This window comes from Spea bombifrons, chromosome 3 (assembly GCF_027358695.1).
Source record: "Spea bombifrons isolate aSpeBom1 chromosome 3, aSpeBom1.2.pri, whole genome shotgun sequence".
In the NCBI taxonomy this organism is placed as follows: Eukaryota; Metazoa; Chordata; class Amphibia; order Anura; family Pelobatidae; genus Spea; species Spea bombifrons.
Window position 1 is genome coordinate 37,164,993 of NC_071089.1, and position 72,089 is coordinate 37,237,081.

The 72,089-nt window shown below is 39.8% G+C and overlaps 2 protein-coding genes across 2 annotated transcripts; one reads left to right on the forward strand and one right to left on the reverse strand.

Moving 5' to 3' along the window:
• The first annotated feature begins 631 nt into the window (after nt 1-631).
• TPD52L1 (TPD52 like 1) lies at nt 632-41,042 on the forward strand. The gene is made up of 8 exons (XM_053461080.1): nt 632-773; nt 16,773-16,888; nt 19,766-19,914; nt 31,157-31,258; nt 33,688-33,702; nt 34,658-34,696; nt 39,383-39,443; nt 40,813-41,042. The coding sequence occupies exons 1-8, from the start codon at nt 752-754 to the stop codon at nt 40,942-40,944; spliced, it is 636 nt and encodes a 211-aa protein (XP_053317055.1). The 5' UTR covers nt 632-751; the 3' UTR covers nt 40,945-41,042.
• Nucleotides 41,043-50,213: 9,171 nt separating this feature from the next.
• On the reverse strand, nt 50,214-62,406 carry HDDC2 (HD domain containing 2). Its single transcript, XM_053461079.1, has 6 exons — nt 62,297-62,406; nt 61,046-61,167; nt 59,998-60,100; nt 59,135-59,203; nt 53,125-53,263; nt 50,214-50,349 (listed from the first exon to the last, which is right to left on the reverse strand). Exons 1-6 carry the CDS (start codon nt 62,369-62,371, stop codon nt 50,231-50,233), a joined length of 627 nt encoding a protein of 208 aa, XP_053317054.1. The 5' UTR covers nt 62,372-62,406; the 3' UTR covers nt 50,214-50,230.
• Nucleotides 62,407-72,089: the final 9,683 nt, after the last annotated feature.

Genomic DNA, 72,089 nt, shown 5'->3' on the forward strand with positions numbered 1-72,089 from the left:
CATACATTCAAAGGGTATGACGAAACAAGAATTAACAGTCCAAGACCAAGTCATGAGGGTCCTGCTCGCAAACTTGCAATATGGAGGAGATGTAGCATCAGGGTGGCCCCATTGGACAAGTTTTCCAGGACATGCAGAATTTTCACATATTGCTTACCAGCACAGGTAAAGTAGTACCCTGTAGTGGCTCGTCTCACACAGTTACACACTGGAGTGCTTCACTTTACCTGTGTTGGTCGTCAATGTGTAAACATTATATGTGAGATCAGGCCACCGCAATGATTATGCCAAACACCATGTGGCATGTGACATGATCACGTAAATATGGATGCTGCAAATGGAATCCAACGCACCATACGCAACCTATATATTGTTGAAAAAGCAGTGAAATGCAAAAAAAGTATTGGAGTCTTATTTTTCTTTTGTGACTTATCAGTAAATCACTACAATTTTTCCAAAGCACATCATGGTAGACGTTATTTTCTTTCAAATCATTTACGCAATCCATCTAGCAATCTGTGTCTATAAGCACTGTATATTACGATGGGGTGAAAACACAGTTAACTCTATCATTCTGGAGGTGTGTGTATGTGATGTCAAGGGAGAGAGGTGGAGCTGACACAGATAGGGGTGGGAGGGAGACAGCTTAGTGCCCAGATTCACAGATCACAGATACTGTAACAAGTGAGCAAGCCTGGGCTTTATGCTCTGACATCTCCTACTTGCTGAGACGTACATATACACATACAGAATGGAAAACAAGGGACAGCCAGGTCAGTCTAATTGTGCCTTTATCTGTATCCCATCATCACCGATTGTGTGACGCTTATAATGCCACATAGAGCATGTGAGACATCCACAATATACATTCATTATTGGTGGATCTCACAGATTGCAGTACTTGTAAAATAACTATTTTGCCCAGCATTTAATATGATTTGTTCTGTTAATATATGCTGTCAGTTTACAGTTCTAAATGGAACATTTACAGTTTATTATCACCTTAAGCTGGAAAAGAACTTATTTGATCACTTCACACTCTCTCTTGACATCCACCCTTTAATAAACTGCTATATCAATTAGAAAGTGAGTGGTGCCCAAAGGACACATTTAGCATATATTAACACAATAATGTGCTGCACTGGGATTCTTCCCCATTTAGCTTTAATATTAAGAGCTTGCATAGCCACCTACGTGTTTAATACCCACATGAATATTATTCGAGCGCTGCTTATTAATATTTATGATTAATCATGAAATTGAACTATATTGCTTACTGGGTGGTCTTGTTGCAGTAATTTTGAGTGTTTATTAGTTTGTAATTCATCTCACATTGTAACAAAGCTTATTGCATTTAATCATACATAGAAATGCCGGTGTGTTTGGAAATCACAAACTGAAAATCACATTTTGCATGATTGAACGAGTTTTGCAGATTTTGATTTTGTTTTAAAAATTCGGTATACAAATTTTTTTAGGTCAGTTTGCTGCTACTGCATGAATATGTATGTCGAAATACACTTGTGATAATCTGAGAATGCTGTTGATTGCCAGTAGTCAGATATATATATTTAGGCAATATTTATGTTATCTGCTGATCCGGGATAGTCGATAGTTGGAATCAGGTATTATCTGTTAACTGTTAAACTCCTGCATCGGGTAAAGGAAAAGATAGCGTTGCTTTCTACCATTACTTCCCATTGCAAAGTCAAGTGCAGTTTTTAATATTTTGTGTTTTTTTTTCTATTAAATGCATTCATTTTTATGAAAGAATATTTAACTAATTTCTATGGACTATGATGTATGACTATGATGTATCTTAAGGAGACTAGATTGAAAATTTGATTCCACTTTCTGTTGAAGTGGAAGCATCATTGAGAGATGCATTGCAGAACAGTGTTGGGGTTTGTCAAACGAAGTGCTGTCCTGAAATATCCTTTCTTGTTCGAAATATAAAAAATCCAATAAAATCAGGTTTTAACAGGCTTGCAAGCTGTTATATGTATATGAGACTAACAAACAGACGTTTATCCAAAGGCCCATTAGAATTTGCATAAAAGGGATGGTTGGCAGATTTCAGTCTGGGTACCAACCACACCATGTCGTCCAGTGATGAAGCAGCTAAATGGTTTTGTTAGACATAACACATTATTAAATGTTACTTAGCTCAAAAATGTATACATTCATCTTAGAAACTGCACAAGAGACCCATTAAGACATCACAGAAACAATCTGGCCATTGTCTAAGTGCTTCTTTTAATGCTAGACACCCTAGTGGCTTTACATGGTATTGCTGGGGTAATATGCAAAAAGGCATCAGATAGTTTCCCCAAATCAGGTTTCATATGTACTTTTATGTGTTCATTATTATTATTAAGTACTTGTTATATTTCTATTAGCAGTCTCAGATTTGTTTAAAAAAAAAAGTTTTAACCACCATGTGAAGTAATTCCAAATGTCTGTCCATTAACCAGTCTAATTTTATCCTAGCAAACCTTTTGACCAATATTCTCTAACACCTTGGATAACACCAAGTTATGCCGTAGTAAAACATCTGCCATTTCTCCCCTTTAGTAACTTTTTATCTGCTGCCGCTGCCCTATGGCAATAAGAAGGAGGAATTTTGATGTCTTTGCAGCCCTTTCTTTTATAAATCATCACAGTCACAAATTAAATCCTACAGATTGTATAATTATGTTGCAAGTTTGGCATTATAATGCTGTTGAAAATGTAAACTGGGTTGAATTTGGTTGAAATCCCCTTACCACAATGTATAGCCATTTTTCAATGCTTACCAAATGGGAAGTACTTTCATATGCATTGTTTGTTTAGGGGGCTTCTTGAGAGACTGAATTGTCCCTTTAATGAATCTTTAATTTAGAGGCCTGTTCTTAAACTGAAGTATCTAAAAAGTGTGGATTTGTGCACCTCAGCTTTATAACAGTGATGATCATACCTGGAAACTTTTTAACCCTGGCTACTCTGAGCCTTCCCTTGTGAGAAGCGGCCAGGACTGCCAACTGACATCAGCGGGCGGCCTCATTGATGTTGGTGGATGGTCCCGCTGACATCGGTGGGCAGTCCCGCTAATGAATGTGGGAAACACCTGTTAAGGACAAATGGGCAGGAAGTGTCAAGTGTTGACCTGGAGAACCGGAGAAGCGGTTCTTCACCCGGAGAGTTCCCAGGTATGGTGATAAATCATACCTGAGAACGCTCCAGGTTTGACTTGGAGCCTCTGGATTAAGCCTTTCTTTCCCTGGTCTCAATGTCAGTTTCTACTTTTTCCACGCAGGGAAGAGGCATGTGACCACTCACACTATCCACCCATATCATGCACACATTTCCTTTTACTCCCTGTCTACAGAGCAACAGTGCCAAGATTGCACCACAGACTCTGAGGTCCGCTCTCTGCAATTGTGTTTCTGTGGGGTAGTGAGGACTCATAATAGGCTCCTTAAACCAACCGGCAGCCAACTTACTTGCTCCAGATCAGTCTTGTGTGTGTAATAGTATGCACAAGACTTCTGTTAATAATGAAAGCTTCGTGTTTACTGCTAAACACACTGGCATATTCTGAACTGAAGGGAGTGCTTCACATCAATCATAGATTGATAAGCAGCTTTTCTGACAATAAAAATGAACATTTAATAAAGCAGCCTAATATGGCTGCTGGCTACCATAGCAACAAGTGCTGATCTAGTTGGCTGGCATGCTGGTCAACACCCCCCCCCCCAATAAACAAAGCAAGAATTCAGCACATAGCCACCAAATACCATTCGAAACATCTGTCTAATGCATAAATATTGGGGATTCTGTCATACTATATGGCCAGATTTTGCTTAGCCTGCAACTACGTCAAAGTACCCCAAGCGTGTCCTACGGAATTTTCCATGGCTGTATAGCTTACCAAGGAGCTGAATCAGTGGGACTGATGAGACACTTGTATGGCCAGTGGGGTGCTCAACCCTATGGTTTGGTCAGAACCTGCAAATATGCTGGTAAAAAAGCCTTATCCTTATATGCCCCCTCCAAACATGGAAATACATACACAAAACAGGTTTATTTATTCAAATATGTGCAGTTTTTGACCAAAAAGATTGACCAGTTTGTGTATTACTTCTGTATTACTTCTGTAAACATCAGCAAGAATACCAATGAGAGTGATGAGGTTGACCTCAGTACTATTGCGGAACAAAGCCTCTTTCTGAACGCGCCTACCCTGCGCTATATCATGTACTGAGACCTTAATGGTCTGTGTATTTAATCTGCATGGATGTACAACTACATTTACAGAATACATTTACTAAGGAGTTGAGTTTTTTTAATATTCAGGTTGTTACTTTTCCTATTTTCCTATGGGGAAGTAATGGGGCAAGCTTTTTCCATAGTTTTTTACTCCAAAATTGTTCAGGCCCTTGAGGGGGACAATGTGCCCTTATTCCCAGCACTAATAATTGATGCTATTTAGATGCAACTTCAATTTAGAAATAAGATTCAGTCATGTACTCTATAATCAAGATGTAAAATACTATGGTCAATATAGAAGCTGGCCACCTCATAACATAACTTCATAGTTTATTTAAAACACAACAGACCTTATATCAATAAACTACCCAAATGTTCTGGTGTTGCATTGCCTGAGGTCCAATAATCTATTGCTGCAAATGGCTGAGCCTTGTTAAGTTTTGTTTTGGGTAACTCAAATAAAATTACCCAGCAATACTTATCACTAATAGCAACCAAAATCTCCACCGGCATTTCACAGGCTAATTGTCTGCTGTCAATTCCCAAGTCCTGTGATTCAGGTTTAGAGTGGCTCTAATGCGGAGGACATGAGAAGTCAGCTGACGTCATGTGAGTACTGCTGAAGGTAGTGCATTTGTGGGGTACAACAGTGCAAGCCACCTTCAACAAGTGGATATAAATGCAGATCATGTTTTAGAGGTCATTTTTGGGTGACCCAGCCTTTTGGGTGGTGGCAAGAATATTTACAATGGATCCTGGATGGATCTTCCCTTGCACAGCTCTCTTGCGCACCCTCTCGCGGGTGATGATGTCACTCTGGCCCCGGCATCAGCACAAAAAGTAAAACGCTGGAAGATAAAAGGTAGGGAGTCTGGATGGGCCTCTCAAATACTGGCAATTTTGGCAATATATACAATTAATGTGTGTGTGTGTGTCTCTGAGTGCGTTTGTGTGTGTTTGTCAGTATTTGTGTGTCACTGAGTGTGTGTCTGTCAGCTTTGCTGGCTCACTGAGCTCCTTCTTTTTGCATCACTGAGAACCCCCTCCACCTGCCACCTCACATTCTGGCATTGAGGGGCTTGTGCATGGAAGCAATTGAGTTTGAAACTCAAATAAATTCCACTTGGACCACCAGGGATTTTTAACCCCCTACTGGTTCACCAGGGGTTTTACCTAAAATGAGGGTGGAAAATGGATAGGATTTTTGTAAGGGCTGCTTCAACCATAACTACATAGGTGCCAATCTCTTTCTTTCCTTCTCAAAGTGGCACATAAGCCAAGCTTCCTGTGACCGTTGATCATTAGTCAACACTAGGTTAAGACTGTGAGTGAAAGAAAGGTATTAGGCTAGGTTTCCACTTGGGTTTTTTTAGCTAAAAACGCCTATAAAAACGCCAATAGCGCCACCTGGCGTTTTTTTGTGAAAAACGCATGCAGCCAGATGTTAGCTGTAATTCAATAGGAAATCGCAAAATGCCATTTCCACCTGGCGTTTTTCTGTTTGGCGTTTTTTTAGTCCTCTTTGGCGTTTTTCTGCTTTTTTGGGCTCTGTGGCAGTTTTTCAAAACTGCAGCATGTTGACACTCTGGCGTTTTTTGCAAGAAATCTTGGCTTTTTTTCTCCAATAGAAGTCTATGGGAGAGAAAAAACGCCATGAAAAAGCCATGTGGGTTTATTGCCTTGGCGTTTTTTATGGCGTTTTTTCCACAGTTACAATGCAGAGGATGGACCCAGTATCTGTGTGTCCTACGAGAAATAGGCTGAAAACAAACAGTTTCACACAAAACAAAGTCCTGGACTGGTTCATATTGAATTTTACACCATTTGGAACAAACATGCCATTACAAACAAACATACGCGACCGGATCCTGCGTGCCAAAAGCAACAGCAAACAATTTGCACCATCATTTGGGGCCAATCTTCCCAGAGGAGCAGACATTCGAAATAAAGCATGCCTTACAAACCACAGAAAAGAGACAAAAGGGTCTACCAAGTAAATGACATCAGGAGAGGGCAGATACTTGCCATTTATCCTAATCCCTTTTAGCTGGGTGAAACTTCTAACTTGTAAAGGCTGGAAAAACTGCCTAAGGTCAAAAAAAGCAATTTCCACAGAAAGGCTAAAACGCCAGAAAAAACTGCAGAAAAAACGCCAAAACGCAGGTAAATGCAGTGGCAGTTTTCTTGGCAGTTTTCCTGGCGTTTTTCATCAAGAAAAAAACGCCGGACAAAAACCCAAGTGGAAACCTAGCCTAAAGGTTAAGTAAGAAGTCGTAGAGTGGGAGAAGACAGATTGAGAGAGAGAGAGACAGCTAGATAGACAGACAGATGGAGAGATGATAATGCAATGCAGACAGAAAGATCCCATGCTGCCAAATGCATGGAAGATTGTTATTCTGATGGTCTGAACATTATACTGTAGGTCTGAAGCTAAGCTGTTACGGTTTATTTGTACCACCCACCTATTTTATCTGAGTAGGAAGAAATGCTGCAGTCAGACAATTCTGATATTAGGTATGTTTAATCCAATGCCTTCCATTAGAAAAAACAACATAGCATGTTGTATTTATATGACAATTTAGTGACTATTTTAATTTACACTTAGTAGCAACGAAGCACAGTAATTGGTATTTTAGAATGGTCTGCAATTACGATTAATTAATATGTCTGGTTTCATACCGCCTAAGAAACCCAGATCCATCTGTCCCCATATCCTCCTTTTTATTATGTTTGCTTGATATCAGGGTAATACAATGTTATACTTCCCTTAAAACTTGCAACTTGTATAAAAACAGCAAGAAATGTTTTGTAAATTAAGTAGTGCAATAAAAGGCATTCTTCTTCTTCTACTGAATGTCTTGTTTAATAAGTTTGAAAAAGATCCTGTAGTTGGATTGAAGCATTGCCATGTGGTGGAATAAACACACCAACTCAAACTGAGTTATAGCGTTTTATTTTAATTATTTATATTTATGATATAAAAGAAATAAAAATAATAGTAAAATAAATTTCCCCAAACTTTTGTGCTGGCCAGGGCTGAGCAGAGAGGGGCTATAGGGGGTGGGTCAGAGTAGAGGGGTAAGGCCAGAGCAGGGGGGTGCTGGAGAAATTGGGTCAGTGCAGTGGGGGGCAGGGGGGAGCTGGGAAGAAAAGGCAGCGGGTGGAGGGCATGGGGACCAAACAGATTGCAGCATAAGCGTTCTGATTGGTCCTTGCTTTAAGCCACGTCCAACATGACAGATAATTCTCACGGTGACAAAGCTATAATATATTAAAGGTTATATATTAAAGATTGTGTTTCAGTTTGTACCAAGGTGAGTTGGACACATTACAGCTATTTTAGCACAATTGTTCAGTTACTTTGATCTTGGCTGCCAAGATGGTGTGAGGAACCAAGATACTACAATATTTTGGAACAAATCAGCAATAGGGTTAGTCTTTTATGAAAAATGAGGTTCTATGGTTATAAGATGGGCACAGCTATTACTTCTCCTAAATATAGTAGCATTCACCTACCGAGCTTCCAGATGCCATTATACTTAATCTATTGTTCATAAGGAAAATCTCATAAGGAAAATCTCATATTTACACAGAGGACTGTACCTTCTGAGCAGTGAAGGGATATGATGTCATAAACCGATGCTCAGTAGAAAGGATGACGACTATAGAGGAAAATGCTGAGGCTGCCAACATACATTCATGGGTATAGGTTACATATTTTTATCAGGCGAGACAGAGAAATTTCTTGTTTACTATATGGGCTCTAATACCTATGAACAGCCCGGATGTACACCATTTGTTGTTCATTACATTTGAAAATTCGTATTCCCTTATGACTCATCCATGTGTATTATTTGTTATTCAACTGGACTGTGAAATTGAACAGAAAATAAATAGACTTTATGGACAAAATTATTGGGGCACACCTATTCATTATTTAATACAGGTGTTTCGATCAGACCCATTGCCTCAAGTGTATAAAATCAGGCACCTAGCAATGCAGTTTGCATTTACAATGATTAACAATCGTCTCCTTAGTGTAAAAGGTGTTGCTGAAATGCCTCAATAGTGAGGCATTCAGTGACACCGAAAACCCAGCCCAGGACGCCCTGTTACTGCTCTGGAATGCGGTCACAAGAGCCATAGCCAGATATTTTGCAGAGTTCCCGAGAGAGTCTCTCCAGACCCTCATGAGAGATCCCCCTACAGGTTGCAAGCAAGTCAATGGAGCCAAGCCTACTAATTGCAATGTAATTAGTCAAATAAATATAAAATAAAAAAAAAATGAAAACGTTTTTAAAAAAAATATGTGGTAACTTGTAAAAATGATTATCCAGTAATCCTACAATCAGGGGAACTATTCAGTTCCAACAAAATGTAAAAAAAAATAATGTAAAAAGTCTATTTGTATAAGCGTGTCCTAAAATTAGCATCTTCCATATAATACTGGCATTTGAAATACCCATTGGTTGCCTATTTTTCAAAACTGTATAATTTGGGTAAATTGAATTGGCTGGGTGCAAAGATGTCCCAAATAGGACATGGGTGCAGACTGACCAGATGTCAAAAGTAAAAAAAATCTGCACCTCCAAAATGTGGCCTTTTAGCCCCGAAACAACCCGACAAACTTATGCACAGGTGATATCACAGTAGCTAGTAGATGTTGCTGAACACATATTGGGGTGTTGTTCGGCAGTGACACATACCAGAAGCTTTAAATTCATAACTAAATTACAATGTGTGTGTGAAAAAAAGCACGCAAAAAAAACCTACCACAAACTTTGACCAAGGCTGGTGGTAAAACTAGTGCATGGAAAGGGTTAAAATACAGGCATTAGAAATACGCTGGGGTGTCTGGTTTATATGGTTTGATGGGGGGTAAGCAGAATTGGGCTTAATTGAACTTCAAAGATGAGGAAGGATGACCTGGGGCAGGATTACAAGGTTCGAAAAAATGGTTTTGAATTAGCAATACTCTACTTGTACTTATTGCACTGTAACTTGCAAAACACACATAAAAATGGGTATTTGTAAACTCAGGACAAATCTAAAGAAACTTTATGTGGGTACATTAAAGAACAGAGAGAAGAAAATTACAACTAAACACCAGAGCCGCAAACATATTAAAACAGCTTAGTCCTTAACGGGTTAATCTGGCCTTCAAAAACCAGAGGTTATCAGTTTAAAAGATAATAATAATAACTTTAGCCATACTTATTGCTAGGAGAAAATAATACTTTGCTCACACGATCCTATAATCACACTTTTATGCTGCTTCTGTGTTTATAGTCATTGATACACTTAGCATAATCATAATTATCATCCCTGTGACATAGATGTTTTGCAGCCTGACTTGTTTGTAAACAAAGCCTTCTAATTACTTTCTGTGATGGCAGGAAAAGGTCACCGTATCCTTTGGATATTTTGTCTGGGATTTAATAGCAGATGGGAAAATGGGCAATTAAAGATACAGTATCTTATGTTTTGGAATGTATGTTTACTTAAAGATAATCTATCATCTGCACAACATTTTGTATAATTAATAGCAAAATTGTATAGTTCAATATAACTGGCCAGGGAGCAGTTATCATTACCTAGACCCCAGTGTTAGCATGCTGAGCCACATATGAGCATACCTGGGAACTTCTCGGTTCCGGCTACCCGGAGCCTTCCTTTGCGTGACGTGGCCAGGACTGCACACTGACGTCAGCGGGTGATCCCATTGACGTTGGGGGAGTTCCCTCTGACGTCGGTGGCGTTCCCACTGATGGCTGCGGGAAACACCCCCATTTAATGGGAAAAATGGGCGAGGCGGGACGTGTCAAGACCCTGCGCCCGCGACCCGGAGGATTCGGGTCTTGACCCAGAGAACCATCGCTCACCCGTCAATCTCCAGCTCAACATAACCTGTAGCTTAACTATAGACTATGTTTTGTTTTTGTTTTTAAATGACCCCTGACTTTAAAATTGAAATGCAATGGGATTCCTTGCTGAATGCACTTTTAAGGCATGCATTTTTATAATAGTCTTCTACAATTAGATTTTAAAGAGGTAAATTATATACGCACTACACCCCTTTCAATAGAGATTAGTAAAAATTATTCACATTGACGTGCGATGAGTCATAACTATTACGTTCTGTGCTGGGTCTACAACAATTTTTACATTAATGTACTTTTATGGTTTTGCATATCCACTTTGCACTAGTATTTATGGATAACTCATTTATAACTATAATGAATGCATTTGAAAGAATGCACCTGTTAATTTGCACTTATCATGGAAATTCAACTTTCGTTTATTTGGTAGGGCATTGAATTTTATCTTATTCTTCCAGAATTCCCCAAAATACTCCACCCTAGACATTTCTGTGCTTCTTTCACTTGCATTTCTTCCTAACATGAAGTTCTCTGCACACCTCTCAACATTTGAGTTATCACCATACCTGGGAACTTCTGGGCTCCGGCTACCCGGAGCCTTCCCTTGCGGGACGCAGCCAGGACTGCCCACTGACGTCGGTGGGCGGTTCCACTGACATTAATAGGAGTTCACGCTGACGTCCTGATTTTCGACATTGTCCCGCTGTCCCATGTAGCTGGCCCACTGCCCCACTAGCAGTGAAAGTGGCTGTGGAGGGTAGGCATGCTTCCGGCCCCGCATCTTGTGCCAGCCCTGGGCCTTGCCACACATACTCTGAAATGTTGGGGGTATGTTTATTCTGCACAACATGTATACAGGGTAAAGATGATGGAGCTGCCACTCTTTGGTTGTGTTATTTAAACTGATTGTGAGGAGGGATAGATGCCAGAGATATAATTTCCTACTTGTAGGGTGAGATTGTATTGTAAGAGTTATACCATTACCTCATAACTCTCACACAGATATACACTATGTAGACACATACAGAATGCACACATTGTTCTCCAGTTGCATACAATTTTGAGCTTACAATACAGGGCTGTAGAAATTCAACATGGCTGCCCTCATCAGCCAAACAGTGCAAAGTAAGTTAAATGTTAGTTCTTAGATTAGGCTGCTATTAACCAAAATATGGACATTTTAAAAGTTGATATTTGGTATGATGGGCCTGCTTTAAAACGGGGCAGTGACTTCTCAATGTCAGAAAATAATCCTTGATGGGTAACACATTTTTAGGGATACTGATAACTTAATAAAATGTTAAAATTAGAGGTACTTGATCCTTGTATTACTTGAACAACAAAAAAAGGTTGAAAAACAAATTATTTAATGACTTGCATATATTATACATAGAAATTAAAATAAGGCTATTGATCTTGTGAGCCTTTTCAGCAGGTGAGTTTTATTCTCTGCTTCCTGCTGGTATCTATTCATTGGGATTCATGTAATATGAAGTAGTGAAGCAGTTGGAGTTTATGTGTAGGAGGGAGCACTTTACAATTTGAGGATTTGTTGCAGGGCACTAAGAAAATTGACTATTTTAAGCATCTATAGAGCAAAAGATTTCTATTCTTTCATTTATGTAGAAACACCGGGATTACAGAAGATGTGCTGGCAGGAATAGCTTTCAGCCAAAGAAAGGAAAAAAAAGCATAACATGTAAAGGCTACATAAATGCTTTCAATCAAACCCTAGCGTTGGGAGAATATTTACAATTAAATTAAAAGCTGTACAGTTAATTACTATATAATTCCTTTTTTTGCTATTCAATGGTGTTTGTAATGTCAGTGGCCTTCAAACAATTTACTTACAGAAAGTTACAGCATGAAATAAACAGCCAAAGTCACTTTACTAGGGGCAAGCATCTCTTAAATCCCTTTTTAATGGTAGAGTTGGCTGTAACTGCAAGCATAACAACCTGCTTTATAAGGTTAATCGTTGCTCAGTTCAATTGAAGTGTATACATAATGGAAGTCCACAGGCACTTTTTCCAATGGAATTTTACCTACCGAACGTACAACACAGTTGGAAGCCATCAATTATACAATTGTACAAAATCGACATTTATGAAACTGGCTAGTGTGACATAATGGCTGATTAAGCTAGTATTCATACTGGTAAAAAGTGGATTGGGTCCTCCACCTTCAATATAATAATTGATTGAACATGGGACGCAAGGCTTCATCTCTCTTTAGCTAATGAGGGGGTGGTCTGTTTGCTCCTTACATTTTCTAGGCAAAGTTGCCTCACTAGTTGAGTTACACTAGTTTTACACCAGTGATTAGACCAATTTCATTGCAAATAACCTTGATATACATTTTATCTGATGATGCCCCAATGCTTACCTATCCCAGATTTCCAGACCTGGCCCAGATTTTTAGAGATTAAGTACCCTACATTCAGCTTGAAGTTTACAATTATACAGTATCTCACAAAAGTGAGTACACCCCTCACATTTTTGTAAATATTTTATTATATCTTTTCATGTGATAACACTGAAGAAATGACACTCTGATATAATGTAAAGTAGTTAGTGTACAGCCTGTATAACAGTGTAAATTTTCTGCCCCCTCAAAATAACTCAACAAACATCCATTAATGTCTAAACCTTGGCAACAAAAGTTGAGTACACCCCTAAGTGGAAATTGGGCCCACAGTGTCAATATTTTGTGTGGCCACCATCATTTTCCAGCACTGCCTTAACCCTCTTGGGCATGGAGTTCACCAGAGCTTCACAGGTTGCCACTGGAGTCCTCTTCCACTCCTCCATGACGACATCACAGAGCTGGTGGATGTTAGAGACCTTGCACTCCCTCACCTTCCGTTTGAGGATGCCCCACAGATGCTCAATAGGGTTAAAGTCTGGAGACATGCTTGGCCAGTCCATCACCTTTACCCTCAGCTTCTTTAGCTAGGCAGTGGTCGTCTTGGAGGTGTGGTTGGGGTTGCTATCATGTTGGAAAACTGCCCTGCGGCACAGTTTCCAATGGTAAGGGATCATGCTCTGCTTCAGTATGTCACAGTATATAGCTCCCCAGTGCCGGCAGCACTCATGCAGGCACAGACCATGACACTCCCACCACAATGCTTGACTGTAGGCAAGATACACTTGTCTTTGTACTCCTCACCTGGTTGCCGCCACACACGCTTGACACCATCTGAACCAAATAAGTTTATCTTGGTCTCATCGGATCACGGGACATGGTTCCAGTAATCCATGTCCTTAGTCTGCTTGTCTTCAGCAACCTGTTTGTGGGCTTTCTTGTGCATCATCTTTAGAAGAGGTCTTCTTTTTGGGAAGACAGTCATGCAGACCAATTTGATGCGGTGTGCGGCATGTGGTCTGAGCACTGACAGGCTGACCCCCCACAGCTTCAACCTCTGCAGCAATGCTGACAGCACTCATACGTCTATTTCCCAAAGACAACCTCTGGATATGACGCTGAGGACGTGCACTCAACTTCTTTGGTCAAATATGGCGAGGCCTGTTCAGAGTGGAACCTGTCCAGTGAAACAGCTGTATGGTCTTGCTCACCGTGCTGCAGCTCAGTTCCAGGGTCTTGGCAATCTTGTTATAGCCTATGCCATCTTTATGTAGAGCAACTATTTTTTTCCAGACCCTCAGAGAGTTCTTTGCCATGAGGTGCCATGTTGAACTTCCAGTTACCAGTACGAGAGAGTGTGAGACTGATAACACCAAATTTAACACACCTGCTCACCATTCACACCTGAGACCTTGTAACACTAACAAGTCACGTGACACCGGGGAAGGGAAATGGCTAATTGGGTACATCACTTTTATTGCCAAGGTTTAGACATTAATGGCTGTGTGTTGAGTTATTTTGAGGGGACAGCTAATTTACACTGTTATACAGGCTGGTACACTCACTATTTTACATTGTAGCAGAGTGTCATTTCTTCAGTGTTGTCACATGAAAAGAGATAATACATATTTTGTGAGATACTGTATGAAAACAGAAATATATACATGTATTGGACAAGAAAAATAGTAAGTGTAGAGAAGTGGTTTACTTATAGAAGGCGATTTGTGGGTGAATAATACTTGCTGATATTATCTGGCAATGGTTATATTTTTTTATGAAAAGATAAGAGAAAAACAGCTAACAATTATGCAATTACTTATTAAGCTGAAATGACCATATTTATTTTAAAATGGACCATCACCAAAAAACACTTTAACCAACATAGCAGAAACAAGTCAATATGTAGTGTTAAAGGGACTGACTAATCAAGGTTCTTCAAAGTTTTTTTTCCCTTGACATACACCACTGACACTATGTTTGTGCTTACATGGGAGGGACGTAGGGCAAAAGTAGCCAAGTACCCCAGTAATATAGTGGCATCTAAAACACATTTAGAAAACAGATCCTACTTTGTATTTGTATTTTACAAAGAAAAGGAGAGACAGAAGATCACTTAAATAGCACACCTATAAATAATCAAAAAAAGGTTTTATTACTATATGACATATTATGCATCCTGTTTATATAAACATAGAACTCGGGACTCTTGGCCTCACCAGGAGGTGACATGTACTTTGGTCCGTTCTACCACACTACTATGGTCTGTCTGAAATGCCGAGTTTGGCTTTTCCAGAAATCGAATTGTCGAATCGAGTGTCGCATTGCTGAAAAGAAGCATAGTGTACAGTGCGATCAACCTAGCCGAACACGTATCCTGACTACAGAGCCAAGTTTTCAAGTTTCATGGCCCCACTCAATTTGGATCACTCCCACCCCAGTTGCATTGTATAGGAGTAAGATTTCAATTATATTAAGCCATTTTGAGTTGCCATTAAAGATTCTTTTTTTGTGTTTTACTTTTATTACCTTGAAAATTAATTGTAACAGCAGTTACAGTGTTAAATCAGGTCTGGAACCTTCTGGCCCAAAGGGCAGGTGTAGGCCAGTGACCCTATGAACCCCTTGTGCACCCCCAGTAACTCACATACGCACTGGCACACACTTACACTAAAACACACACTCCCTCGCACATACATACACACTCATGCTCACACATACGCATTGATGCTCACATTTACTCATACACATTTATGCTCACACTCAATTACACATTCATGCTAACGCACACTCCATCTCACACCTACACACACTAACACATACACATTCATTGTTGTAAACACACGCACACATACACATTCTTACTTGCACAGAGTCACTAATACATACACATGCAAGCTCACACACACATACACATTCATGCTCACTGTCACTTTAATATACATATTCATTCCCCCCTTACCCTCACTCATTACATCACCCTGCTACATTACTGCCTCTCCAGGAAGGTACAAAAATTATTCACAAAGGGTCTCTGTGAAAATGTTTGAACTGGCCCGTGGGGCAATTGCCTTCAGGCTAGCTTGCTGTCAGGACATGCCTAAGATCCACAAACCCTGTGGCTGCATCCTCTGCCCCCCCCAGGCTGCTAAGGAGACTGCACCTGGGGCTTCCTCCTCTATCATCAGTCTGCACCCAGCAGCCTATATTAACTATGCAGACTAGATAACAGCCAAGGATCAACCTACTGGCTTAGAGTCTTTAATTGTATTTGTGGTTCAGATAGCTCTCTGCATCCGTGAATGACAAATACAAAAGGACTGTTCTAGATGGCCTGCTATATGCCTAGCTTCCAAATTCCTTCACCCTAATCCCTTCTCAGCTCTACAGGAGAAACCTATGCAGCTGGGCTCCACTCATCTCTCTGAAGATGAGACAATACACAGGAGAGATTAGGGATTGTGGCTCTATTGTGGGGCCAAAGGATGCTTTACATCATCTCTACTTTCCCTAGGCAAATAGATATTCATATGACCATTCCAGTCTGCCTGTCCTTGTCTGGTAAATCTGTTCACACATCAGTGCTAATTGATTCAGGTGTTGCTGGTGATTTTATCAACAGCTCATGTTACATGGAGTCTCCTTCGGATTAAGCCCTGGGGGGGGCAGAATGGCAAATCTATAAGTAAGGTGGATTATGAATTAAGAGGGGGGATCTTAAAATGGCTATTGGTTTTACAAATTTCTGTTTGTATATATAACATATGATAACTGTAATATATACCAAAAATTTTAAAATACATGTATTCCTGTTCATTAGATAAAATACTGTTTTACTATTCCACTAATGTGTATTTTTTCTTTAAAATTAAATTTTTCTTTAAAATAGCACCAAACTTTAAGGGTACAGCCTATAATCGAGCCAATACAGTATTTAATGGTAAGGTATGTCTTTTTTGCAGATCATACAAAATGTTTTATAGTTATTTGTATGGTAAATAGTGTGACTCGGGTATGTATAAGGGGTGCGTGTGGGTATAAGAGCTCGACCGTGAAATAAACTATATGGGGCTGGTCTCCAAATGTTTCCAGGGCTGCTTTTCATTTCCAATCCGGCCCTGTGGTTCTACCTATCTTCTACTATGCATGTACACATCCAGAAGCATTCTCCTCAGCAGCATGGTTCAGGATCAAACTTTATAACTTTGTAAGTTAACACATGTCTTTTAGTTCAGGTCTGTGGAGTTTAAACATTATCACTTTGTCTTGTTACTTGTATTTAAGATCTTCTGGAGACTCAGCCACTTCAGGAAACTGATGAAGAATTGGCAGCCGATGTTGATTATACTGAAATAATAAGTGAAGAAGAGAAAGAGGAGCTGAACAATGAGTTGGCCAAGGTAACGTCTGGATTACCTTGTATTTATTACTATCGTTCCTGTGTTTGACCTGCTTGACCTCGACTATTCTGTTTTGTGGCTTTCTGACCTCTGCTCTGATATATCGATTACCCTAAACCCGGCTCCCAGACTATGGCTCCTGCGGAGTAGAAGGGCAGAGTAGAAGCTTTTTCTGATGAAGTGCAAAGAAAGTTAATAGTTGCTCTGTTGACCATAACCTGCAATAAAAAAATCACTTAGATATATGCAGCTTTTTCATGGCTAGATGTTGCTGTAACTTCTTCTTCTAAAATCTTTCTCATTCATATATCCTCCAATAAACATATTTGTTCTTTTTTATTCACATAAAACAAAATGATTCATGATTACCAAAGAGATTATCCTTTGAAATAAAATAGTTATATATAACAGTGCAATGGCTGTATAAAATATTCAAAGTCAATAACAATGGTCATTCATACAAAAAAATAAACATTTCTAATGTTTCTAATTTCTAATAGCCCTGTTCCTAAAAGGGAAAACATTTCAGGCAGCATTTACAGTTATAACCCAATGGAAGCATACCTATTGGTGTATGAGCTGTTCATTACCACTTAGGCTCGGAGCCTGGAACCCTCCAATCCCTTAATCTATCCCCTTTAAATTTAGACAAGACACTATGATGTGTTTTAGGGGCGTTGGCCAAAGGTATATTATATCCCCATACAAGTATAAAATACCATATTACCATATCAGCTGCTGAGCCTTTCCCATGAACTCGTTTCTCACCGCGGGACGCAACGAGTGTCATGAGCCCCCCCGTTGGACCTACCTCCTCAAGCCTGTTTGGGCAGCGCTGTCAGGTATCATCCCTTAAATTCTGGCCAAAGGGGGGACTTCTTCAGAGCTGTGACTACAAAACAAGTAACAACAGCAGCAACAGTCATCCTTAATAATCAAAAATTACTAACAGGTTGGATCCAGGTGGCAAAGAGGTAGGACTCATCTTCCTCCTTAAAAACCCTTCACCTGCAACAATGTTGCAGGCACCAATAGCCTAACTAGTAGCATGCTTATACTTCTGGCCTAAACTAGCAGTCATTCTTCCCCTTGCTTTATGGTTCAGGGGGGCCTTGACTAGGTTTGCCACCCAGACAGTATTTTACTGGCATAGCTGGTAATCAGCCTTGAAAAGCCAGTGCTGGCATAAGTAAGATAGAGGGAATGCAAAGCAGGTATTTTGGGACCCTCTGAGGAAGTGTGACGATTAAACGTGTCAGGGCTCCTGTGCTGCACTAGGGCTCCACCCATTTGGTGTATTTGTTTTCATACATTATATTTTAACACTGTCTTGTATATTTATTATTGTATTAAATCACCCTTTTATTGCATCTACCTGCCTCTTTTGTATTATATTGTACTATAACAGTATTACCTTCTTTTCCTTTTAAGCACTTTCACCAATAGTACTCCATTTCTCCTGAGAGTAGTGGGAACATCTCTCTCTGGTGATCATATTCTGTCTTTCTCGATCTCTTTTTTCATATTGGCTTGATTTTTGGAAGCACCGTTCTTCAAATGGTTTCAGATTGTGTTTTGCAGAGGGCTTGGGATGTTTCAGGAAAGCTTTTTTATTCTTGCAAGGGCTTCTCTTCAGATGGTTTCAGATGGCTTGGGATGTTTGAGGAAAGCTACAGGAAGGGAAAGAGTTTCGCAATCTACCCAACAAACAAAGTTTACTGCATTAGCATTTCATTCACCTACTCTTTCTACCTCACTACTTATATCTAGTTGCTTACCAGCTCCTGCCGCCTTCACCGGCAAAATATCTTTTATATTAACCCTTTTCTCACATAAGTCACTACTAAAATACTAATTCGTTCCCATATCATGCAGGATTGGATGCTTACACATCAAATAACGAACTGTCCAATTTTTATTTTTAAAAGTGTTTCTTAAGTCTCCCCCTTTTTTGTGCTCCAGTCCATTCTAAGCACATCTGCCACCTTAATCTCATGACTGCCCCACTGTGTCCCTCTACTGGCTCCCATAATCTCTTGACCCTTAATTGCAATCTCTTGAGCCTTTAACAATCTTCAAATGCTCTCAAAACCATCAGATTTACATTGCACATTCTGTTAGATTCGCTCCTATGTATTGCAACTTTAAATTCTCACTAAAAAAACATATATGTTCAGAGAAACATACGATCTGCCCTTCTAATACCAACTACCTGAATTGTGAACCATCCATCCTTTCCACCTTTTGGGGTCTCCACAACACTGCCTTTTCAATATGACTCACTACAATCAAAGTCTCCTCTCCTTCAATCTCATTCCCCTTAAATCTCCCTAATGTTTGTGTACCAGTATATCTTAATGTATATTAATGTCATTGAATACTGTGAATTTTAAGGTTAATATTAATTTTCACTCTACTTTGTAATACCGCTATGGAATAGGTTAGTGCTCTGTTCATGAAATGTATTGCAATGCAGGTAAAACACATAACACATCATAAAAAAAACATCTAGCGTGATTGTAGGGAGCAAGAAACTGTTGACCGTCCTGTCTCATTCTAGGCTATTGATTTATATTAAGAATCAGAGTGATTAGCTATCTTGTCTCCAGTGATTAATTTATCATTTATTTACGATAAAAATAAAAACTTAGACATTACATTGTCAGTCGTAGGTACAGTTTTACAGATCATAGGTAACCAATCAGCAATAATGTGAAGGATCATGGGAACTATAGGTGAAAAACGCTGAATTACTACTTACAGTAGTACTGCTGTGCTACACTATTATACTGAATAGTATATAGAGCAAAAAACTTTGGAACTTTACAATTAAGGTTTTTCTCCTACTATACAAGCTTTACCTTTTTTCCCCCATAGCTGGAAGATGAGATTGTAACCCTACGGCAAGTATTAGCAGCCAAAGAGAAACACTTGGCAGAGATCAAACATAAGCTTGGAGTCAGCATGATGAATGAGTTGAAGCAGAACTTCAGTCGCAGCTGGCATGATGTGCAAACCCACTCTGCGTAAGTACATTCTGCAATTCATCCACCATTTAGACAAAATTAACACAGTAAAAACTCACATTGTGACCTAATGGCTAGGTACAGGTATCCTTCTGCACTCCAGCTGTGGACTAAGGGCTATATGATAAAAAAACAAATTCGGGGGAGAACTGAGTTCTCATGGAAACCAATAGAATGTTCCTGATTGCTCTGCTTTCAACACTTTGCACTAGAAGTTCAACATTCTATTTGTTGCCATAGCGATTAATCCAGCCTAAGAGAATATATATTTATATATTAGTATGTGCGGGTGTGCCCATCCATTTGAAATATGCAGTTTTTATAAGATTAGAATGTTGCAAAATTGGGGTATTAAGCCGTAACGCCATTGACCTGAAAGGCACCTTTTGAAACTGTTCAGGCTTATAATGCACTAATAAGCAGAGAAAGTGAATGTATGGCACAGCTGCTGTTTGCTGAACAAGCCCAGGTCTCTGCTGAAGATCAGCATTTTTGTGTGTTTTACAACTTATTGTGATTGACTGAATCACATGTTCTTAATTAAGTCAATGCATGGATCACTGCTCTTCCGGTTATCAAATTATTATGATATTTGTGCAGATAATCCCTTAGATATGGGACTTTGCAGAATTAACCAACTGCACATTGAGGATATTTATTAAAAAGTGCCAGTCACAAATACAGGAAAAAACAGACTAATACTTTTGAGACAAATGTGAACAACTGTTTCCATACTCTTTCTTTCGGAGAAAGAAAGGCCTTTTTTTGATTCAGAAATTAAATTTCGGGCATTACCAAAGGGGGAGGTCCCTGAAACTTTCTGGACTCACCTTTCAAATACAGCAGCAACATTTCAAGGTTTAGGAATAGATCCAGACTCAATTTTGTACTTCAGGACCACCAGCAACAGTAGCACTGCACCAATGGATACAAACATCCAGCAGCACGCTATGAAAGGGAATTTCTTAAAAAACAGGACCATTTTGATTAATTGTGCCTTAAAAATAAGAAAGATTTTTAAGGCAGCAGCAGCAGAAGGGCACTGAGTAGACACTGGTAGATACTCACATCTAGCCCCATAGTAGAGCCCTGTGGAGCAAGAGAGGAGACACTGTAAGGGAGCAGCGAGAAGGCAGCCTTGCAGGACTGCGCAGGATTACCGGGACCCGCAGGTACAGTGACTGACCGCCCGCTCCCGCCCGCAACCCCAGCAAGATCGCCCGCGTCCGCAAGTTTTTTGGCGCCCTAGGCGGGCACCTACTTTGCCTATAGGTGGGGCCGGCCCTGGTTCTGGTCATCCATAACCTCAGCATTGAGTAGAAAAGATCTAGAAACTTGCTGCCCTGCTGTCCTTCTTCCCCTAGTTCCACCTGTCCTATCACCCCGTGTGACTACACCAGCTACAGTGGTAGTTTATGGTGCTCCATATGTTGGAGGTGAAGTGAATGGTTTGTCCAGCTGCCTTGGACAGCTCGTCCTTCGACAGGTGAGGCAGTAGTGGGGAGGGAGGTCCTCTAGCAGGTGCCTAAAGGGCTCCCTCTTAATCTGACCAAACAGTCGTGTCACTTTATTTGATGGTTGCTTTGACATGCCCCTTGAATGGAAAGCCCCAAATTCTAGAGTAGGCTGGTGCAGTGGATATCCCTGCCTCACATGTCTCTGGGAACCAGTCACACCCTTAGAAAAGGCTGAGGCCTCACCACGCCCTTTCCTCTGGCTGCTGCTGTTGGGGCCAATGCTGCCAGTTCTTGCCTAAAGCAATGCAACACTATGGTGTCTATGTAGGTGTTGGTTAATACCAGAATTGGTGAGATGTACTAACATCTTACCCTGGCTCAGTACCTTACAACACACCTTTCACCTTGGAGTGCACCCATCTCCCACACTCTCAGAACAACCGTCACTTTGCTACAGTGCTGCCCACCAGATGAGGTAGTAGTTGTACTAGTGACTTTGGATTTCTTTCCCTTATAGTATTAGTGACGGTTGTGATAGTGGTGGTGCTAGTGGTACCAGTGCAGATAAATTACTGGTAATGTGTTGCTTGACTCCTCCAAGTCTGGCTTAAAATCTAAATCCTTGTCATCGTCATTATCAAAAACATTGTTAATGATCAAATCCTTTGCAAGCTGGGCACAAGGCAGAATAAGGCACACTCCTGCTGCAAGAGTAGATCTTATATCATATAACCCCCAACCAGGAATTTTACATGGTCCAATGCCTAAATTTGTCACCAATATTTATCAATGAATATAATAGTATTGTGTTGTGTTGTCCACAAACTAGAGTTATTGCTGGTATGTATATGTCTTTATACATCTACTCAGGAACACTATTTGAACAACTAAAACACAGCCACACAGTGCAAAAGCAGAGTGAACTGCCTAATTTTGTCAAGAAAATTTATCAATGAATTTATTGTTTTGTGTTGTCCACAAACTAAACGTTAAATGAGCAACTCTACTCAAGAGCAGTAGTTCAACAACTAAAACACACTGCAGATAAGCACAGTTAAATGCCTAATTTTGTCACCAATATTTTTTATGATTTATTGTTTTGTGTTGTCCATAAACTAGAGGCTTGCCTATGTTGATTTTTAAATAAAAAAAAAAAACATCCCTAAACTAAATGAAAACAAATATCTGGTGCATTCCATGTATATCAATAATGAACTAATATACACTAACCAATTTACCCAACCCTAGTAAATTGTCTACCCTACACTATTGAATTGACACTTGCTGTAGATGAGCAATGAGCATCAATCTCTGTCTCTCAACACTGTAAATAACCGTCACTGGTTCACATGCTTATCAGTCTTTAACTGCTACCGACAAGTAAATATGGCGTCAGCACACATATCTAATGCTTGGCCTTTCCCCTTGTAAATCCTGATTGGCCAGGGTGGAAAAAAATAAGGATAAAAGCATGCAGGTTTTTGGACCCATCAATCACAATCATAACCATCAATGAGATCCTCTCCACCCTGATTTTGGTACCTCTACCTATCAGTCATTCATATGTACACACAGTCCCTTCCCAGGTTACCTTATCAAAGATCACCCAATTGAGTTGTAATTGCAGCAAAATCTTAATGAAATTTATGTGGTTTTGCCATTCCTTCTCATTTGTTTTGTTAGTGACCATCTTCGTTATTGGAGATTTGTACATGCAAACGAAATTTCATTCAAAATAAAGTTTGTATGATTCTGAATGCACAAGTCTAATATATATATTGCTTATGCTATTTATTGGACCTGAATAATGATTATCTTTTCTCAGACGTACGGTAGATATCCAGGGTCAGCTCAGCCATTTTGCACACGAAACAATCATCAAGGTTTTCATTTTATAATACATAATGAAGTCAGTGATGTAATATGATTCAACTTGTAAACAAAGGCACTGTAAAGAGTTAAGCAAAAAAAAAAAAAAAAAAAAAAAACATTCCGGGCCTTTACTGGTCATTTCATATGATACTAGATTATGTTCTAACATTTTCCCCTGGAGCTCAGATAAATAGAATTTAAAAAAATCTAATTATAGGTTATGCCAGTAATCTTGATAGAATGATTAACATATAGAATGCATTAACAGCCTCATTCTTTTTACATAAAGAATAAAAAAGCAAATTACATGCTTCGTAGGTCATACCCTAAAATGCTATGCATTCATTGATTTGAAAATCATGCTCTAAGAGGAATACATTGTCTGCAGTTTAACAGGGTAGAAAGCAATAAGAAAAAGTATTGTAGGAGAAAAGTTAGGGTTGAATTTACATAAGATTTAATTACACAGGACTCCTCATTATTATTATTATTATTATTATTATCTTTTATTTATATAGCACCAACAATTTACGTAGCGCTTAATACAATACAGACTGGCCATCTGGCAAATGCCATTGGTCTGTTGGCCATCGAGCCCCATACTCACTCGAGGTGCTGCCCCATGTGGCTGGATCTGCCCTACAACATCAAAAAGGTTGAGTGTGGCTGTTCATATCCAGCTTTTAGCCACACTTACTAGCCTTAAAATGCCAGGACCGCCTGGGGATCGCAAGTCTGGCCCTGAATTCAGTTTGAAAAATGGTGTTATATCCCATAGTAACAAATGGAATGGTCCGATTAGCTGAAACATTTATCTTTTTTGCAGGGCCGGCCGAAGACTTAACGCCGCCTGGGGCGAAGTTTAAAATGCCGCCCCCCCCGCCGACGCCGGGGGGGGGGCGCCATTTTAAACTTCGCCGACGCCATAACCGGTACTTACCTTTAAACAGTCCTGCGGCGAGTCTCCCTGCTCTGCCACGGTGCCGGCTTGTAATGCTGAGCGCCGGAAATTGACGTCACTTCCGGCGCTCTGCATTACAAGCCGGCACCGAGACCGAACAGGGAGACTCGCCGCAGAGGAGAGAGAGAGAGGGGCGCCGAGCGGGTAAGCGAAAACCACTCGGTGCCCCTCTCTCTCCTCTGCTTCAAAAAAAAAAAAAAAAACGCGCTTGGGGCAGCAAAGTGCCGCCCCTTCTAAAGTGCCGCCTGGGGCAATTATTGACAGCCAGGGATGCTTAAACTATTAGGCCCAATATAAACTTAGGTCCCCAGGTTCCCATCTCATTAAAGCCCACTACGTTAATCTCCCAAGACGCTCTCCATGTTAGGAGCCAGCTTTTTTTCTTCCTCAATCATATTTTTATTTTCTTGGTACCTGTGGTTTGTCAAGCCTTGCCATACACTAACATACATCATACAGTAACACCATACAGTAACAGACACGCTAACATCTTACGCTCACAAACATTAACACCTTACAGTAACACACACGCACTAACATTCTACACTCATGAACACAAATGCTACACCATACACTAATACACATATTATAACACTATCTGCTGGCACACACACACTCATGCTAATACCATACTGTAACATAAACAACACCATACACGCTAGCACCACTCTTTTATACACATGCACACAAACACTGGCTAACACTATATATCTATACAGGGCCGGCCCTGGGGGCGAAGTTTAAAATGCCGCCCCCCCATTATCTACCCTTCCTCTCCCTGCCGCCCCCCCATTATCTACCCTTCCTCTCCCTCCCCCGTACTTACCTTTCAGCAGTCCTGCGGTGTCTCCCTGCTCGGTCTCGGTGCCGGCTTGTAATGCTGAGCGCCGAGCGGGTACTAATAACTTGGTCAGATAAAACCACTCTGCGCCCTCTCTCTCTTCTCGGCTTTAAAAAAAAAAAAAGGGGGGGGGCTTGGGGCGGCAAAGTGCCGCCCCTTCAAAAGTGCCGCCTGGAGTGGTTGCCCCACTCGGCTCCATTGTCGGGCCGACCCTGTATCTATATTAAAATACACACCGTATCACCATGGACACACACACTGACTCTGGCACTACAATACAGTAAACATACTGACTCAAGCACTATACATATAATAACTGATACTACTCCATACACACACTCACAGACTGACTCCAGCCCTATACATATACACACTGATTCTGACACTAGAATATACACATAAACACACTATACATACTATACATATTCACAGTGACTCTGACACTTCAGTAGACACACACTGACTCCATCACTATACATATACACATAAAAACACTAACTCTAGCACTATACATATACACACATACACACTGACTGACTATATTATACACACGCTGCCTATCTTCTGCCATTGTGAATCTCTCTATGCTTTCCTGAGGGGGTGCAATGAGGTGAGTGCCATGGCAACCTGGTGCCCTGGGTTTGTTGAGCCCTGCTTTAGCGATACATTTGTTTATGCCTATTTACTGCCTACTTGCAACTAGCACCTTCATTTGTTTAGGAAATCTCCAGAGGCAGTCTAGTTCCCTAGATTAACTATTTCTGTAGTTCAGCACACTAGGTAGCCAATTAGGCTGTTTATATGTTGGGACTAGCTCTGGAGCTTAAGTCACATTAATTTGGTTTGACCCAACCTCCAAGACAGACCATATCCCTACATCACAAACTTTTCTTTGTTGTTCGAAATGAATCTTTTGCGTTTGGCTTAAAAAGATGTTCTCTCTGGCTGCTATATTATTTGATTAAAATAGGTGTGGCTCCTTATACAAAAGCTAATTTTAATAGAAAAACGCATGAGGTAAATTTTGAAAATATCACAAAATAAAGAGAAACCCAACAGAAGTCATATAGCAAACACTACACAAGTTAGGCAGTGATTTTCTAGGTGCCAGGCAAAAATTATATTTACTATATCGTAAATTGGAATTTGTGCCTGAAGCTGTCAGATTGACTGCTTTGGAACATATATAAAGTGTCACTTAGAGAGATGTAGCTCTTCATACTGACAAAAGATGAAAATGTCTTTGTGTCATTTTTTTCCCAACGCTGTCATGGTTAATCAGCATTAGATTTTACATTACAGTTCTCATGGGCTTAGTCTGTAAAAGGTTTAATTCCCACATCAAAGAAAACTAATGTTTCTAGTTTCCAAGGTTTCAGTTTGTATTGGCTTTACTTTTCAACTATTGGCTTTTTGATAAGAAAAAAATACTTCTCTATTCTTTAACAGCTTCTGAATATATTTTCAGTGATGATATCAGTTATCTAGCCTGTATTCTACTGTGGTGTGAAAACATCTCAAGTGAGTGCCACGTTTACACCCAAACAGCTTATCATTGCCATATTTGCCCCCAAACAGCAGATCTTGTAAAATTAATTAAATCTGTAAAATCTAAACTTTTCTTGGGAGCCCAATATGTATAACATTAAGAGAGAGGAGATATGATGGAAATATTTAAATATTTAAGGGGATTTAACAACAGGAGAAGTACAGGAGGGAAGTTTATTTTAAAGGAGGAGAAATGTTAGAATAACTGAAAAACTAAGGGAGTCAGAGATATAGATGTAATGTAAGGAGGCTAGTGGATAAATGGAACAGCCTTTCATCAGAAGTTAAAGCAGTGAGGGAATTTAAATATGCATTGTATAGACACAAAGCTATCCTGAATCTTATACCAAGCCAAGGACAGATTAAGGTCTTCGCCTTAGTAAAAATGGGCAGACTAGACCTAATGGGACCATGACAACAGGAGCATGACAATCATACTTGCCAGGGGACCGGGGAACTCATGTGACCTCTTGTCACACTTGTCCGATTAGAAGGTCTCTCACCTTGCACGCTGTGTCTAACGCATCCAGCATGCAGTAAGTAACATCACATCCGCTTCCTGCATGCCGGATCAGTCTGCACAAAGTCCAAATAAAAGCCTGGCGTCTTAGCACTGGACCAATTTATCACTCCACTGTGGCACAGCCTGTGTCAGGATTCCACCCTGTTAGCCCGGACTCTGTATTTGTGTATACATGTCATATCTGTGGCAGCCTCTAAAGGCCGCCTGTCTGATCACAGCACTGTGTGGACTAACGACCTGACCAGCTGTATCTCCTTACCTGGGTGCAGCCCTCCCCCTTAAATACCTGCTTACATCTCCATTCAGGACCTTTGCATTGCAGTTTATCTGGCCCTGTTCTCCTGCTATCAGCATTCTGTTTTGAATTAACCCGTTAGTCCCTTGGCTCCTGATTTGGCTCTTCCACTGCCCGTGTTAACCCGGCTTGTTCTGACTCTCCTCCTGGATTCCGATTTGGCTTTGAAACTGTCCTTCTGGGTCTGACCCAGCCCGCCTGACTAAGTCTGCCCTACTTGAGGGCTCCCTGCCGTATGCCCTGCTTGAGGGCTCCCTGCCATGTGCCCTGCCTGAGGGCTCCCTGCCATGTGCCCTGCCTGAGGGCTCCCTGCCGTGTGTCCGGTTCACACCAGTCTGAGGACCTTCCAGCCATGTGTCCGAGGCACCTGTCCCCTATCCGTGTTCCTGCTACGTTACCATTCCAGCCACAGCACCCTGTCAAGAGACTTACAGCCTGTACTTGCCTGTCTTCCCAGCTTCTCCAATACAGATCCTATCGTATTACTATTCAGCCTGTTTTGTGTTTCATTTTGCCTGTCTGTACCTTCCTTCTGGTAATAATGCATGGTGGGGTACAAACCGAGCCTCTGGTATCCCCCGCAACTGGGCTTCCACCCGACCTGCTTACCCGAACCCTAATACCCTGGTGCTTTATGGACTTGTTGTTGTTAAACAGTACACAACAACATGCAAGTAGGACTGGTCAGTTGCCCTCAACAATCACTCCATTACATAAAATCCACAGACACTGCTGAAGTAATGCTAGTGTCTTGCTTATTCTTTGTGCATGGTAAAACAGGTCACAGAGCCGGACATGCTTAATGTGGTTCACACAAAGAGCTTACTTACAAGTTTTCAAGTAAGCACTTTGTGCAAAAAATGTTAATCGTGTCTAGCTTTGTGTCTTGTTTTACAATGCATGAAGAATAAATAGGACACAAAAATTACTTTAGCCTTGTCTGTGGATTTCAGTTAGCAAAGAGCTTGCAGGAAGAGATACACACCACTCCTGCAGGTGATTGGTGTGCCTGTAGATGTTCAGTGGCAAGGATGGCAAAGGCAGTTTTTTGGACAAATATGGCACAGACAGGCTAGTGGGCAAATGTGACACCTGCAGGGTGTTTTGGTGCACTAATAAGCTATTTGGAGGCAAATATAGCAGAGACAAGCTGTTTGGGGACAACAATGGCACAAATAAGCTGTTTAAGGGCACTAAAAATGTTTGGGAACAAGAATGGCACAGCCAAGCTGTTTGGGGACACTGACCAGTTGTTTGAGACAAATATGACACAGACAAGCTGTTCGGGGGCACTGGCAAGCTATTTGGGGGACAAATATGGCAATGATAAGCTGTTTGGGTGTAAAGGTGGCACTCACAAAATGTTTGGGGGGCAAACCTGGCGCTATTGGATATGTTTCTTACTGAAGTGCCCTGTGGTTTCTAGTTAATCCTTGTAGTAATCCTGATGGCAAATGGTATGTTTCTAACGTGTTTTCACTTGTTTTTTTTATCACTCTAAATTGAATAAACATTGTTTGGGTTATTTACGTTTTCTGATAATGACACCCTGGCACACATTCATTGGTCTATGCTCGAGGAGACAAGCAAGGGTTATATTTTAATTTAAGGCAGCTTCTATTGCAGGCACTGAGTACACTACACCTCTTCTCCTTTCGCCTGTCATTTTGTTTTCTCTGCAGCAAGACACTGTCTCACAAACTGCCCTCCCTCCCGCCTCTCCTTACTGCCTTCTCCCAGTGAAGTGAGCAGGTAAAAGGAAACCAGATACAAGGCAGGGGAAGAGTTCACAGACAGGACTGAGTGACAGAGGGGCATTTTTTTGGCAACAGATTTTAAAAAAATAATAATAATTCTGAAACAGAAACTAACAAGCCACAAACAAAATGAAAAATTATTCAGAAATGATTTTGAGCCTTGTGCACTAGTCTAATATATACCGTATTTGCTCGATTATAAGACGAGGTTTTTTCCAGAGCAAATGCTCTGAAAAATACCCCTCGTCTTATAATCGGGGTCGTCTTCTAATCAGACCCCAAAAAAATGGCTGGGGCCATGCTGCTTACCGGTCGCGAGCAGCGTCTCTTCCGTTAGAAGCAGGAGGACAGGAAGCTTGTAGCTTCCTCACAGAACTCTATCTCCCCCTCCCTCCTCTGGGGGCGGGGCCAGAGAAGTTGCTGGTACAGCCGGTCCCCTGCAGAAGTCTTCGAGTGAGAGATCTGCAGTTCAGGTAAGGGGGTGGGGGAGGGTTTTTGGGTAAGTATGTGTGATTAATGTGTGAAGTATGTGTGATTAATGGAATGAATGAGTATTTAAATGTTTGTGAATGTGTGTTTGTGTGTGATAGCATGGATGTGTAAGGGGGGTGGGGGTTGTAGCATGGCATAGGGAGGCTGTAATCCCACTACTATCATCCCCAGGTTCCAGCATGTACTGGCTGCCTTGGCTTGATAGGAGTGTGATTGCTGTTAGCAGCAATCACACTCCTATCAAGCCAAGGCAGCCAGTACATGCTGGGTTAAAAGGCATATCATGGGGCTGAGTGGCATATAGGGGGTTAAAATGCATTTCTGGACCTCCAGAAATGCATTTTAACCCCCTATATGCCACTCAGCCCCATGATATGCATATATACCTCCAGAAATGCATTTTAACCCCCTATATGCCACTCAGCCCCATGATATGCCTTTTAACCCCCTATATGCCAGAGTGGCATATAGGGGTATAAGGCATATCATGGGGCAGAGTGGCAAATAGGGGGGGTATAAAGCATTTCTGGGGGCAGAGTGGCATAACTGGGGGGGGCAGGTTGGCAAATAAAAGGAAATTTAAAAAATATATTTACATGAATTAATATTTACTGGTAAAACTTTTTTTCCTATAGGGTCGTCTTATATTCAGGCTTTTTGTTTTTTTCCTAAATTAATATTTTGATTTTGGGGGGGTTGTCTTATAATCGGGGTCGTCTTATAATCGAGCAAATACGGTAATTGATGCCTGGCTGTTTAATCTCTGTGTTTAATTACTATGTCCCCGTGTGGCAGAAATAAAATGTGCTCACCCTAACCCTCATGATCTCTCCATGACGTCTTTGCCCCCAAACGGCTTGTCTGTGCTATATGTGCACCCAAACAGTTTGTCTGAGCCATCTTTGCCAGTACAAAAGATGAGTAGAAGAGAAAACACTGTTGGTGCGGAGAAGGGTCATCTTGGTATGGAGGCCCCAGATCATTTGTTTTATAAGTAGTCCCAAAACTACTGATGGCAGCACTGGGGAGCAGCAAGCTGGCGGAGCATACTAATGTAATATAGGTAAACCTTCACTACTTCTAATGTATTTCTTTGTGGCTCCACCCTCACCCACCCACAACTATGGCCTATATTCTTTTTGATAAAAAAAAGTGGCAACCTTAGGAAGGTGAAATATGAAAGATACAACCCAAATTCAGTGAAATGCTCTTTTGGTGCTCTGATTTTAAGCGGTATCAGGTTTTCTTTAAGGATGTTGAATAGGACTATTTGTAAGGCTAGTGGTTTAATTTCTGGGTTTGAGCTTTTGTGGTGGAAGACTGAGCAGCCAGAATCTGACTGTGTGTATGTCATGCAAGTAAATTATAAAATAATTTAAACAGATTTATGTTCATGTTTGCTTTCATATTGCTATGTAGCATTATGAACACATGGGTTTTTAATATGTTAACCAATAAATAACATTTTGGTTGTTTCTACTTTTTTCCAATTGCAGGTATAAGAAAACACAAGAAACTCTCAGCCAAGCAGGCATGAAGGCTACTGCTGCCATATCTAATGTGGGAAGTGCCATAGGGAAAAAATTGGGTGATATGAGGTATGATAGCTTAATATTCTTTTTGAAACATAGGGCATATGAGCCATTCTTTTCTCAAAATAGCAGCCTAAAATTAACTACATTTAGAAGAGGTCAGTTTAAAATCTGTGCAAAACATTTTTTACTTTTGTAGTGAAAAGTATAGATACTTATATGGTATGGAGGACAGCTTTCCTTTCAGTGACATGAACATCTCCATTCATTGATTCATTCCATCTGGCCTTATGTGCATGCACACCATTAGGGACACCTGTGGTGGGCATAATGCAAGGAGCAGGGAGCATAGGGAGCAGGGAGCATAGAGAGCAGAACCAAAAGTGGGTTCGGTTGGCACCAGAAGTAGGCTTAGTTGGAGGCATAGCCACAGACCCCCTTTCCCCGAAGAGCCACATTGTGGCACTCAGCTTCAGAGTGTGGGAGAGGAAGCCATGTGGAACTTCAATGGATGTCTGTGCTTCAACAGCACGTACCTCATTTAGTCTTACAGCTTCCTGGGCCAGCCAGGAAAGACCACTGGATTTCCCCAACCAGCCCATGTTCTCTGCTGCCCACAAAATCTAGTGAATACCAGGACCGTTGGGTGGTCTGCATCTAACAACTAGTGACAGCAGTCAATCATATATAATATATATAAGTACTTAATAATAAAAATAAGAATAAAAGTATTCCTTACAAAATTATCAATTCATCTACCATTAATGGTAAACCACTAGTATTTTTATTTTCTATAACATGTTGATACAATATTGCTAATTTTTTCTAAATCTCTTAATGAACTAATTCGATTTTTGAAATGCGGATGAAAATCTGCTGTCAGGGATTAAATGGCAACTGGGTAAATCGGACAATTGTCAAAGAGAAAATTGACAAGAATTAAAATGGTCATGGGCAAAGATGGGTCAAGATGGGTGGTGCTTGAGTGTATGCCGCAAATCTGTCATTATACCCATTCATTTTGCCTTCTGTTTATCTCCTGATGTCATGATGCTCTTGCATGAAGCCCTGAACAGATTTCCTTGTAGCAGAACTACAATTCCCCTGATGTAACTGGCCTTCGTGTAAGCTTAAATTTTACATGAGCTAAGCCACAAATTCTTGATTTGTGAAATTCTCTGTGCTTAGATCTTTTTTTCTGTCTTCAGTTCAGTTTCTAAATTAGAAAATATTGGCAAGCCTTAATATAAAACAGTTTGTGTTTATTACTGCTTGTTATGAATGCTTTCAACTTAATATTTCTTTCTTGCTGTACAAATCTTTATTTCACTACTCTGTCACTGTTTAGAATCAGCTCAGAAAGACTGCGTTTTAAAATGTAATTATTTAGTTAATCCATGTATCTAACGCATACAGACCAACAACGCAGGTGTCCAAATTGTTGCCCCTCCGAATTTGGACACCTGCAGGATAGAAGCAAGACAGACTTAGTTAGAGACAGGGGCAGAGCCACCAGCTTTTGTATATTGCTAGGTGGCCACGTGGGAGCTGTGGTTGAGGTCTGTCCTATAACAACATAGCATGGTGAGGCTGTCAGGGAAGATAACAGGATCTCCGGAAGTGGGCAATGATCCCCACCACATGTAAAAGCAGGACAGTGGGGGAACTCCGCAGGATGGAGGACAATGCCCACAAATGATGAAAAATTGGATAGTTGGAAGGTATGCTAATGCATGCAGGATACAATAGACAGTACATTAAATAAGAACAAGGCAGTTTCTCACACATTCTGTAAAGCTGTATACCCTTAAGTTGAAATCGTACCCATGTGCTAGAACATGGGAAGCTATACTATATCCTGAAGCTCTGGGGTTATGATTTTTTTAAAAAAATATGTAAATACATTAGATATCTGTGCTGTCTGCATATTGTGCCAAAACAAGCACTATGTTTGGTCTCAATCTTTTCTTACTATCAGAAATCAGAGGGATTTAGCAGTTGCATTACTAGGGATGGCCCAGCTAGTTGTGTTAAGCTAAACAGCTTCAAGCTGGGAAGTTGGAAAAACAAATGCTGGAAGTTCCCAGGTATGGTGATTTCCTGAAATCAGAGACAAACAAAAATACCGTAATAGAAAATTAGCTGACTGAACAGCCCAAAATGAATCATAAATAATAATACAGTATATTAAAAATGATGGACCATAATTGCATATAAATGATTCACCTTAATTAAAATTTATAATAAAGAGATAGCAGTAATCACATAAATTATTAAAGTATTAATAATTTAAGACCTTAGAAGTTATGTTGTGAGTCTTTCGGTGTACTCTCACTGATTACATAAAACGCAGTCATTGTATAATCGAACAAATGATGCTGATTAATCCTGAGGGTTATAAATTTATATAGTAGCAGTTTTTTTGTTGTTTTTCTTCTTAGTTTCAATGAATACCCTATGTTTTAACACAAATGTTATTTATTTCTCTGCCGCAGATCACATTCTATCAGGTAAGACAGTGTTCTTTTTTATGGTGAAACATTTACTGTATAGTTCCAGTTCCCAAGGATGCTGTTAATCAGAAAAATAGACGTTGCCTTAATGGTCCTAGAGAAGGTAATCTGAAGAAGGTCCTTAATTTTTGTGTGATGCTACAATTGTTCTATGTTGGCCAACTAAAAGGCACCTAAAGCTAAAACCTAGTCAAATGTATTTATCTGCCCCCCAAGGTCCAAGCTCAGACAGGGTCTCTTTTTTTTGAGCAGGGTATCCTCTAGGCTGAGCATCAGCATCAGGACCTTATACCCTGGCTCAGTCGTATGTTGCAGCACAAGTAATACCAGAGAGGCTATGCTTGTTAGGAATATACCTCTGCAGTGTTAACGCAGCAGTTACTTCTTTTCCATTTCAAAAGTAGTGTGGTTAGCATAGGAACCAATGGACATTGTAAAGGATAAGACCACTTTCCAAACTTTGCACCACTGAATCACTGTGGTGATCTGTAGTGTGTATATCAAAACAATATATTTGTGACTTGTACCTCTTCAATAAATTAGTTCCATATATAAACCTGGATATAAGTCTGAACTACATTTTTACTGACTCTAAAATATTTTTTCTGGTTTGTCTAATTTACTGTTGGCACCAACCCTGTATCCCTCATTGCTACAAAGTCTGGTTTCACATAATGTCCTCTTGTTATAACATTCCTCATTCTGTAACATAAAAACCCACAATGGTATCTGACTCCTACCCTCAAAGCACAGTTTAAGGATATAATAACTAACACTATAGTTGCTGATTATTACTCAGCACTAGGGGCTACCTGAACCACCTGTGCTGTCTTGAGCAATTATTGACAAGCTGTTATTGGGACCTGGGGTTGAGGGAGTGTGCATTATTATATTTCTTTTAGGATTGAGAGTTGGTCTTTCTTTTCTCTTTCTGCAATCCTTCACCTGGCAGCTATTCTATCCGTCATTCTATAAGTATGCCAGCAATGAGGTAATTATTTTTTCCTGTCATTTTCACCTTTCCAGTTTCTGCATGCTTTTGTGTGCCTGTTTAAGTGTATTGTGTTGCATTCATACTGTTTAATCTACAAAGATTACCAAATCTAATGGTTGTGGAACTTTGACAATAGTTTGAGTTAAGTTTAGCCACTCATAATATGTAGCTTTATCTTGCATACAGAAGGGGTATATTTAAAAACATTGTTTCGGGGTTGCTGCTCTAGGCAGCACCCCCAACCACACCTCCAGGTCCTACTACAAGTCATGAGCCCTCTTCTCTGATTGCTTGGACACAACATTATGTCCTGTGGCAATGCCTCTATAGGTTATGGGGCCTATGGAAATATGGAGGCTGTGCCTGCTAGGCACAGATTTGTCTAGTGCAAGTTCGACGAGTACTAGGGAGATCTTTGAAGCACATTGAAGCCGGTGCTAACATTAGTAAAATACCAGCAATGCAAAGCTGGTATTTTAACTTTTTTTTGCAATGGGGGAAGAGGACAGCAGGCTTCCTCAAAAAGTCAGAGCTCCCTCTTCACCTGCCACCACCTCTCTCATTCTCCATTCTCTCTCATGTCACATCGCTTTTTTGACACGCCCCTTCCTTGCCGTTCCTGCTTCCTCTGGTCTGAACCACCCCATTTTGCATCTGCAAGATCCTAGCTCTCCTCAAAGTAAGAGTGAGGAAGAGTGTGGGTGTGATGGCCGGGTGTGATTAGTGATGAAAGAAGGTTAAGAGATGAAAGGTAGTGAAAAAAGAAAAGAAATGAAAATGAAGAGGGAGAGAAGAGAAAGAAACTGAAAAATAAGAATGAAGAAAGGAAAAAGAAAAGAGAGGGAAAGAGAGAAGAACGAATGAGAAAAGAAGTGAATATATGATGGGGACAGAGAAAAACAGTAGTGAGAAGAGAGAGAGAGATATGGAGAGCCAGAAGAAAGAGGAAGAGACAGAACAAAAACAGAGGAGGTAGAGTGGAAGAGAGGGAAATAAAAGATTGATGTGAGGTGTGATCACTGGATGTGATGAGTGTAAGGTTTGATGATTGGGTGATATAGGCGTGAGGTCTGATGTTTGGGTGTGATGGCTGGTAGGGTTGCCACCCAGCCAGTGGCAAATAAGCAAAGCTGTGGCAAAGATGTGAAGGTATGATGTGCATGATAACCCTCAAAAATGTATTTAATCGGCTGAAGTGTTCTCAAGGGCCTCCAGGACAAACAAAAAGAGCGCTCTAAACAGCGTAAATCGTTTTGGTACCTTACTCAAAAGTTGTACTTAAAACCAAAGAAGAGATATAAAAACTGGAAAATAATTTAGAAGAGAAATTTTTTAAATCTTACTTTTCATGTGTCTAGACAGGAATGGAAAGTTTTGCTTTGTTTAGATTCTGTGCAGTGTGAGGCAGTGATTAATTGAAATTATATACAAAGGAATTAATGAATGCAATACATAACAATAATGGCTAACTTTCAGTTTAACATTAAGATGTTAAATCATAGTTCCTACTGTTAAAAAAAATGTACCAGAATGATTTACAGCTTATATTAATATAATCCTCGGTTATTAGTGGGGCGCCAACATATTTTGCAGATTCTATTGAGTTCCAAAAGATAAATTCAATGTAAATTCTGTTATGCATATTATTTTGACTTTTCTCTGTGTGAGTGCAGGTCTACTGGTTATTATTCAAGCATTTAATCCTGCAAAATGAAAAAATATATGTTTAAATTGTAAGTAGTAAGCATACAACAGCATTTGGAGATTTCAGGCTTAATAAATATACTTTTGCAAAGTTTCCAGAACAGAGATGAGTAACTTTCTTGACGTTATAGATTATATATATATATATATATATATATATATATATATAGCCTTATGTTAAAAAAGTATCATCATACTTAATATCTCTAATATATAAAGGAAATATATATAAGCAGTATAACTATAAAGATTAAATAAAAAATATATCACCAATATGTGACCTCAAAATACGATCATGTGTATAATAAAAAGCAATAATATATACATATCTTTATGTTGATTCTTGTTTGGGAATAGACAATTGCTTGAAGAAATAAATGTATTTATAGAAAACAAGGAAAAAAAATATTCAGATAGCATGACCTGTTTATATTAAGTCTGCTAAGTCTGTTATTAATTTCATTATATTCTCATATAAAAACAAATATTCAAAATATTTACAAAGAAAAAAGGAAAGAAGCTACCTAGAACAGGTAAAGGCTGGCTCTCTGTATACACACACATAAATACAACTGAGCCATAAAAACTGACTTGTTAATGAAGCACTTTCCAAACAATTAGTATATAAGCCTCAGTGATAACCAAGACAAAAATAGACTCTAATAACACCATTCACCTCTACGGTGTTAGACAACATAATTGTGATCTGTGAGTTTAATTTTCTGTGGTAACATGAAAATAAGAATGCTGAATTTTATATTTAGACATGAAAGAAAAGCACCGCAGAGCAGTTATACGAGTGGGTTGCTTCTATTCTTTTGAATTAAAATTTGTGAGGTAACAAAAAGCCTCTTCTAAAGTCTTAACATTCTGAAACACAATCACTGCAGGCCTCAAAAATTTCGATATAATGGGGGATTTTTCCTCTTGCCTTTTATTTCTTTTAAATCATTATAACATTTTTTTCCTCTCTTTTACAGTGTTTTTTTTTATTCTTATGTCAGCTTTAGAACTGGCAAAAGCACACGTGTCAAACTGAAATCATATTAAGGAAGGAGGAATTTAAAATGTTCTGTTAAGAACGCTGGCACATTTTCTTAGTCACATGTGGATAACAAGCCCATAATTGTTGCTGTATTACACTTGATTTAAAGTGGTTTTAGATAGCAAGTAATGTCTTTTGAGTGGATAGAGAACCGTTTTATGTGTGTTGATTAGTAAACGGTATGTTTATGTGTAAAACAAAATACTGGCATTAAGTGATGAGATCGTCAATGTATATGCTCATGAAGCTGATGGGTCAGGACCAATTTGGTGAGAGTTCCCCTTTAATAATGGACTTACCATATTTGCTCGATTATAAGACAAGTTTTTTTTCCAAAGCAAAGGCTCTGAAAAATACCAGTCTTATAATCGGGGTCGTCTTATAATCAGACCTCAGATATGTCTGACTATGAGACTAAGAGACCTGGATCTTCCTGTCTTATGCCCCCCCAACTTACCGGTGCTTCTGAGTCCCTGGTGTGTAGCCGGGCAGCGTGTAGACAACTTCCGCTGCAGCCAGAAAGAGGTGCAGTTAGCAGCGGGGGTTGTCTGCGTCCATTGCGTAGACCTTCCCCGGCTGTCAGAGATCAGAGTTTCCCGCACCGGGAGTCAGAAACACCGGTAAGTTTGGTGGGCAGGGTGCTCTTTTAACCCCCTTAATGCCACTCTGCCTCATGAAATGCCTTATACCTCCCTGTATGCCACTCTGCCCCATAATATGCCTTTCAACCCCCTAAATGCCGGATTGGCATATAGGGGTATAAGGCATTTCTGGAGGCAGAGTAGCACATAGGGTGTCAAAAGGTATTTCTGGAGGCAGAGTGGCACATAGGGGGTCAAAAGGTATTTCTGGAGGCAGAGTGGCACATAGGGGGTCAAAAGGCATATCATGGGGCACAGTGGAATATAGAGGGTTAAAAGGCATATCATGGGGCACAGTGGCATATAGAGGGTATAAGGCATTTCTGGGGCAGAGTGGCAAGCCTGGGGGCAGATGTGCATAACTGGGGAGGGGGGGCAGGTAGGAAAATAAAAGGAAATAAAAAGAAAATATTTTTCTCAATCATAGCTTTTATTAAAAAAAAAAAATTGTTTACATGAATTAACATTTACAGGTAAAAAACTTTTTTTCCTGTAGGGTCATCTTATATTCAGGCTTTTTCTTTTTTTCCTAAATTAATATTCAGATTTTGGGGGTCATCTTATAATCAGGGTCGTTTTATAATCGCGCAAATACGGTAATTCCTTTGTGTATTCTTCGGTACATATTTTATCTTAAATAGTGGTTGATCCAGGGATTACTCTGCTCTTGAAGTCATAAAATATTTTTACTTTTTGGGCAAAATTCCTTTTTTGTCTGGAGAAATACAATGAGGAGTATCTGAAAAATATTAATTAATACATAGAATCAAAATTCAAAAAAGATATAAGGCTATCCATTGAACATAAATGTTCCAAAATATAGTATTGTCAGAGTAATGGTTTTTATAGGGTATGGGTTTTACAGGGTAATGTCTGTAGTTAATGTCTGTTGAGTTCTGTTCCAATTATTTCATAGAATCTATTTTAGCAGAGAAATATATAAAAAAACAGTGGATAGGAAAATGGAAGAGCCTGTCACATTATTATCCTACATAAATGTATAAATAAGCACATAGACGCAGTATATTAATGTATTCCACCCCATTGTGCTTGGAAAAATGTTGATGCATGTTAAACAACGATGATGGCTTGGCAACTATGCTAATTAAATACACAAATTTCCTCTATCTGTTGACAGATGAAGCACTTGTATAAAATAAGCTTTATAAGGTTTGTCGAAACTATGTCTCCTTAGTTTCAATGGAAAAAGAAAAATAATCCTGGTGATTTTCAGTGGAAATATGTTACTGCAGTCTACACTGAATGTCTATTTTCATTATCATCCTTCCACAGGAATTCTCCTACCTTTAAGTCCTTTGAAGAGCGAGTTGAAAATACAGTTACCACACTGAGGGTGAGTACATCATGCCCCCTTCCCCTCAAAATTCATATAATTATCTGTGTTATGGAAAATTGTTGAAACAGGTTATTCGGGTTCCTTTTTCAAAGAGACTTTTTGTTTTTTAAGCATACATCAATCCAATTAAAATGGAATTCAGATTTTAACATAATATTAGCAAATTAAGATCTCCATACAGTGTAATGTTAATAAACCAAAATATACTTATTACTGCCCCCTGACACTAGACCTATAGAAACTGGATTGTGTATGCTCCTCACACCAAGGAGAGGTACAAGGGTTTGGGGACTAATATATTTATGGTTGTGTATTTTCACCACTTTTTTTCATGAACAGCTTCTGGATTTGCCAATACTTACACTATGTTATCTTCACTTGAAGGTCACACAAAAAGTCAACATGTTCATAAATATAAATAATTTGGTAATGTCTGTCCTGCATGATCAAGGTCAGGAAGCCAAGCATAGTGGACTACATACTGTAAAAATATTTTTGTTAAATTGTATGGATTCTGTAATCCCATAATAAAAACAGTAGCAGATAAGGAGTAGTATTATGTCCGTTTAGCTCAGGGGTACAGATCGTGAAGAGAACAAAGTACGTAACAGATGGCAAATCAAAACAGGCAGTGGATATAGAGGAAATATGGTGAAATGAGGTCTGCTTGATCGTGATACAGAAAACTGAAATCTATTTTCATGTTGCCTAGGAAACGCCTTACGAGGTTTATGGAATAAGGCTTAAATAATACTGTGGTGCACAACAAATAGTTCTCCACCTAATATGGTGTCAAGATTCCCCAACTTTTTGCTTTTACTGTATGGTGGGACTCCATTTTGCATGGACTCCAGTGTATTATAGTGCATGAAAAATGAAGCATGCCTTAGTTACTGGAGTTAGAAAATTATAATTCTATCTCAAGGAAGCATTAGTATGTAAACTTCTTGCACATGTTTAGTAGCACTCTCATTGAAGTTGCTGAAGCAGCAGGCAATCATATGTAAGCAGGCAAAACACCAAAGTTCTAACAGCATATATATGCCATTTGCTGCTTCTACAACTGCTTGTTTTCTACACTGCATTCGTAATTATGTTCTGAAATCTCCTGTCATTAAGCCAAGTCAACGACATCTTTCTAAATAACATCAACTGTGCAAGACTATCATAAACTGCCTTGTCCTCCACAAAGTACTTTAAAGTTAAATTATACGCTCCAGTGGAAGACTTGGACCATGGATTTATAAAATTACAACGTTATACTATTACCATGAATCAATACCCCAATTTATGTTATGTAAAGTATATAACTTCTTGATATCCACTGACATTGTGCACTGTTAATAACTTCTCCCTCTCAACTCAGGGCAAAGTTGGAGGTCCAAATCAAACTCAAGGAAGTTTTGAGGAAGTCCTGAGCTCTACTGCCCATGCAAGTGCTCAGAGCTCATTGGCTGGGACCTTGCTTCCTGAAGCTGAAGAAGATCTACAATGTTAAGCAATAATGGAACATAAAACGTCCCCTGGTCTGTGATAAACATCACCCACACACAAAGCAAAAGGTTCAAGAACCAGATACTCTGTATCGTTATACAATGCACGTTATGTTAAAAAGCTTATATTTTTAGATTCTGACCACATTCATTGTTTTAAGAAGGCCTTTTTTATTTTAAAATTAATTTTAATCAATTTTATGTTTAAAAGCTGTTTGGGTTAAAGCATGTAAAAAGACAATGTTCTACAAAATCAAATGATTTACTGGGCAGGCTTTTCATCGACACTTATATGTGATGGTTTCAGCCTTGCTTCTGTCAAGATTAGAATTGAGGATAAAATAGGTTAATTTAAATGAAAGTTTATTACATATATGGATTAACTGGTGGTATAGTAAATACCCAGCAGTGTGCTAAAGGCGGCCATTGGGAAGCACACCACCCTAGTCAACATGATGATTTCAGGTATCGGAGACACAGCACTGGCTTTAGCCTGTATTATAACATACAGTTATCAGGTGACTTCTCCACCACAATTAAGAATACAATATTGTGGTAAAATATCATGGTATGTTACAGATATAAGGATGTGCATTAAGTAAATGATAACAAGTTTTTTTAAATTTCTTATGGCTCCTCATACAAAGTATCAGCCCTGATTTATTTTTTATTCCAGTTATTAAAAAAATTTCAAATGTTGATGTTTTGATCTTGAGAAAGGCTCCTATGGGAAATGTCGACATTTGGCATTTTTAATCTTTGGAATAAAATAATTACTTTTATAAAAGTCCGTGAGAGTGTTCCTGCTTTTTTGAATATCCTCTACTTGGTCATTGGAAGGACCAGGGCGTATTTGCTGAGTATTTAGAGCGCACCTCTCACCCCTGGATTCTGTTGACTAATATAACATCTTGCACATGCAGCTTTACAGTGTTGGATGTATAGTTAAAGTATAGCTGCAAGACTTGCTTTATTTGTGCAGCCACAGGAAGCATTGTTTGTCACTAAAATCTTCTTTTCGCATTATAAAATGGTAAAAATATAAAAGGGTATGCATTAGGAATCAAAGAACAGTGTCACCTTTTAAGCTTACACAATGTATCAGCGGCTGCACGTCCGGCAAACTTTTGGATCTCTGTAGTCGGTGAATTGTCACTTGCATCACCGCATTTATAGGGAAAACGCTAGTGCCAGGAGTCTTCAAAAGTCGTCTCCAAACGGGACCAAATAGTTCACACAAAAAAATTGAAATCTTACAGAAATAAAATACAGGGAGTTCTTTATTAAGTGCTAATGCGTAGGACGGAGAACCTTTTTTTTTTTTAAATGACGCGTTTTGCGCCCCAACTGGCGCCTTTTTCACAGGTTCTCTGTCCTATGCACTGGCATCTTATTTCCGTGTGCGGGATTTTCACCTTTTAAGACCTATATTAGATGTCTAAAAAGTTTTAATAAAGTAAATAATGCATACTTAATCCTTTATGTCCTTTTAAAACTTGTCTAAAGGTTTAACACAAAAGCTCACTTTACCCATGATCCTCTGGCACTCTCTAGCTTCTTCCTTCTTGACTTGGAGTGATTTCATCACTCAGCATGTAATGTCACTGCGTAATCACGGAGGCCAGAAATGGCACCCAACAGCCATGTGTACTGCTGTCTTCAACAATACTTGGTTCCACACAAATGGTGTCTGACTACATCAGAGGATGTCCCATTTGGTTCTGATCTAGTTAACACAAGTGATACTGGAGTGCTGTGAATAGAGAAAGAACTGCATCCTGTGCACACTGCTTCACCTAACATTGGCTAGATAAGCACACACAGGGCCGGCCCTACTTGTTCAGGCGCCCTGTGCGGACTACTCTGGTGCCCCCCATCCCACAAAAAAGAAAGGAAAAAAATCTTCTAACACACATCTAGTTTTAATAAAGTTTTTTAAGTGCAAATGCAAACAAGTACAATAACATATAACTGGAAACACTGGTAACAATAATATGCATTGAATATAAGAAAAAACAGCTAATATTTGTAACAAAAACATTTTTTTAAATATTGAAAATATTGGACCCCAGAAAGCATTTCCTTGGGCCACACTCCACGCTCCCTAGCATGAAATCACTCCCCCCACTACCACACCAAAAAAAATATTTGCCACACTGACTGCAGATTAGGGCAAGCCTGTGAGATTAAGTGCAGTCTTTCCTCCTTCTGACCCTACCATGACAGAGGTATACATAAATAATGAATGGAAACATAACATAGCAGGTATAGATCAACACACAAACCCAGCTTTGCAGGTACAAATCAATTGAAAATCACATATAAACTCGGCATTAAAGGTATAGAAAAACCTTAAATTACAGTCATAGATCACCGGTTGCACACCCCAAAGCCAGCCCTGGCGTCCACATAGAACTTGACCAGCACCCAGATTACAGCCCGGCTTGAGCAAACTTTGTCCCCAAACAACCCAGCGTAAGACATCTTTGTCCGCAAATAGCCCACCCTATTCCATCGTTTCCCCATAAATACCCTTCATGTGCCATCTTTGCCTTTCTCCAAATCACTTAAAACATCCGTGATACAAACAAACACTTATACAGTCACTTACTCATTCATTCACACAATCATTCATACTCTCACTAATTCACACCAATCACTTACACATATTCATTAATGCATTCTCACAAATCATTCAAGCAATTCATCCACACAATTCATTCTCTCACTCATTCTCACTTTATTTCAATATTCTTACTATCCCCTTCTCACTATCTACCCTCTGCCCCCCTTCTCACTGTCTACCCTCTCTCACTATGTACTCCCCTCTAGCACTTCCCCCAACTTCTCGCTATGCACACCACAGCACGGCCCTGGTGATAGATGGCGCCTGGCCTAGGGTGGTCACATTTTATTTCTGCCATTCAGGGACACACTATGAAGCGCATGAGATCACACAAACAGATGTATATATATATGATTGTGATTGAAATATGAGTTCAAAATAACAGCTGAACTGGCAGTTTCTTTAATATTAGCCCCTGCTGCTGATATATATTAATATTAGACCATGCTGCCGATATATATCTCAAAATTAGCCCCTGCTCCCAATATTTATATATAAATATTAGACCCTGCTGCCAGTATATATATTCTCTCACTCATTCACACAATTCATCCACACACTAACTCATTCTCTCTCGCGGAGGTGACAGAGGGGCACCGAGCGGTTGCTGAAAACTTCATGAGCGACCACTCGGCGCCCCTCTCCTCTGCGTCAATTAAAAAAAAAAATACGGCGTTTCAATTAGGCTGCACAGGACCCAGGCAATCAGGGACATGTGGTCACCTAGTGGCGCCCCTGCTGCCATGGCGCTCTGCGCAGCCGCACAGCTCACACACTCCAAAGGCCGGGCCTGAGCATCCAACGCTAAGGTACCCTACCGATTACACAGCCATACTACCAAAATAAAATCTTATGGGAGTTCACCTTCAATGACTAATGATGACCTGTCATCAATCAGGGTATTGAATGCAATGCTTAGACATCAAACGTCTTTTACTATTTTGACACAGCCAGAAAAGATGCATTTCCTTAACACAGGAAAAGTAAATCAATGAGGAAGGATAATCAAGCAAAAAGAGAACACAAAATTATCATGACAACTCCCAGTATATGCGATGTACACATATTCTTATATGCATTTATCAGGTTTGGGGGTTTTTTTAGAAAAAAAAATCTGGAAACACCATTTTGTGGATTTATTAAGTGTATTGAACTTCAAAATGTAACATCTTAAGGCGACACGTTATGCTTTGAAGGTGCTGTTCCACCTAATCTACTAAGAAGACATCATTCTCAGTATTGCTAAATGCCCCACACCTTCTTGGAAATAATTCTTTATCAATTATTTGCCTCATTAACAATAATGCTAGGAACACTTGTCACGTGACACAACAGCATGCGCTGATAGGTTGTTGCCATAGAAAAATAAAAGGCATATTAAAAGTTTCTGTATGGCAGATCTGGTAAGGTTTATTTGCTTCACATACTAGTGCGGTTATTTTTTGATCAGCAAAGACCATTACTGGTCAACAAGGGACTGGAAAAAATGAAGGTACGCAACATAAAAATAGAAAGTTTCCCTAATCCTGGGCATATTTGTATAACATAGGAAACACATGCTTATATTTGCTGTGAATATACGTAAAGCATATCACAGTGTACAGTGATGCAGCTCTCTTTCAAAGATTTGCTTATATTAAAAAGAATCAATTTTATGTACATAAAAAGAAAAAAAACCCTGAATGTATCAATCCACTGGTTGTAATGGTACAGAAACAATGCACTCTATTAAAAATTATATCTCCTGACATATCTGCACTGTGAATAGTGATTTTATTATTTGTATATTGTATTCACTCATATCTGCTTGTAAGGTTGTAAGCTTTTGTCCTCGAATTATTATTAATAATACATTTCCTTTAAAAAGCTAAGAAACTGGTTAAACATGTTTAATTTGCTCTTATTTAGTAGATTTTGTAAGTCTGTTGCAGTTCTGCATTGTAGAAAAATAATTATATTTATATAGCGCTAGTATATTCCGAAGCACTGTTACTACAGCGTACACTATAACAAAGGCAATTTAAAATTGATAATAACAATAACATGTTAAGCTTGCAATATATTGGTTGGTAAACAGGGATATTCCTTCCAACCAGGGCTCCACCAGACAGTAGGTGCTCAAACTATAAATCCCATAAAGGCAAAAACAGCTTGTGCCCTAGGATCACCATGTGCTGGTGATCCCCAACTGTGCCATGTAGCTGTCAAAAATGGCTGCCAAGTCTGCTTGTTAAAGGAACATGCCATAACATATGGATAAGAATAAAAGTATGACTGCTGTATCAAAGTGTATACATGCAAATCAATAAGCAGTGGATCTTATTGTGTACATTACTATTCTTTTATTTGTATGGCACCAGCAGATTCCATAGCACATCACAATGGGAGGCAATATTGTTGCCTTAGAGCCACATGCAATTTTAATCAGACTCTGTACCTTGCTTATAATCAAGTATATAACATACAGAAGAAAATATTATTTACAGAGGAAAAAAGGATAATGCATACCTCTCTGTATTCTGTAAGATATATACATCGCTTGTTACAGTAAGTGGTTTATGAACCAAGTGCAGGCCTTTGAACATTGGTTCAATGGGCACTATCTTGTGTTGTGCTTTTTTTAAAAATGTATTTAAATGTTTATGAGTTTAGATTGAAAATACGTAACTGACTGCTTTACAATTGTGCTTGTGACCAAACTGAGTTACTTGAAAAATGATACAAGATGTTTTTGCTTTATCAAACCATGTGGCAATCTGTATGCTTATGTCATTGGTATGGAGAAATAAGTTTTATAAAAAAAAAGATATAAAAAAATCTAGATCAATAGTTTTATGTATATGAGATGAATATTCTTATTAAAAATTACTACATTTCAAAATAGTGAGACTCTTATTTCACACAAAATGTCATAACTTGTTTTTAAAGGGACAGAACATTCTGTGCCATATCAGTATAATATATTTAGTATTTTTTTTTTATTGTTCAAGCGTCATTGGGCTTTTAGTTTTCTAAATAAAGGGTTACTTTACAGATTTTATAAAAGAAGAGGAATGTCTTATCAACAGGGGAGCGATAACCTAATAAGGAGGAATAAGCAGGCAGATCCCGAGAACATCTAAAATCGATACATAGAATTTGACTGCAGATAAGAATTTGGCCCTTCTAATCTGCCCATTATTCATGATGTAAAGACCCAGACCTTAATCAGTACTCGGTCTAAATGCAGGATTGCACTATACCTATCCTATGCATTTTTACATTTCTTCATTGTTTAAGTCTTTACCAGTGAAATCTGCAAGAGAGGTAAGGGGGTGTGGAAGAGTGAATGGGTGGGTGAATGAATGAGTGAGTGTTTAGTGGCAGAAATGGGACAGGCAGGCTCTTTAGGGGGGCAGAGGTGGCACAGAGAGGCTGTTTTAGGGGCAGTGGCCTACCACGTCAACGTGTAGCTTAGTGTATAGTGATGGGGGTTATGCTGCCCTACCATCAATGTCTGGCTCAGTGTAGAGTGATAGGAGTTACACTGTACCATATCTGTTCAGTTTTAATTTATTGATCTTATCTAGTTTTTTCCAGTCAACATACAGTTTACAAATTTGTGAAATAAATATTGCCAACATTAATTTTTTTTATTTGGGGGCATACAGGATCTGCCCAGGGGTGCAAATACTCTAGGTACGCCCCTGTGGAAAGTGAAACCCTCTCCAAGCAACAACTATCACTTCATTATTCATTATAAAGGGCCAAAACTGGTAATTGATGTGGCAATGCATAACGCATAGCTCAATGGTGGGAATTTAAAGAAATCTCATTGATTTAACTAAACATTATACAGGGCCCCACAATCTCTTCCTACAGAAGTAGCTCACTGCGGATCTTCATATAATGGATAAAGAAGTCATGGAGCTGAAACACACTATCATGCAAACTTTCCTGTCAACTACCCCTTTTGGAAATAAACCCTTAAATTATAAGTTAACCCATTGGGTTTATTACTGAAGGCAGAGCTATTGGAACAGTTTGTGAGAGAGTTGTGCTTTCCAATGCCTAGCTTCACTATGCCAACACTGGCCAGTGTTTCCAGCTAAGCTGGGGCTAAGCTGGCCCTGCATAATGTAATGTGTAAGGAGACTTTCACTACTGTAAAATCTCAGGTATAATAAGCACAATTTGCCCCTTTTCCAAGTATAAATATAAATATACAAAATATATACATACCTTATTAGAAGCCACATGCTTTTTTATCCTCATCAGAGAGCATGGGAACAAACGCCAAAGCAATTAAAGTGGTTGTAGGGTAAATGTTCACGGTCTGCGACACCTATGTGAATGTCAAGTCAACTTAAGTAGCTCTTTTCTATAAACACAAATGCTCCTCATGGGCCTTTTGAACATTAACAGTTATACAGTTATAACATAATACAGTTATGAGCTTCAATATGCCCAACTTTTAAGAGGATATTAATTACTATATTATTATACTCTGTTTAAAGTAATTGTCACACATGTACATGAAGATATATATATATATATTTATTTTTGGCTTCCACCAATAGTAAAAATACAATACAAAAAAGTAATACGATTAAATAAGCACAAGGTAATAAACAGCCATATATCACCGTGGGGGCAAACTCACTCCAGAAAAAAACTATCCCTATTAGAATTACCTTGCATATTAAAAGGAACAAGACAAAATTTCAAAGCAAGCACTTGATAGTGTGTGTAGGCCCCAACAAACTTCAAGTGACATGGACCTTGGTCCCTTGGTCCACTCAACCATGCATTAATTTAAGAATTGGACCAGCGGAGCCATATTAAACCACTTAGGTATCCTTGACCTCTAGCCGATTGGAAAAATTCCTAGATCCCTTGTATAAATTTAACCTTCTTCAACCATTCTCAGAAAAGAAGTGGGTTCTGGGGATCCGCAGCACAAAGGAACGAGTCGTTTCCCTGCATGCAGATGAATCAAGGCCAAAGTCGTAAACAAGAGCACCAAATACATAATATACATTCTTAACTAAGCACCCATTACATCGATTTATTGAGTGTTTCTGTGTCTTTAAGCACAATATCACTCCAATGTAATGTTATACCCAATGAATATCTTAATAACATACCTTAAAAAAGCCCTATAAATGTCAGTAACTCATAGATTATGAGTCAGCGCTTTAAAATAAACATTCCTACCTCCATGGTGAGTCACCAATTATAGTAATTCAGACTGCAGATCACCTACAGATTCTCCCAAAACAAACAGGTAATGACATCTTTTCATGGGCTGGAGGACTTGTATTATGTCAGCTTTTCTTGTATAAACATCAGTAAGAGCTGGTGGGCGTTTATCTGCTCAATCAATTAAAAGCATTGTATGTTTTTGCATTTTTAAGTACTTGTTACTCTGAAAGTGGATATTATTTTTTTAAGAAGAAAAACCTTAATAAACATCCTGTTGTTGGGAATACCAATAACTTAATTACTGATTGCTGTCGCCAATATGATTGATTATAGTTATGTACATTTAAAATGTTTAGTGTAACCATCATTATACAGTTTTATGTAACCAGCTGATGTAGAACCCAGGATTTCAGAGATTGAAAAGCTTGGACATTCAGAGTGAAATGTACTACACAATTCACATTGTTCTTTAAGGATCAGAGGAGTAGATGAATTGGCCTTAATTCTGAGTATACTTTGTATGAAGTTGCTGTTGCTTCCCAGTGAATAAGCCTCAGGCGTTGCAGGAATTAGATATTAAAGGTATTTTTATTTGCTTTTCTGCGTTCTGATGCATACAATTAAAGAGATCAGTGAAAGCATTCCCTCGCCACAAGGTTCATTCGCAAAGAAAAGTAGAAGATGATTTTTTACAATAGACATTCTTAACAACAAGCCCCTGATCTTGAATCATCATCATTAAGTAAAGCAAGGCTTTGTATAAAAGATATATGCCTGCAGACATCATTAATTAGATTCTTCTCATACTAAATAGAAACCCTTCTTCATGCTGTCTGCCTGCAGTGACGGTAATGAGCACAGCACGTGGCCTGAGTGTCAGACTAATAGAACTGTGATAATATATGAGACCTAATATAATTTACACATCTAGGAAAGCTGAATGCCTGGACTGAGAGTACAACAAATATTTACAGTGTCCTGGATACTCATGTGTCTCTGCTATTGGGTTCATTCCAGGAAGAACCCATGGATACCTCTGAACAACAGCTCCCATGATCTTTTGTCTGACATTGCCAGAGGTTTACAGCTATGCTTCCCATTCCCACCAATAATGTTTTTCCTTCAGTAAATGGAGAAAACTGCTTTTATAAAAAAAAAAAAAAAAAAAAAAAGGTGTTATTATGTATAGCTTAAATATCAACACCATGTTTTTCCCTTCATTATAGTGATTGGGAGTTTAGTAGAAAGAGGATGTCTGTGCTTTGTGGTCTGGCTGGCAGTTGTAGAAGTAAAACAAAGTTGAACAAAAAATGTTAAATGGGAGTAGTTAGATTAGTTAATGACCCAGACCATTTAAAAATACTACAATATAATCAGATTGACTGCCAGATAGATACCAGCTATTTTTATCTTGTTGCAACACAGTTCGAAGGTGTGTAGGTGTAACAATAATGAAACAACGCATAAAAGGCAGAAAGTGTTTATTTCGGAATGACACCTGTTGAAGCTGAAGAATCACTATTGTGTGCTGCTATATTTTCTTCTCTTTCCTCATAGATGGCAGATACAAGCTGGACAATTTCTGGATGCTTAAATTTCCCTATAAAATATATAAGAAAAATATAAATGGAACTTTGCTCTCACCAGAAAAAAAAGAAAGCAGAATTTTAAAGGCCTAACTCCCCACCCATGTTTGGAGAAAGGGTTTATACACTCCATCAAAGCCTGGGTGTGTTAGTGAAAGTGTGTGTTTGGGTGTTTTAGTGTATGAACATGTGTCTTTGTCTGGGTATGTCAGTATGTGTTTGTATGGGTATGTTAATGTGTGTGTTTCTGGGTATGTTTGTGAGTGGGGGTATTTTAGTGTGTGCACATCTTTGTCTATGTTAGTGCATTAGTCTAAGGGTATGTTATAGTGTGTTTGAGTATCTGGGTATGTTTGGGTACTGAGTGTCTAGTTGCATTGGTGTGAGTGTCTGCATTCCTCTGTCTAGTTGTGTTGGTGCGAGTGTCTGGATGTGTGTGTCTGGTCATGTGGTGGTGTACCCCTCCCGAGGTCAAGCTCTGGATCCGCCCGACTCAGCAGTGAATCCAAGCACACCGCAACAGAGCAGTGAGACACTCCCCACTCCCACCATAGGACCTCAGCAAGGTAAGTGATGGGGAGAAAGGGGAGCGATAGTAAGAAAATGGAGAGAGAAAGATATGGGGGAGCGATTAAGAAAAGGGGGAGATGAGAAAAAGGAAGGGGGGGAGAAAGGGGAGATATCGTGAGAAGGGGAGGTAAAGAGAAAGAAGAGAGATGGGAAGAAATAATGAGAATTAGAGATGAGGAAAAGTTGAGGAGAGATGGTACAAAAGGGATAGGTAAAGAGAAAGAAGAGAGATAGGTGAGGTAGAGAAAGAAGAGAGAAAGAGAAAAGGGATGAGAAGTGGGAGAGAAGAGAGAGAGAAATGGTGGGAAGATAGAGAACAAAGATATAAAAAGAAAGTAGAAAGATAGAAAGAAGAGATATATAGAAAGAGAAAGAAAGAGGTCAAAGAGAAGAGAACGAAGAGAAAGAGTAGAGGGAGAAAAGGGAGAGATAAAGAGAAAGATGAGTGTGACGGACTCGCCCCTTCAGGCACACCGCTGTGGATATTATACAGCCCAACCACCAGTTTGCCTGGAACCCAGTTTCTATGTTATACCCCTTTTTCCTATTGCCCCGACCCAGAAGCTGCCCTCTGCCACTTACACCGCCAGGCCCAGTACCAGGAAATACAGGTTTTACTTTTGGAACTGATGGGCGGCTAGAATAGCCTCCTGCCCCACTATGTGAACCAGACAGGATTATCTCCACAGGTGCTCCCCTATTGTTCCTGGGAGACCTGAATCCCCAGCTAAAGGGGCGGTTATGTTACTCAGACTTCTCATTCTGTGTGTTGATGTGATTATGTGGATATATATACCTGTGTCTGTGTACAATAAAGTGTTCTTAATGTTATACCCTACATTGAGCTAGTGACTGGGAAACCGGGGAAAGTGTGTGTGTCCTGGGCTAAGGGAACATAAGACAGCGGAGGTAGTCGGTCGGACTAGCCAGATCCGTGACAATGAGATAACAAGAAAAAGGGGGAGCTAGGATGTTGGTGTGTAGGGGAAATTGGAAATGTGTGCGTATGTATGTTTGTAAGAGGCATTTGAAAGGGTAGAGTATATCTATTTTGGGGCTAAAAGGCATAGAATGAATAAAGGGTGCTCGTGAGCCAGACTGAGAGGAGACCAGAGACTCTTAGAGGAGGCCATTTTGGGTGCAATCTGGACAAGTCCCGTATCTAGGTGCTGGGGCAAATCCTGTTGATACAAACTGGGCAAGTTCTGTGTATGTGTACAATCTGGGTGCTGGGCAAGTCCTGTGTGTACAATACGGGTGCTAGGGCTGGCCTTTGGGGTGTGCAACCTGTAATCTATGCCTGCATTGTAGACACCGTCAACACAGGAGGGCAGGTCATGTGTATGATGCGCTCAAATGATTCTGCTCCCAAGGGAAGTTAACAAGGGGCGGAGCCAAGGGGGTGACAAACTGAGCTTCTGCCTAGGGTGACAAAAATCCTTGCACCAGCTCTATGTATATTTGGTCAAATTAGTATTTAAGAAATGCTGAAATAAAAACAGATTGGTTAGATACACCAATCAGCCATGTCAGTTGGTGGGATATATTAGGCGGCAAGTGATTCATTTTGTAAGAAGCAGGAAAAATCGTCAAACTTAAGGATCTGAGCGACTTTGACAAGGGCAATTGTGATGGTTGGAAGACTGGGTCAGAACATCTCCAAAACTACAGCTCTTGTGGGGTGTTCCGGTATGCAGTGCTCAGTATCAAAAGTGGTGCATGGAAGGAGAAGCGGTGAACCGGCGAATGGGTCATGGGTGGACAAGGCTCATTGATGCACGTAGGGGGTGAAGGCTGGCCAATGTGGTCAAATCCTCAAATTATTGAAAAATGTAATGCTGGTTCTGATAGAAAGATTTCAGAACACACAGTGCATCACAGTTTGCCGTGTATGGGGATGCGCATGCTGACCCCTGTCCACTGCCCAAAGCACCTATAATGGGCACGTGAGCATAAGAACTGGACCACAGAGCAATGGAAGAAGGTGCCCTGGTCTGGTAAATCATGTTTTCTTTTACATGTTTGGTCTATGCCTTTCATATATACATTATTGTTGCCTTGCTAGTAAGCTGTCTTCAGATAAAAAAACGAAAATGGGGGACCTTCAAAACCCTTGCATTTAGCTAATGTGAAATCAGCTTTTACCACATCGGGTCTGGTAAAAATGTTTCTGTACTTAAAATGCCACCTATGTTCTAGACAGTACAATCATTACTAACCTGCAGTTGAGTTGTAGAAGTCCTGCAGCCTCCCTGGTCTTTTCTCCAGCTCCTCATACTCTAGTGCTTGTAGAATCATCTCACACTGATCTAGTTCTTTCACAAACTTGGCCTCTGCGGTGCACTGATACTCGTATTCCTGCGATAGTGAACAATAGATTGAATTGCAAGGATTTGCCTCGTAGTTACTTTTATTGTCACTGTCAATCGGACTAACACTATATAACATTACATTACTTAGTATCAGCAGCAATAGATTTTTCCACAGACAATGTCCATGTGACATGTGTAGTCATGATAAAAATATCAATACATCCACATTATAATATTTTTAAAACAAAGATTAGCACATGTACGATTCAATGTATTGCACTTTTCTAAATGCTCCAGTCTTAAAGGTACTTTACCATAAAAAAGCTTGTTTCCAGGGTAAGGCTTAGAGGAGGAACAAGGGGGGGGGAGTCTCTTTAATCTTAATTATTCCACATATAAATTGCCTTAAACACGATGAAATACTCTCCACTTCTAACATATACTGTGTTGTGTGTTGCCAATCTTTGGCTTCTGACTTTTTTTGGAGGTGTTGCAGTGTGTAGGCCTCGCATCAGACCTCTGTACATACATGTTTCTCTGTTGTCTTTCTCTAGAGCAGTGGTTTTCAACCTTCCTAATGTTTTAATACAGCTCCTCATGTTGTGGTGACCCCCAACACTAAAATGGTGTAATTATATATTGTGAAATATGTGTTTTCCGATGGTCTTAGGCGACCCCTGTGAAATGGGTCGCGACCCACAGGTTGAGAACCGCCCCTCTAGAGGATGGACACTCAGATAATTATGCCTGCTCCTTAATTCTCATTGGTTGGGATTTCAAAATCCTTTACATCTGTATAGTTTCTCTTGTTTTAAAAAAAAGTAAAAAAAAAACAAAAAAAAAAAACATTTATCTAGCACTTTATTGAGGAATAATTGATATTTTGAGTGAGATATATCTACTTTGATTTCACAAAAAATGTATGTCTCCCTGGAGAAAGCTTACAGACAAACGTGTAGAGATATGGAGAGCTGACCTGTTATATATATATATATATATATATATATATAATACTGTCTGAATATTTTTGAATTGCATGCATACTGTACATACATAAACAAAGATACACTATATGGACAAAAGTATTGGGACACCTAACCGTTATATCAACAGGGATGTTTATGATATTGCGTTTTAAATCTAAGGATGCACCAATATATCGGTGGCTGAAGCGTATTGGCAGAAAATAGCATTATCGGTAAAATGCCGAAACAAAAAAATAATCATCTGCAGGGGGCCTGCCGCTTCCCTCTGTGTTGCTCAGCAGCGTCTCTTGCTCCGTCGAGGGGACGCAGGAACCCAGCGGAGTCAAGCAAATGCACGTCACCTCACGTGACTCCGCTCTGTTTCTGTTCCCCTGAGCAGGTCAAGAGAAGTTCAAGCAGACTGCGAGGAACGCACAGGGAGACAGCTGCCCCTGTGTAAGTCTGCGACGGAAGATCTGCAGTTCAGGTAAGGGTGGGGGGGGGTGTATGAATGAGTGTACGTGAATGAGGGAATGAATGCTTGTGATAAATGAATATGCATGTGATCAAGTACATGTTGATCCTGGGCATGATAGGATCACACTCCTATCATGCCCAGGATCAAGCATGTACTGGCTGACTGGGCATGATAGGAGTGTGATTGCTGTTAGTAGTCATATATGTTGAATATGACACTCCTATCATGCACAAACAGCCACTGTAGCAAAAGCTAGCAGAAACTACACTTCTATCATGCCCATGTTCCAGGATGAGTTTGATTGATGTTAGCAGTTGCTGTTAGCAATCACACTCCTATCATGCCCAGACAGCCAATACATACTGGACTCTGGGCATGATAGGAGTGTCATCCTATGCCACAAGCCTACCCCATTTCATATAGATGGTGTCATTCAATCACACTGACTACTATCATGCCCAGGCAGCCATCACATGCTGGAATCGCTCAGATTCCAGCATAAACCAACTCCCTGGGCATTATAGGAGTTTAATTGCAGTTATATTTTTGTATTTATATATATTTTATATATAAAACTGCTGTTTGAGTTTATTATTATTTGTGTTATTTATTTTTTGTCCAATTTTAGTGTGTTACTTATATTTATTAAAAGTGTGTTTCTTTTCGAAAGGGGGGGGCATTTTGGTTTCGGCCAAGTGCATCCTAAATTTTCGGTTTCGGTCCAGAATTTTCATTTCAGTGCATCCCTAAATACATAGACATTAATTTGTACTTAGTACAGTAGAGCATTTGTGAGGTCAGGCACTGATTTTGGATGAGAAGGCCTGGCTCGCAATCGCTGTTCCAGTTCATCTCAAAAGCGTTCGATGGGGTTGAGGTCAGGGCTCTATTCGGGCCAGTGAAGTTCTTCCACATCAAACTGCACAGTTTTTGTGCTGAAATCTCGGAATCAGCACAGTGTTGGCGACCTCAGCTCTGTGACTTTACGTAGTCTTCCACTTCTTAGCCGAGTTGCTGGTCTTCCTAAACGCTTCCACTTTCCATTGATACCACTAAAATTTGACAGTGGAATATATAGCAGGGATGAAATTTAACAAACCGATTTATTGCAAATCATATGACAGTACCAAGCTGGAATTCATTAAGCTTACAACCCATTTATTTCACAAATGTTTGTAAATGCAGACTGCATGGCTTGGGGCTTGATTTCATGCTGCTGTAGCAATGAGTCTAATTGAAACACCTGAATTCAATAATTGAGGTGTGCCCCAATACATTTATCCATATAGTGTACCCATTTTCCCCCCTCATCATACATAACATTCTTCTGCATCTTACTGAAACGTTCCTGGCTTATCCTCAACATGAATTATAGAGATTAGTAGTCTTAACACTTTAGACAAAGACATGAGCAAGAGAAAGAACATTATTTGGTTCTTTTCTTTAATTAATAGAGCCTGGATGGCTACAAAGGTTCCTTGCTGTCAAATATTCAAATGTTTGTTCAAGGAATAATGAAAACCTAGCTCACAATCGCAAACCTTTCAAATACTCTGTCTACCATGTGAAAACCCAGGAAGCAGCGCCTGCCATCGCATTTCCACTGCCTGTCAAATTATTGTTCATAAGGACCACAAATCTCCTTGTGTAACAGCGACAGCCTTGACTGTGCTTCAAGCAGAGAAACCACTTTCTAACGCTGAACAGAATAATTATTCTTTCTGTGTGATGTACCATGATGCTTTTTGTTTTAGGCATCTTTTCACCCTTCGTTAATCTGGTCTAAGGAGCCAATCTATATATAGAAATATTCTTTTTTTTATACTAGCCCCCCTAAGTATAGATGATTTTCATTTTTCCCCAGCCTCAGGTCATTGTCTTTCTCTCAGTTGCTAAATGCATTGTGTGTTCTCTTTCATCCTCCTACTTTCCTTAAATATTTAATTACTCTGAAGCATGATCCTCTGTCCATGTACTCCAACAGCCAATAGGATGTTGGCATCACTGTAAGAATCACCAAAAGGCATAAAATAATTGCAGAGCATAATCCTAGCCTTAAGACTAGTGTATGCTCCACATTTTTGTTCTGTTTCACCAGAATATGTTTCTGACCCTTTAACACATCTACGATCTGGGCTATAAGCCTTTCTGCAACAAATGATCTTTCTGGCAGAATGCCACAAGACATTGGCAGCTCACTTTGTCGTGTATTTTATTTTACCCTTTTTGTTATATAATTTGTCATCTTACCCATGTAATATGATTCTAGGCTAAAAGTGCTTCTAGCTTGGCATGTTAGACAGTTCACAGAGCAAACAAAATAAGGTAGCGCATGCTGGCCCACCATCATGATCCACATGGATGCACCTCCTATAAATGTTACTGTTCTCATCTAAAGTTTTTGCATATTTTAGGGGCATTTGTTTAGGGCATCTAACAAGATTATGAAGACTCCGTAAGTGCAGACAAATTTGTCAAAAAAAAGCCCTGCTATAGATATTGTTACCTATTATTACAGCATCTTCAGTGGACAGCAGAGGTGGGGGAAAATGGACATATAAAACAAAACACTGATCAAAACAGAATCATGCTTTCCAGATAACTGGAAAAAAATGTTCTCCCATATCTAGAAAAAATGATTGTGTTTTACAGAGCACTAACACAACACTTTCTCCGTACACGCGATGACACTAAGCGTCGGAGCACAGTGAAGAAAAAAAAAGGCAATGGCAATAATCTACTACTTTGTCTCCAACAGAAAAGAAGTATATCAGAACTATCTGAACCTGGGAAGGAGACTGAGATAGAAGCCTGAATGTGTTCATGGGAAAGGATTGTAAAAATGGAATACTATGATGATAATTTTATTTGAAAACAAATTAAACAATACATCATCGCTCCCCACATAAGATCGAGTCTCTCATTTCTTGAGGGTTCATCTATCTGGTTAATTTTTGAGCCAACAATTAGTCAATGGACCTAACTTAATTTCTGACATTTCATTGAGCTAAATCATGCCCTTAAGTACTCCACGAAGACTTCACTGTTGCTTGGGAAGCGTGAGCTTAGAATTATGTCTGACAGATGGCTGTTTCTTGGGAGGTGTACGTGGGTTTTTATAGACACGCAAAGCCAGACACTTGTTTTGAAGGAAACTAAATAGTGAATAGATCACCTCTCTAATGCATAAAGGAGCAAAATTCTTGATACTAGGAGACCTCCTGTGGGGTCAACGGCAGCTCAGAACAATTTGTCAAAACTATGTACTGGACATCGAGACAGGTTTATAAAAAATAGTGTTTAAAAATTAATTAATACCAATATTTGTCACACGCCACAAGGGTTTCTGTGTGAACCGTGAAATCAAAAAGAATGCTGCTTTAAATTTCAGCAATGTATCTTCAGTTATAGAAGATGATGGACAAGGGGGTTGCATAACTCAGCTCCAAGAACAGTTTAAGCAAACTGTTAATGCCCACATATTCCAACTTGGCTTGTGTTCAGTTCTCACTAAGCCTGCAGGTTATTCTCTTTAGATATGGGTCTCCAAGTGTTAAGGAAGAGTCAGTCACCTTGGTAACCGTGACATTTTCTGCATAGACATAACAGGGACAATGTGCAGATTAGACTGCGCAGCAGAACATGGTGTCATTGTATTCTTTGACAGCACTGCTGACAGTCAACTATACATCACATATCAGCGGCAAGGAGATCTTTGACAAACTCCCTAAAGCTTTGTGTCAATGAACAAAAATGTACTGCAGCACCTGGTATGCTCATTGCCATTCTCCTAGTGCCTAATGGGTGACTGTACTTACTAAAGACAAAATGTTACTAATGATTTTTAATATTACTTAACTAACGCATCATCAGATAGGAAGGTGTTTTAACAGCCTGGGAGGTCTATGTAAGCATGCAAATGGTATTTATTCATTGGGTTTTTTTTACCAGGCATTTAGGATCTTGATAAGGGCAGTGGCAGGAACTACTAATGGTGGCAATCAGTTGCAATCCTAATATACTTGGTCTTTCTTGTTGATATTCTATTAACCAATGGTGTATCTCTCAAATAACATTTCTACTACATACAAACCACTTTCAAAGGATTTTGCTTTCTGTCCTTTATGGGGAAATGGTAAGGTAAGTTGAGACATTTATTTTCCTATACTATGGTATTATATTTATTAAACTACGGTAGTTTATTTTCTGAATAAAACTGTTCTGTAAAGAAAAAAGGTCAGAATAATTCACTGGCAATTAATAAAGTGCATGGAAGGGGCAGTGTGTAATGTTTAATAATGTGTTATAAAGTTTTAGAAACTTTTTTAAGTAAAGAGCTGGTATATCTTAACTCTTTGAAAACTAAACAATACAGATACGTTTAGAAATGCAATGGGTTAAAATGAAAGCCAATACAGCGAGAACAAGATAATACTGACTGAAAACAATAAAATGAAAGCTGTCTGACACCTACCTCCCACAGTTCATAAACCTCCTTCTTCATCTCCTCTGGTAATAGCTGAGTCAAATGCTTCATAGCTTCCTAAAGAGAAGTAAAATACCAAGTTATAATTGATAACAATCCTTTTTTTAGATATAATTTTTTTTCCCCATGGGGACGCAAGTTATTTAGTTTATAATTTGGAATTAACCCACTGGTGGCAGACGATAAATAGCTTTTACCAATACTCTGTATCACTTTATGGTTGTGCACAATAGGATTGTGACTCCGTCCACAAATGCAGAAGGTTCATATAATAATTATTTTCAAAAAGGCTCCAATGAGTAAGGGCAAAGTAGCTTTATCACTGAACTATAACACCATACAATACCAATGTAGAAATTTGCAATTCAAGGGATTCACCTTTTCAGTTTGCAGGAATTTTCACAAATGATGAAATTCCTTCAAAATTATAGTAAGATAATTTCCACCCACCGGTGCGGGGAACTCTGATCTCTGACAGCCGGGGAAGGTCTGCTGCTAACCGCACCTCCTTCCGGCTGCAGCGGAAGTTGTCTACGCGAACATGACCAAGGAGTCAAAAGCACCGGTAAGTTGGGAGGGGTGCTAAATGGGGGGCATAAGACAGAAGGATCCAGGTCCCCTGCGGCGCTGCAGGGGATCTGGATCTTAGTCTCGTAGGCAGACCTATTTGAGGTCTGATTATAAGACGACCTCGATTATAAGACGAGGGGTATTTTTCAGAGCTTTTGCTCTGAAAAAAAACCTTGTCTTATAATCGAGCAAATACGGTAATATGAACACGTAGGTCCAATTACATATACTAAAAACTCACTAATCCTAAATGCCAGTGGTTGAGATGTGAAGCCACCTACCTTTTCCCGCCTGTGCTTCTCTTCCTTAGATATGTTGTCAGCAGGAGCTATGTCACCCACAATGCACTCGGCCATGTCATGTACAAGAGCAAGGCGAAGGCATCTGATGAAGAAGGGAAATCTGTAACACAAGTACTAGGGAAGCCGCTATAATTCATTAGACCTTTAATATTTTGTTTGACATATCACTGAATAATGCATTAAATAACTAACAAAACCAAACATAGTTGCTGATACAAAATTCAAATGGGTAAGGGGCACTATGGGAATGTAAGATAGAGCAGGGCTGGACACATTAGAAGTCTGGGAGTCATACATAGAGGTCAATATAAAAAGGCACAAAACAATAAAATGTGTCTTCTGAAATGACGGTAGGATTTTGTTCATAGCAGCAATAGGGGAAGAGTAATTTGGCCAATACTTTTTACAGTATGAAGGTCCAACTGAGCCTCTCAGGAGAGACAAACTTCGGTCTCTGGCAACCTCAGAACTTGGTGATTTTCACTCAAGTCCTACTTAGAGCTTCTGCTCGAGAAAGTTCACAGTGCTTAGTATCACAGGAACCGGAGGTTCCCTTTAACCTCTGCATTTTTCCATAGCCCCAGTATGACCACATTGTTCATTTTTTGTTTTCCCGGATACACATATTTTCAGGTAAAGTAAAGAACGGTACTATTAATCACAACACGCCAGTCAGGGTGCAAAATAATGCATTCTTTACTGGGACTGGGCATTGCTTATATAGCCACTTTACCAGGGGAAGGGGAGTTGGCATACAGCAGGAAACAGGAACTGATTAAAACAGTTAACACAATGGCAAGGGATTGCACAGACAACAGCAGCACGTGGATAATCTCCTCATACAAATAGCAATGGTGAATACACAACATATGTGAAGGCATGAAGGGAGTATTGCTTACATCCAAACTAGAAAGTTGAGATGTTCTTAATACACATACAAGGGAAATAAGGGTGGAAACAAAAAATGTTAAAACTTAACCCCTGCGGTAAATAGGGGTTAAGAAAGGGTCTAATATACATTTCTTACCTGTCTTTATTAAGTTTTTTGTCGTCCGTTAACATCGCCATAACAGCCATTCGGTACATGTGGTCTGACACGCTTTCTGGTTTCTCCACTTTGCGGTACACCCAACCTGTCCTGGGTACTCTCTGCCAATGCAAAGAAAAATACATTTAATACATCAAATGTATTTATAATGGGCTGCTGCCCTACTTGTGACATAGAGCAACACCCCCAATGCTACCCCCAACTGGCTCATTCACGGCTGCGGTGAACTATTGGAATGGTCAATAGGATGATTGTTCTCTATTAAAAGAGACTGCCATAGGCCTAGATAAGAATATGCCATTGCCGGTGTGGAACTATAACCAGAACGAAATGTATCAGCCTTTAAGATAGGTGTAGATAATAGGAGGATCCCCAGCTGCCGTTGAGCTCCATTGATAGCAACAAATTTAATATGCCCTCCATTATACATATTTTTAAAAGCATCCCTACACTAGCCAAAGAAGCCAACTACTCACCCTATTCTGTGATTCTTATTACGCCAGAGACAGCATTACGGGAGTAGCAGATCAATAAATGGGGAGCTAGGAATTGGACGCCCCAGCTTAATATGTATTGTAAAATCTTATTCTAGTATCTTTTATTTAGATTATTACACGTCGACCACTTTCAGCAATACATTTTAAAATACATGATTACATTTCGGCTATTATTGGGTAAACCAGCCTCACACACATATGATGTACTTTACTGCATGTTATAACAAATATGAGGTTGGCCAAAAAAACTAACAACTAAAATAATAACATTAAATATGATACGCCGTATAGTAAACAGGTTCCATAAGCACCCTCTGCTAAAGGGAGAGAGTTGTCAGACTAACAGAACACTAATACACATTAAAGCCATACTACTATCACTCACCAATGTATATGTGAAAATCTACACATGAATTAAAATACATTATATCTATATATATATATATATCTATATATATATATATCTATATATATATATATATATATATATATATATATATATATAGTGTGTGTGTATTACAGATTGTCAATAAAGTTGAGTTGTCATATGGTTTCTGTGTATGTAGATTTTTATTATACGGTTATGTAATTTCAGCCCAGTCTTTAACCATTTCTGTGGGTCGCTGCTGTAATGCCCTACATTTCTCAGTCCTCCGGCTCTCGCGGGGTTAACAATACAGGCGGGGTTAAACACGGCTACACTTTATCCAAATAAAAAGGCTCGTTAGTTTACCTTAAGCTGCCCTACATATTTCATGAACTGCAATAAGCTCTTCCCTGCATTATACCCACTACCGGCAGCGGCCATAATGAGAGAACGCAGGAAGAAGCACAAAAGCTCCTCCCCCTGACCTATCAATAATACCGACCAGTGGACGCTCACTGAGAAACGAACGATGACTGGCTGTGCTGCATAGCGTCGTGATTGGTTGATGAAAGCTCTTCTCTTATTGGTTTATTACATTCCAGTGCTTTATTTTGATTTGTACATATTTTACACGTGCTGCTGTGTACAATGACTAACGCTATATAAAGACACAGTGACCGGCTGGACACGTTTAACCCATTGATTGCCAGTGTGGGGTGCAAAGTCTTAAAAGGAAATGTTAATCTACCTCCTGAGAAGAAGATAGTCACCAGGCTATATAAATAAATATGCCTCTGGTTTAAAAAAAAAAAAATTGGATTTCAATGGAGCCTTGAATAAGTAGATGGCTGTCATCCATCATCAAATTGTATGTCAATTCGAGTTATATTACATGAGTTTTCACAGGTAAGGGGATGGCCCAGGTTGTTTATACAGCGCCATCAAATTCCTTAGGTCTGTACAATGGGTAGACAGGACCATGCCCCCCAACTGTCCTGATTTAGGGGGGACAGTCCCGATTTTGGGTCTCTGTCCCGCCGTCCCACCTATCCCTATGAGGCCAAGACGTGGGACGAAGTGCTAAGGCACGGCCATTGGGCGGCGCGGTGTGTGCACGCCAGCCCATTTAATTTCATTAGGTGCTAGCGGCCCACCGGGAAATTTCATGAATGCCGGCCTCCACCCGCTGCCCCCACCAGACACCAGGGAGTCAGAAGCAGTGGTAAGTCGGAAGGGGGTATATGGGGGGCATAAGGCTTTTCTGGAGGCAGAGTGCCCCATGATATGCCTTTTAACCCCCTTTATGCCACTCTGCCTCCAGAAAGGCCTTTTAACCCCCTATATGCCACTCTGCCTCTAGAAATGCGTTTTAACCCCCTATATGCCACTCGGCCTCCAGAAATGCCTTATACCTCCTAAATGCCACTCTGTCCCATGATATGCCTTTTAACCCCCTATATGCCACTCATGTACGTGTATGTGTGTGTGTAAGGGCAGTGCATGTGTATATGTGTGTGTAAGGGCAGTGTACGTGTATATGTGTGTATAAGGGCAGTGTGCGTGTAAGGGCAGTGTACGTGTATATTTGTGTGTGTAAGGGCAGTGTATGTGTATATGTGTAAGGGCAGTGTATGTGTATACGTGTGAGGGCAGTGTACATGTATGTGTGTGTGTAAGGGCAGTGTCCGTGTATATGTGTGTGTAGGGGCAGTGTACGTGTATATGTGTGCGTGTAAGGGCAGTGTATGCATATATGTGTGTTTATGGGCAGGTGTGTGTAAGGGCAGTGTATGTGTATATGTGTGTGTAAAGGCAGTGTATGTGTATACGGAGTGATCAGGCAGCAGGCGAATGTTGTGGCAGGTCCCCACACTTGTATGGGGACCCAATCAACAAACAACCTCCTTCCCTGAAGCTGCCTGTGGCAGCTGAAAACACGATCAATGGTTTACCGCTGCATGGGAGTGATCGAAGGCTCAGGGTGGCTGTGCTGGTCTGCCCCTGGCCCCAGACAGCAGCAGCAGCCCCCCCCCCCCCCGAGATCACCACAATCGTGGCGACGTGAGGGCATTTTTTTTTTGCATGACGTACCTGGTATGTCCCGGTCCGCAGGTACCATATGACCCGGAAGCACCAGGTACGTCCCGGTCGCGAAGGGGATACGTTTTAATTCCACTTTAAAGTGGAAGTTCCACTTTAATGTTGCTATTTCACTTCAATTGTTTAGTATGCAAGAAGTATGCTTCTTGCATACTAAACAATTAAACATTTGAAGATTTGTCATTTGAGGGGAAGCAGGAACGGAGCAGGGTCATGTGATGTAAATTGACATGACTCTGCTGGGTTCCTGCTTTACTTTATTGGCTATTTGAACTATTGGGAGGTATGGTTTGTGTTAGCAACACCCAAGAGGGCGCCCCTGCACCTGTTAGCCTAGGCCGGGATATGTCACTGATTTTGACTGTTTGATTTTTTGTGTACCCTCAAACCATACCTGGAAACTTGTGAGCTCCGGCTACCCAGAGCCAGGACTGCCCATTGACGTCAGTTGATGTCAGTGGGTGTTTCGGCTGACACCGCGGAAACACCGCTTATTCGGGCATACCAGTTCCCAGGTATGCCTCAAACTGAGACCTGTAAAAAATGTGCATTAAATAGAACGTAAGACTACTCTGTAATTTACAAGCTTGCAATTCCACTGTTTTTATGTGTTATTTTGCTTCTTGCTGATTATTTTTGTAGAAAATAGATTCACAAAAATAAATTGCAGAATCTGCATCATTCTACAAAATCTAACCAAATTTAAAGGTTCATCACAATCATATTGTTTAGTACAGCTCTATAACACCAGTCTTCCATAAATATATCTTCATAAGCCTTGGATATATTGGTAACCTGTTATAAAGTAATAGTTGTTTTGCTGTGTAACACAAGGGGGCGCTGCACACTAAGAATATTCAGCATACAGAAAATGAAAAAAAAAATATTAAAATTAATTACCCTCATTCAGCAACATAGAATTTAACTGTTCATATTTTTCAAATGTTAACATATAATGTTAGTTGTTTTATTGTAGGTATAATACTTTTCTAGACAATTCTAAAATCCAGTTCCCTGGTTTGTCATTTTTGTTCTTAACAGTGGCTTATTTTATTAAATTAAGATTCAATAACCCTGCTGACAGACAGGTGAACCAGATCACTACCTTCTCCTACACACGTCCAGGGCTTATGTATAATACTCAGTCTGATCCTAATTCATGGTATTATTGGTATAGTGCTAAATTCCAAAGAGCCATGCAACAAGGAGGTAGATACATCGATGGGATGCTGAAACATGTCAGAGGGACACAACAAGGAAACTCCAGCTGGTTGAGGGGTTTCCATTCTAGTTAAAATGTTGACATCAGCCCTGACCTCCAACTGGCATAAGGCCTTCTTTAGAATCTCCTAGACTTTAGACTGCGCACGCTCTCTCCTCCAATTGGAGGAATGGGGGGTAGAGGCTGTCGCTTTTGCAGAAGTACTCCAAGAGGCCAGAATATTGCGGACGGATTCAAAAGAAAGAGAAGCATTTCTCAATAAACGTAAATAGCATCTTTTCTTCGGGTCTGCATCACAAATTCTCCCCGCTATGTTACCTCTCCCCTATTTTTAAGTTGGTGATTGTTGATTTTCTCATTCACACACACAGATCATGAGTTCCCTGAGGTAACATTTGAAGCTTAATAACATCAAACCAATTGCAGGAGACTGAGAGTCTGGTTTGGGCATTTTTATCTAAAAATCCCCAGGCCCATAACAGCTATCGTTCTGAGATCAGGCAATTGTTACCGCAATACCCATTTTACCACCAACCGGAGAGGGAAAAACATAGAATAGTGCATACTCCTAAAGGAGAACAAAAGAAAAACTAAAAAGGAGCTTGGAATCTGTTTTACACAAAAAGCAATGTAGGTTTGGTGACGACATAAGCTACTGTCCAGGACACATTCCAATTTCACATGTTACTGACCAGTGCTCCCCTGCAGTATATGAGTAACTGAATCCCTCCTGAAAGTTTATGAATCCAAAATACTGCAGGAGAGCGCTTCACATGTACTTGTCAGTAGCATGTGGAAAGTACATGTCTATGATTAAGTGTCCGTGTTTGGTGTGAAATGCAGTCTCTTTCTTTCGAAGACTGCAACAATTGCCCTAAGCATTTCTGCGACTTGTCCAGTTGAGAACCGCCACCGCTGTTAATCAAAGTATAAACATTTAGAGCCTACCTGAATCTGGGAGATCTGGAACCTCTTTGCAGAGGAGTTGCTGACCTGTAAATACCTGCAAGATGGTAGTAAGGCTCACTGTGCAGGTACCTCCTCTGCAGGGCTAGACAGGGAGCAAGAAGTATGCAGCACAGGAAGCAGAGACCAAGGGCAGGCTCACTCGGCAACAGGTAAGTGGTTCATAGAACAAAAACGAGAGCCAAGTCAGAAAATATACAAATAATGTGGTATATTTCCAAATATACATACCATCACAACATGAAAGGCATATACTAGTGATATATATGAAATTAATTACATTTTGATGCTTTGTTTAGGGTTTTTTTTTGCCTTCTTTTGGATCAAGAAGAGGAAGGTTAGGTAGAAGGGTTGAACTTGATGGACTTAGGTCTTTTTTCAACCTTACAAACTATGTTACTATGTTATGGTTTTGTTCTATGATCATCCAAGGAACTACCTCTATTTTTTCCTGAAGTCTGGCGCATTCTCGGAAAGATATCCTGACATTCTCGGTTCTGAGAATTATACACTACTGTGTGAAACGCCATGTGTGAAGCATATTACAGATGCCTGGGCTGGGAATTTTCCCAAAAACGTACCAGCATTTATAAGCGAGCTATTGGGAACCAGCCAGTATTTTGTCATGTCTCAGACACTTGCATTCATTGAACCCAATACTGTGGATGCTCTATAGAAATATATAACTTACGTTCAAAATTCACCCAAAAAATACAGAGTTAATGAATTACAACTTATTTTCCACCAAGATTAGTCATTTAGTGAATGGAACATTGGAGGTGGCCGATCCATTGATACAGACAAAGATGTTCAGGAGCATTTGTAATCCTAATGTTTTCCCGCATTGGAAACAATGATATTTACATGATAATAGTTTAGTATTTAATTGCTCTTTCTAGCATGTTAAGAAGGAAATACATTTTTTAAGGCTGAAACTAAAATTAATGTAGGTTAGCCTAAAACATTAACAGAAAAAGGCGATAAATCCTATCCTCAGTTACTGTGTAACATAAAATCTATGTAATATTACAGGGGTGTCCACGTTTTTTCTGCAGTGGGACACTTAATCAGAATTGTTTACATGCACGGGCCGCGCTCATTTTTCATAGTGAGAAAATATGGCCTATAATAAGATATGCAGATTAAAATAAAGTAAATGACACAAAACCTTTACTTTTCCTCTCACTGATTTCTGGGCCTAGAAAGTTTTGTGACCACAAATTCAGGATAATTAAAAATGAAGTAGTTCTATGAAATTATTCTAGGGATGCATCAAAATGAAAATTCTGGACTAAAACCGAAAATTCAGGGTTCACTTAGCCGAAAATGACCCCCCACCTTTAAAAGTAATTTAAAAAACCCCACACTTTTAATAAAAGTAAGTAACACACCACAATTGGACAAAAAAATCAACAATATTACTTGGCATGATAGGAGTGTGATTGCTAACAGCAATCACACTCCTAACATACCCAGGCAACCAGTAAATGCTGGAACCTAGGCATGATGGGACTGTGATTGCTATTAGCAATCACACTCCTATCATGCCAAGTCAGCCAGTACATGCTGGTACAGGGTGGCTGTAAGTGATGTGCAGACCCCATACTGCTGGCAGTATCAGTACACAAGGGGGCAGCTAGCCAGGTTTCAGCATGTACTGGCTGACTTGGCATGATAGGAGTGTGATTGCTAACAGCAATCACAGTCCCATCATGCCTAGGTTCCAGCACTTACACATCCATGCTATCACACACACACTCATTCATTCATATACTCATTCATAACCTCCCCACCCCCTTACCTGCACTGCAGCTCTCTCGATGCTGCTCACAGACTTCAGCAGGGGGCGTGGTCTCCCTCTGCGTTCACTTGGAAGCAGGACTGGAGCAGAGTGATGTGATATCACGTACATTCACGTGACTCTGCTGGACTCTGTGCAGTACAAAGGATCCTCCCACAGGTAAGCAGCAGGGCTCTTTTGATCCCGGTTGCCCTGGCTGCCGATCTCACACGGGCCGCACCTTGAGGCCGCGTGTTGGATGCCCCTGTAATATTAGATACTAAATATTAACAAAACTTGAGAGTGGATACACACTGATCAGCCATAACATTATGACCACTGACAGGTGAAGTGAATAACACTGTCAGTGGGTGGGATATATTAGGCAGCAAGTGAACATTGTGTCCTGACAAGGGCCAAATTGTGATTGCTAGATGACTGGGTCAGAGCATCTCCAAAACAACAGCTCTTGTTTGGTGTTCCCGGTCTGCAGTGATCAGTACTGCCAGTATCAAAAGTGGTGGTTCCTGCTTCCCCTGTAAGCTGCTCTGCTTCTTCTCCAGTGATGCTCGGCCACCCCCCCCAGTGAAATCTGCAAGAAAGGTAAGGGGCGCAGGAGAGTGAATGGCACAGACAGGATGCTAAAGGGGCAGCGGTGGCACAGGTAGGCTGTTTTAGGGGCAGAGGCCTACCACGTCAATGTCCGGCTTAGTCTATAGTAATAGGGGTTGTGCTGCACTACCATCAATCTCTTACCCAGTATATAGTGGTGGGAGTTACGCTGTTCCTCCATCAATGTCGGGCTCAGTATATAGTGATGGAGTCATGCTGGACCATATCTGTTCAATAAATGTTATTTATTTAAACTTATTTATAAGTGAATAATTATTTTTTTTTTTCAGATTTCTTGTTTTTTACCACTTCACATACAGTTTGCAAATTTATGAAATAAAAATTCTTGCCAATATTGCTTTTTTGTGTGGGGAGTGCCACAAACAGAATCTGTCCCGGGTGCGAAATACTCTAGTTACGCCCCTGGGTGGCCAAGGCTCATTGATGCATGTGGAGCGCAAAGGCTGGCCCATTTGGTCTAATCCAATAGATGAGCTACTGTAGCTCAAATTGCTGAAAAAGTTAATGCTGGTTCTGATAGAAAGGTGTTGACCATAGGGACCACTGTTCACTGCCGAAAGCACCTACAATGGGCACGTGAGCATAAGAACTGGACCACAGAGCAATGGAAGAAGGTGGCCTGGTCTGATGAATCACATTTTCATTTACATCAAGTGGATGGCCGTGTGCGTGTGCATAGCCTACCTGGAGAACACGTGGCACCAGGATACATCCACCTCGCAAATTACAGGACTTGCTGCTAACGTCTTGGTGCCTGGTACCACAGCACACCTTCAGAGATCTAGTGGAGTCCATTCCTCAAGGGGTCAGGCCTGTTTTGGTGGAAAAAGTGGGACCTACACAATATTAGGCAGGTGGTCATAATGTTATAGCTGATCGGTGTAAGTTAAAGAGAAGTAAATCTTATAAATCAATTTTCAGTTGATGCTACCAAATCTGGGAACACTCCAGGTTTCGCCCAGAGACTCTGGGAGAAGCGCTTCTTCTCCATGTCGCCATCGTAAAACTCCGTAAGAGCAGCGTCCCATTCCCCGCCCATTTTTCAGTAAAGCAACTGTGTGTCCCGCAATGTCAGCAGGAACACCAACTGATATCAGCAGGATCGCCTGCAACTACAGCAGGACCGCCAACCAAAATCAGCAGGACTTCCTGTGCTTCCTACAATTTGACCCTGAGTCTCAGGGTTTTTCCTCCAGTCTTATGGTGAGGGGTCAAAATCTTAGGGTCACACAGTCTGGAGCTGACTCATTGAAACGCTACATGATCTGATGCTATCTAAGATTCCTTATTAGTGCCTTTGCTATCAGCATGCAAATGATTGATATCCCTGTTTGAATGGATGTTACACTAGTATATCTGCAGAATGGGCTATTATTCATATTTAAATTGTCTCATGGTCAGCTCATTTAGAAAGTTCACAGATATGTGCATGAGTGAAATTGTGGATGTGTCAAGCCAGACTTGCCTACAAAATACTGGAAGTCCTCACATTCCTTATCTTTTGACAAGGTAACCTGGATGTCTCCTGCTTAGATGAGTAGGTGTAAGCATGGTATGTTCCATCCACAGTCTTCGTAGAAGTGATTAGTGGGTGTCCTATTAACAAGTCAAAATTTTGTATATGGTATATAAATTTACATTAGGTTGTGTTTATGCCTTAATTGTGAATCCGAGGCATTAACAGGTAGATTTTTGAGCAAGGTCATATCATGTTGTTAATCCCTTTTAATTACACACTGATTCCTTTTGGGGACAACATTACATGAGTTTCCGTTGAAGAACATCAGAAATTTTCCTGTAGCACAACTAAAGATTCCAGTGTGCTCCACAACAAGCATCAAACCCTAGAGCTCATGATACATGGGATACGTCATGTTAAAGAGGATAACTCTATGCCTAAGCAACACTGGCCCAGAAAATCAGCCATATCCCTTACTAGTTGCTTAACATTTCTGATCTATGGTCATTGTTTTAATATGAATGGTGATAAAGAAATATTACATAAACACATGGGTCACAATAGTGTCTTTGATTCCATGCCAACAAGTGAATATTTTCCATGAACAGTATTTTTTCTTTTCTTGTAATTAAGACACACATAGCTTAGTTTGGCATACTTTGTCCATAAAGGATCTACACTTTACATTAAAGTATTTTAATGAAACCCAATATGATGCACATGTTAACTGATACTATAAAGAACCATAAGGAATCTTTTATTGGTTTTCATCTCTAATTTAATAATATATCTCTGTTCTAGGTTTCTTTGTGTGCCGTCTGGCAAATATTCCATCAAAAACACTTATTTTCTGCGGAGAATAAGCCAAGTTCTTTTATGCATTTGATAAATTTCATGTGGTGGCAAAACACAATGGGAGCTGTTTATTCCACTCAAGAACATACTGCAGAAGTCATGCAACTTCCTTGAGCTCATGCTTGGCCACCAAGATTGAAGATTTTGAAATCCCATGTATAAGACATACCTGACTAGCTGCTTCATAGAAAAATTACTTTTCATAACCTTATTTGCCATTTCCATGTAGTGAACCTTATCAAACAGAAGCAAACCTGGAAAAGGATTCTTAAGGATTTTACACCAATCTCAGCGTAAATGGGTTAACATTGTAGCCTGATTAATTGATATTAAAAAAATCAGTTTGGTGCTTTTATCACTTGTGTATACATATGAATAATTAAAAGTATCTTTCCCTCTTGAGAAGTAAAGGTTTTCATAGGTATACGTTGGTTGCCACCGTTAGAGAATGACAATAGAAGCTCTGTGATAGGATATTAAAGGGTTTATATTTCAATTTTTTGTTCTATGATTTAAATAACATGCTTTCACATCTTACTGGACAGTCAAACTTGGACAGAGCTTTAGCATTTAACATGAAAGTTAGTATACCGGTACTATATAAATCATTATGTTTAATGATCCAGCACTGACTTCAACACCATGTGCTACTTGTAATAGTAGGCCCTTTTTCAAGTATCAAAAGTGAGACAGAAAGTAAGGCACTGGCACTCCATAGAGATGAAAGAGTCAAACAATGTGTTGTTTAGATCATACAATGATTCCTTTATTGGGGATCATAGTCCCATATTAAAAATATATAATATCAAAATATAAAGCAAAAAGAGATAGTAACAAAAACATACCAGCCGCTAGAACAAAGAACCAAAAGTGTATAGTAGATTTAGAGGCACTGCTGTATTCACGGCCAGTCCTAGACCAAATGGCACCCCAGGATAAAATACTCTCTTTTTAGATACCATTGTGTTTTACAGAATTATTGTTTATATGCACAATTTTATTTAAGCATTATTGTAACTTTTAGGGCTGTAGAACAGTTTACACAAATGCACCAAACATTCTGAGCTCTTAGAAAGGAGGATCATCCGAAGCTGAAAGGGGGCACAGGGATTTTGGTCCTAATAAGGCAATCTGCCCCTAGTAA

Coding starts and splice junctions, on each gene's coding strand:
- TPD52L1 (XM_053461080.1), top strand. CDS start 752: ATGGAAAACAAGGGACAGCCAG. Junction 19,915..31,156: donor GATGTGCAAACCCACTCTGC/GTAAGTACATTC, acceptor TTCCAATTGCAG/GTATAAGAAAACACAAGAAA. Junction 39,444..40,812: donor ATACAGTTACCACACTGAGG/GTGAGTACATCA, acceptor CTCTCAACTCAG/GGCAAAGTTGGAGGTCCAAA.
- HDDC2 (XM_053461079.1), bottom strand. CDS start 62,371: ATGGCCGCTGCCGGTAGTGGGTATAATGCAGGGAAGAGCTTATTGCAG. Junction 60,101..61,045: donor AAAAAACTTAATAAAGACAG/GTAAGAAATGTA, acceptor CTTCTTCATCAG/ATGCCTTCGCCTTGCTCTTG. Junction 50,350..53,124: donor CTTCTACAACTCAACTGCAG/GTTAGTAATGAT, acceptor TATATTTTATAG/GGAAATTTAAGCATCCAGAA.